This window comes from Onychomys torridus, chromosome 16, assembly GCF_903995425.1.
Source record: "Onychomys torridus chromosome 16, mOncTor1.1, whole genome shotgun sequence".
In the NCBI taxonomy this organism is placed as follows: domain Eukaryota; kingdom Metazoa; phylum Chordata; class Mammalia; order Rodentia; family Cricetidae; genus Onychomys; species Onychomys torridus.
Window position 1 is genome coordinate 47921871 of NC_050458.1, and position 70587 is coordinate 47992457.

The window sequence follows — 70587 nt, forward strand, 5'->3', positions numbered from 1 at the left end:
GCACTCCATGGCGTATGTCCTCTCCCACAAGATAAGAGTTAAAAAAAACACCCGGCAGTGGTGGCGCACGCCTTTAATCCCAGCACTCGGGAGAGCCAGATGGATCTCTGTGAGTCTGAGGCCAGCCTGGGCTACCAAGTGAGTTCCAGGAAAGGCGCAAAACTACACAGAGAAACCCTGTCTCGAAAAACAAAACAAAACAAAAACAAAAAACTAAAACAAACAAACAAAAAAGTTTCAAAATGTGTGCATGTAACCCTGGCTGTCCTGAAGCTAGCAGACCAGGCTGGCTTCAAATTCAGAGGTCTGTGTCTGCTTCCCGAGTGCTGGGATTAAAGGTGTACACCACCACACCTGACTCTATAGAATTTAAATGTTTACAAATCGAAGTGAGCTCAAATAAACTTTTCCCAGCTGGGCATGACTGTAATCCCAGCCGAAGCCAGAGGCTACCTGTGTGTTCCAGATCATACAGTGAGAGTGTCACTCCTTTTTGAGGCAGAGGTCTCACTTAGCCTCGGTGGGCCTGAACGCTGATCCTCCTGTCTCCATTTCCCCCAGGGCTGGTTTCAAATGTGTGCATCACCAGGGTGATTTATGTACTTGCTTCATGATGCTAGACAAGTACCCTACCAGCTGGGCTTCATCTCAGCCTAGTTTCTACTGTTTAATCACCAAATTCAATGCTGTTCCCACCCTCATTGCTTGTTGTCTTAACTCTAAAGGGTTTTTCTTGGCTAAGACTTTCAAAATCTCATTTAAGTGTGTATTCATAATTATCCACTATAGTATTTTTATGATGGCTTCTTTAAAATCTTTATTAAAGTTGGGAGCTGTACTACATCTGTAAATCCCCTCTCAGGTTGGGGATGGAGGATCAGATTATATGTCCAAGGCCAGTCTTGGCTAGATAGTGACATTGTAAACCCTGTCAAAAAAATAAACAGTAAGAAAATGAAAAAGCCTTGCCAGTTCTTCTACGCCTGCCATCCTGGGACTGATGTCCAGGGGAGATTTGCTGGTTCTCGTGACTTATTGTTAACTGAGACACGGACATTTTGGGTATTGGATAGACTCTGGATTTAAACTTGTGTTTCTTTACAGCCGGTCTGCTGCCCTCGCGGACCCCCCCCCCCCCAAAACCTTGATTCATCTACATTCAAGTTGAAAGCCTTGAGTCCCATTTTCCTTTACAAAATATTCAGGGCTGTTTAGTAGGAGGAGGGTAGGGCTAAATACTATTCTATTCTATCCCTATCAACAAATAACTACTTTCCAGATGCCATAGCTCATCCAAACAGTGAAGTATTCAAGTTAAATTTCTTCAGAGCAAGACACCAGCTCCTTTGTTCCTTGTAGACAATGCCTAGGTCTGTCTATACTGGAACGAACAGGCCTCACAGCTAGTGTGTGGGCTAGTTTGTCAACCTGCCACAAACTAGTTATCTAGTTATCTAAAAGGAGGGAACCTCATCTGAGAAAATGTCTCCAGAAAATCCAACTGAATCCCAGCACTGGGGGGGGGGGGGCACACAGAGGCAAGTGGATATGAGTTAGAGGCCAGCCTGGTTTACAGAGTGAGTTCTAGGACAACTGGGGCTACACAGAGAAACCCTGTCTCTAAAAACCAATAAATAAGTTTGCAGAAGGAAGGAGGAAGGGGGGGAGGAAGGGAGGGGGGGAGGAAGAGAAAGGGAGAAAGAAAAGAGGGATTGGGGATTTGGCTCAGTGGTAGAGTGCTTGCCTACCAAGTGCAAGGCCCTGGGTTCGATCCTCAGCTTCAAAGGGGAAAAAGAGAGACAGAGACAGAGACACACAGAGAGAGAGACAGAGAGAGAAGGAGGAAGGCAGGCTTACTTTCTGGTTAAGTTCCACAAGTCACTGTGGTTCAAATGAGAAATGCCCCCCTAGGTTCATGTATTTGGTGCTGTCTGGGAAAGCTAAGGACCTTTTAGGGGACAGACATTTGCTAGGGGAAGTAAACACTGGGTGCAGGCTTTGAGAGCTTGGTCTTGCAGTGGCCTCTTGTGTTTCCTGTGTGGATAAATGTCACTGGTCAGCTGCCTGCTCTCCCCTTTCTTGCCAGAACAGACTATCCCTTTCAATCTGAAAGCCAAAATCAACCCTTTCTTCCTTACTTTTGTGAGCATGTTTTCTCCACCAACAGAAAACTATGTAATCCAGCAGGAGTGGGCTGTTGCTCTAATCAATCTGACCACTTGCTGTTAATGCCTTTGAGACTATTGTGTGAGAGTTTGGACTCTGGGCAGGAAAAACTGCTTAATGTTAGAAGCAGAGCTTAATGGGCCATTCTGGTGGGAACTTGGAAAATAATACTCAAGAGAAATGTAGACAGCAGAGGCCTGGCTTGTGAGCGTTCTGGGGGCAATGAGGACTTTAACCAGAAACAGGGCTAGGGGCCATTAATGTGATATTTTGGCAAAGAATCTGCCTGCATTCTGTTCTTGTCCTGAGAATTTACCTGAGGCTGAATTTTCAAAAATAACAAATTTCTTTGGCAGAGACACCCCCCACCCCCCACCACCCTCGGTTTCCCTATGAACAGCCCTGCTGTCCTGGAACTCACTCTGTAGAACAGGCTGGCCTCGAACTCGCAGCTCCACCTGCCTCTGCCTCCCAAGTGCTTGGATTAAAGGCGTGCACCACCGTCACCAGGCATCAGAGAAGACTTTAAGACAGTGTAACACCAAGGCTATGGTATGGTTATCGATGGTTACTCTCATGCAGGTCTACAGACCAACTAGGGCAGAAAAAATAAACGATGTGCTACTTGGAAAGGAACAGCCTGAGCAGCTGCATGCTGCAGTCCAGTCATGTGCTGAAAGAGGCTGTAACGCCTCCTGCTCTGCACCCACAAGACCACTCCCTTGCTCAGCCCAAGTGTCAGGAAAAAATGAAGTGGTTTTCTGTTCCTAGAAAACAACTAACTGCCTAGTTTACCAGCTTCCATACAGAAGTGCCGCTTCTGTGCTCCAAGGGGCCAGAGCCCAACCTGAGTTGGCTGACCTGGCAGTATCACTCATGTGGTACTGGTGTGTGTGGCAGAGGTTAAGTGTGGCAAGGCTATTTGTGGCACAGCACAACTGTTAGTGAAGGCTGGGTTGTACTGAGACCCCAAGATGGTGGAAATGCCAAAGCCATGGACATCAGACAGAAAGCTGCATACAAGAAGTGGAGCAGGCCAGAGAGCTGTTGCAGACAGCAAAGCTGGAGTTATTTTGAAACTGAAGCTTTCATCATGGACAGGGAGCTAAAGGATCTGGTGTTTGCTGGTCTTGCTTTGGTACAATCTTTCCTGGCTATGCCCCCATTCCTCCCTTTTGGAATTTGGGAATGTGCATTCTTTGACATATGTTTGAAGTATATAATATTTTTTTATTTTAAAGGGTCAGTTAAGAATTTGCCTTGAGCCGGGCGGTGGTGGTGCACGCCTTTAATCCCAGCACTTTTGAGGCAGAGGCGGGCAGAACTCTGTGAGTTCAAGGCCAGCCTGGTCTCCAAAACGAGTTCCAGGAAAGGCACAAAGCTACACAGAGAAACCCTGTCTCAAAAAACAAAACAAAACAAAAAAAATTTGCCTTGAGGCTAAAGAGATGACTCAGTGGTTAAGACCACTGGCTGCTCTTCCAGAGGACCAGGGTTTGATTCCCAATTCTCTAGGGGATCTGATGTTCTCTTCTGGTCTCTGCATGTATCAGGTGTGTGTGTGTGTGCGCGCGCGCGCGCACACACACACACACACACACACACACACACACAGATGCAGAGAGATTATAGCCTAGGACCAACAAGATGGTTTGGTAGGTAAAGGTGTTTACCCTTAAGCCTAATAAACTGAGTTTCATATACAGAATCCACATGGTGGAAGCAAAGAATGGACTCCCAGTGGGCCCTTGACCACCACACATGGATCACAAAGGCACACACCCCAAAAAATATAGTAAAAAGACATTACAGCTCAAAGTTAGGAATAACAAACATTTATTGAGAAATGGAAAGTAACAAGCCCCTCCATCCTGCAATGTCTTTCTCTCCTGAACAAGACACAAACAAGTAATGCAAGGGAGTGGGGACATGAGGGTTGGCCCACCTTCTTTTCCGCTTCCCAAGATGACATTCTGAAAATGCAGGGGAGGCCATACACTCCCGGAAAAGTACCACATAGCCAGGAGGCTGAGGCTGACTCTGTTCAACTGTGCTGCTGCCAGAGAATGCCTGGTCCAACAAGAGCAGGGAACCAAGAAAGCCTAGGCCATTCCTATTCTACACAAAGCAAAAGCGTGCTAACTGTTCCCAATGGCAAAGAAGTCAGGTCCTAGTGTCTTGGTGTTCTCTTGGGCCAGGAAGGGTGAAACATGAGGAATGTCTTCTGGTTGCTGAGAAGAATTAAGTTTGTCCCCATTTAGAAAGGTTTAAGGGAAGCAGACTTCTTTAAACAGTAGAGTGGAGCACCCCAGATGCCATTCTTGGATTCCTTGGCTGGGCAACCTCAGAGCTGAAGAACTGATTTTGGTTCAAACTAGACCCTTCTAGCTGGGCAGATCTAGCTCCAAGAGAACAGGAATTAATTGAAATTCTCTTTACTGGGCTAGCCTGAGAGGATCATGGTGTCTCAGCTTCCTTTACTTCCTTGGCTTGTGCCTTTACAGGACATACTACTGGTATGTGTGCCCTTAGAATCCTGCTCCAGCTATGACAGCTTAGAATCTCCTCATCGCTAGAGCACTACTGACTAGCTCTGGAATGGTGCTGCCCTACACTCAGCATCTGCCTAAGTGCCACAGTTCTGCACTAGCAGCCTAGGGCATGCCGCAGAAAATCTCCCACCAGTTTGCATGGTAGGCCAGCCCTACTCTCAGACCACTCATGGCAGTGAGGGTCACCCACACCAACAGAGACCATGCCATGGTGGCAGCTGCACTGTGGGCAATCCTGACTGCTCTTCTGTGGATATCAAAGCCAGGACGGCTGAGGCAGTCAACAGCTCCCATTCAATCCATCTCTCCCAAGCCCACTGTGCTGCAGCCTGGGTACAGCCTGGAAAAAGGCCCAACTACCTTGGAGCTGGCACCTGCACCAAAACCAGGCTGTGGTGGTGTTGCCCTGTCAGGTGAGAACCAAAAGGGCTCATGGCATAGGTCCTTTCTTGTGTTCCTATCTGGAAGCAGAGAGAACTGGGCCAGGGCCTTTGGCACAACTCTAACAAGGGAACATCAACTCTGGAAAATCCTTTTGGGCTGCCCAAGACAGCACAGGCAGCCAAGAGCTGGCAACATAGCCACCCTACCTCTACCTGCCCCTGTCACAGAGCTCTGCACATGAGCAGTCAGGTGGAAGACCAGAGGCCAGTGACCTAATGCAGCTCCCCAGCTGACCTAGTGCCCTCCGAATGGCAGGAGGCCCCATTCATTCCATTTTATTTGTAAAACTGCAACAGAACAAGAAAACTGGAAACACAACAAACAAAGCAGTCTCTCCAGCTGCCCCCCAGCCCTGTGTCCCACGGGGGCACAAGAAGGCTACCCAGGGAAACAGCACACCATTCCTAGGGAAGAAATCAGCATGGGGCCGAGGGTCGGGAAGCACACAGACAAACACAGCCTACCTTGGTGATGAGTAGAGGAGAGAGGAAGCATACTATAGAAATGTAATGCACAGAAGGGCAAGGTGTGGAACAATACAGAAAGGTGGGTCCCGTCCAGTGAGGAAGCTCTCCCTGGTGCCTTGTCCCTTGCTCAGGGGGCTTCAGTCCGACAGCCCATTGGTCACAAGCTTTGCCTTGGGAAACAGAGCCACCCTCCTCTGCCCTGTTTCTGGCTGCCTCACTCCCTGCCTCAAAGTTTGATTTTGAATTCTGTGGGCTGTGTGGTCGCAGAGGCCCCCGAGGACTTGAAGAGAGCTTTGAGAATGGTGTCAGGGTCCACTTCAGCAGGAGGGTTGGAAGAGGGGGCAGGAGTCCCCCGCCGAGGCAGCTCACTCTCCTTCTTCACCGAGGGGTTGTCACTCAGCCGCCTGTGAGAGCAGAGAACCAAATCCCTGTTAGTTTCTCCTTAGGTGGGGCTGGGTCTCAGCACTGAGCATCTGTTGGGAGGTAGGCATGGAATGTAATGCTCTCCCACACCCTCTATCTGACTTCATCTTATAGGAGACCTCTATTTTTCTTATTTACTACTAAACAAACAACAACAACAACAACAAAACCTAGCTGCAGCCTGCTGAGTGCTGGAGTTCCAAGTCTAGAAACACTGCATGTTCTTCTGGATAGTCACACACGGTCACATATTACACAAATCTTATAAAGCCTAACCTAAACCAACCACACTAACTCTGGTTAGCCCAATGACTAATTTGTCAGATCATAAAAACCTTCAATATTTTTATTTTTTGTTTATTTTAAATTATGTTTATATGTGTGTCTATGCATGTGAGTGCAGGTGCTCACAGATGGTTCAGAGATGCCCAACATGGAGAACCAACCCTGGGTCCTTTGCAAGGTCCTCTTATTACTCAGCTGTCTCTCCAGTCCCTTCCCAAAACATTTCTAAAGCACAACTTACTCCTGAGACAGATTTATAGACTTGTCTCAGGCTCCAAAAAGTCACCAGGAACCAGGCACACGTGCCCAGAGTGCTGCTGCAGAGGCTCAGCAGTCACTGTTCACCTGGAAGATGTCAGTCATACAAAGGGGAAGGGACTGGTTTGCTTTCCACTCCCCTCAGAGGTGCTGGACACTTCATATTAGTCCACTGTATTAAAACCTTGGGGACAGTCTGAGACAAACCACTTGGTTCTAACTGAAGCACCCTGACTGACCACTGAGCATCAGAACAGAGGAAATGGAATGGAGGACAAAGGAAGCCGTGATGAGGCAGGCACTTTACCCCACCGAACACAAGAGGTGACGGACGCTACAGACTAAAAGGAGCAGAAAGCCTTCCAGCCTGTTCCCGTGGCACTTACAGCAGGATCGGTTGGTCTGAGGTGATGACATTCCCATTCATGTGAAGGTTGCACTTCATGGGTTGCCCTGGAAACCAAAAAAGGCAAAGGCTCCATCAAGAGACCTGTTCCTTCTAAGAGGACAAAGGTCACCAACACCATGACCAAGGGTCAGATCCTATCACTGAGGCCAGCCATGGTGGAGACCTGTGAATCTAAGTATGGAGAGACGCAGACAGGGGGATTTCAAGTTCACAGCCAGCCTGAAGTACCTTGTGGGAACAAACAGAAGCTATCTAGCATGGAGGTCTGGGCAGCTAACTGGCCATTTTCTGAATGTGTATCCTATATATATATAGGGCTGTGAAGTCTGACCACCTTAGACCACACTGACTCTTTCACCCACTAGACCCCTAAACTCTATCCTCAGAAAGTGATGTGAGACATGTTTCCCTATCTCCATGCTTACTCTTGCTAACAAACTCTTCATCTTTTGTCAAACATGTGATAGTACACCAAACCTGAGTATAGTGTACTGCGTGATGAGAACAGGCCTGTTCGGTGAGTCCTCGCCTAAGCAATACCAATGCTGGTGCTGCCTTTGAACCCAAATGAACCTCTTTTCTGTATGAAGAACACAGCTTCAAGTATTGCATCCCCACAACAGGCAGCACACTAACACATGCAGACACTAGGAAACCTGAGGCGTAAGGGAGCCTCAGTAATGAAACAAAAAGGCCAGGACTCTGCTTCACACGGGGGTCAGTCGGTACCTGGAGGGTGGGAAGGAACTGCGCAGTGAGTGAGGAGCCACCCCAACAAGTCGGTGAGGCACTCAGAAAGGAAACCGTTTCTGCTATGACCCTGCGTAAAGAAGACTTAAGGATTGTACGAGGCCTTTCCCCACCCACGAAGGACCAAGTGCTGTGAGGCTGCACCCCCACTGTGGGAGTCACGGTGTGCAAAGGGAACAGAGCTGTACGAGAGCATTTCAGCACCAGGTCGAGTCACTACTAACGTCAAACAGGTCCTGATAAATTACAATGTGCACCGCAAAAAAAGATTCAAATACACACTGAACTCATTCAAGGAGTCAAAAATCTGATTATTAGTAGCGCATGTGGGTGGATCAGGGTTCCACTTCAAGGAAAGCAAAGGTGGAGTGGGACTGACTCCACACTGCTGACCTGTGCCATGCTCTGCACCACACTGCCTTGAGGGGTTATCCCCCTCTTTCTCCAAACTGAAGGTTCCTAGCACCCGGAATGAATGAGGTTATCAGGGCCACTTCTGCAGGAGCAGTGCTCACTCTAAGTCTCTGTCACGTGTTTTGTTTTTTTTCCGAGACAGGGTTTCTCTGTACAGCTCTGGAGCCTGTCCTGGAACTCGCTATATAGGTCAGGCTGGCCTCAAACACACAGAGTTTGGCCTCTGTCAAGTTTTGGTGATTCTGCACTGCCTGGAGCTGTCTCCGTGTTATCACACCTGTTGTGTGACACAGTATGATGCATCCGAAGTCCGTGCTCTGGCTGCTCCACATACTAGCCATTCTGTCTCTGGCCTGCCTATTCCTTGAAACATAACACAGAAATCAGACCAGCTACACCCTACAATGAGTCTGTTTTGTTTGAGCAAGGTCTAATTGTGTAGATTAGGCTGTCCTGCAGCTACACAGCCCAGGCTAGTCTCAGCTATGATGATTTAGAAATGGTCACATGAAGGGAAGAACTGCATGTCTAGTCAATGCTGCTAGTTAAAGGCACCAGATCAGAGTTGCAGCTCACAAGGAGAGTGTTTGCCTAGCATGTGTGAGGCCTTTGGTTTGATCCCTAGCATTGGGGGAAAAAAAGTGTCACAAAAGGAAATACACTGAAGCTGCACGTAATCCCAGCCCTTGGGAGGCAGAGGCAGGAGCACTGCTTTGAGTTTGAGGCCAGCCTGGGCTACAGTGTGAGAGAGACTCTGTTGTTTGCAAACAAATACTTCCACCCCCAAGATAAAGGAATAGCTGGGCGGTGGTGGCGCATGCATTTAATTCCATCACTTGGGAGGCAGTCAGGTGGATCTTTGTGAGTTTGAGACCAGCCTGGTCTACACAGTGAGTTCCAGGATAACCAGGACCGTTTCACAGAGAAAGCCTATCTCAAAAAACCAAAAAGGAATAGAGTGGTAGGGGATGGACAGACACAACACCCTACAGAATGAGAGAAAATAACTGTATACCTTTTATCTACTCAAAGACCTGACCTAAAAATCAGACAAAGAACTTTTGTGCATGGTGTAAGGTTGGGCATGTGTGCATGTGGAGGTCAGAGGTCAACACAGTGTCTTCCTCTATTGCGCTTCACCTTATTATTTGTTTAGTTGCTTATTCGATTATTTATTTATTGTTTGAGACAGCGACTCTCACTGACTGGCTAGCAAACCTAAGGATTCACCTGTCCCTGTACCAACAGCTGTGGTATTGCAGAAACATGTGACCTTTTATATGGGTGTAGGGAACCTCAACACAGGTCCTTATGCTCACACTTAATGCACTGAGCTGTCTCCCTAGCCTTGTGATTATATGAAGAACCTTTACAACTCAGGAGCCAAAAAAAGAGAATCCAGCCATCACACCTTTAATCCCAACATTCGGGAGGCAGAGGCAGGCAGATCTCTGTGAGTTCCAGGCCAGCCTGGGCTATAGGGTGAGTTCCAGGCCAGTCAAGGCTACACAGAGAAATCCTGTTTCAAAAACCAAAAAAGAATCCAACTCTAGACTCAGCAAAGACTGAACAGACATTTCTCTACACACATGTCAGATAAGCACACACAAAGCAGAGCACCAATGCTGTCTATTACTCCCCGCCTCTCTGATTCTAGTCCAGGGCCCCGGTCCTCACGCAGCAGGTTCTCACCACACACACAATGGGCATGGAAAGGCACAGAGCTCCTCTTTGACCATTTCGCTTGAGAAACAAAAAGAGAGCAGTTTCTCCACTGGTAGCTCTCACCCAGAAGACAACACAGAGCCAAGACTCCAGGCCTCTGAGAAACCCGTGTCCTAGCAAGCCCGAATGTGAAGCTTGGCTTTCCCAGCAAGATCCCTTAAGAGATTCATCCACAGAGAGGCTTACCCCAAAAGCCTCCTCTTAAAAGCAGAGGGAGCACGGTGGCAGCGCCTCTCTAACTTACCATCCAGACATCGGTTGTTGTACTTCTTGTAAGCAGTGATGGCGTCGTCCTTCTTCACAAACACAACCTCTGCTGCCCCAGGATGGACCAGGCGAGCCCGCTTGAGGGCCCCACACACACAGAAAAGCTCCTGCAAAGGACAAGTGAGGTGGGAGGGAACCCCAGACACCAAGTCTTTAGTAGGTTGTTGGTTTTAAGTGTTATCCTAACTTGCTGGGGGAGTAAGTCCATCCTGTCACCCCACAAGGAGACAATACCTGTTTCCCTAACTCCACCTTTGGTGATTTGGCCCTGTATCCTTGGGTGGTAAAAAGCTGCCCTGAGCATGACCATCCTTTGAGTTGCAGCAAATCATTGCCCAATGTGGTCCTACAGACTGGTAGCACAGAAGCAGCCTATGACTTAAAGGTCACGCTGCTGCGAAGGTACTTACAACAATGTCCTCCTCTGTGACTCGAGGGTGCAGATTATTCACAGTCATCTTGGTGCCTTCCAAGGGACTGAGCACAGGCTGCCACAGAGACAAGAACGTGACAAGGAATCAAAAGGCAGCATGTACTAACACAAAACTCACCCCAGACAACTGACCAGGAAGGTACAGCAGAAACCCCATTCAGAGGCCATCTATCACTGGGCTTCTTGGACTTCAGAGGCCATCAGACTCCTGCTATTTCCTAGGCGTGCAGGCCCTTCAGACCCAAGCCTCTGAGTATTTGGAATCTATCCACGCTTCCAGTCTCAGCCAGCTAAGGCTCAGTCATGACATAGGCTTAAATGACATAGGCTTAAATTCCTGAGAGGCGGGGCTGGAGAGATGGCTCAGAGGTTAAGAGCACTGAATGTTCTTCCAGAGGTCCTGAGTTCAATTCCCAGCAACCACATGGTGGCTCACAACCATCTGTAATGAGATCTGGTGCCCTCTTCTGGCCTGTGGGCATGCGTGCAGACAGAACACTGTATACATAATAAATAAATAAATCTTTAAAAAAAGTCCTGAGAGGCACAAGATCGCTCCTCAAAGTTCTCAGTAGCTCTCTTCTGGGACCTTCATGCCATGTCACTAGATAGTGGGACCTCTCTCCAAGGGTCCTCACTGGCCAGCAAGCTCTCTGAGGACAGAAAGGGATGGTTCACATCCATTTCACAGGGCAGTTGTTCTGAGGACCCTGGGTACACAGAGCGCAGTGAGCACCTACACAGGCTGATCCTCGCTGGAGTGGTAACTTTTACCTTACCTCAGCAGCTGGCAGCTCTTTGGGAGGTTCCTCCTTGTTCACCAGTGTCCGGGACATGTTGGTCAAGGCTTTGGTTCGAACAGAGGAGGGGAGAACAGGAGCTGTGTAGGCATCGTTCTGAACCACTTTTGTGAGAGGGAGAGCCTTGGACACGGACATCTTGGAACTGCTCAGTCCAGTCTATACAAACAGGCAGAAAGGAGTCTGAGAAGCCAGAAACAGAGACTTTTTTGTTTGTTTTTCGAGACAGAGTTTCTCTGTGTAAACACCCTGGTTGTTCTGGAACTCATTCTGTAGACCAGGCTGGCTTCAAACTCACAGAGATCCGCCTGTCTCTGCCTCCTGAGTGCTGGGATTACAGGCGTGTGCCACCACCACCTGGCTGAGACAGACTATTGTCTGAAGTTAACAACTAGCTAGAGCAAGACCCCTAAAGTTTCCTGGTCCAAGCCCAAAGGGGGAGGTTATCGGTACTCATCCAGGAGTCACACACACTGTTCACATTTTCTGGAAACCCTGCAAAAGCATGAGGTCAATCTCATCCCTAGATAAGCTTCTACTACAATGGAATGATCATCAGCTTGCAGAATGGCTGGACAGAGGAGCTCTCATTTTCTTTTCTAATGATTAATTTATTTTCTGTGCATTGGTGTTTTGCCTGTATGTGTATCTGTCAGATCCCCTGGAGCTGCAGTTACAGACAGTTGTGAGCTGCCACGTAGGTACTGGGAATTGATTCTGGGTCCTCTGAAGAACAGCCAGTTCTCTTAACAACTGAGCCATCTCTCCAGCCCCTAGGAACTCTCTTAGGAAGGCATGGAACCCCTAGCTTTCTGTCTCTGAACTGGCAATGCAGAGGCACTATGCATAGCCACAGCCTCTATAGCTCGAAGATTGTGGGGACAGGCTGGCAGAGTTAGCATGCACAGACCATCAGACTCAGTCTCCTCCTGAACTGAGGATGTAGTCCCTTGGAAACAGATATTCCTCAGGCTAACATGTCTAGAAAGATGCATGACACTAAAGCCAGGTGGTTTTGCTGGCACCAAACAGGAAAAAAGGAGGGATGCCACAGCCAAGGAAGTAGATGAGTATGGGGTGAGGTCAGCTCTCCAGGCTTCTCCAAGTCCTGGTGAAGCATCCTCTCCATACCAGACTCCACACTGCTCAAGCCATGTTCTGTGTCTCAAGAGCCAGAACAGTGCCTTGGGAGCCACACTGATGTGCTTCAACAACTCAGTCTATGTCTTATAAGCTGGGTTATGGTGAATAGGTTCATCTACTCTGTGCTGCTTCCTTATCATAAAAACAAACCCATGGCACTGAGAAGGAGAAATCTTAAATGAAACTACTGTGAGCATTATTTTTCCAACTGGAATTAGCCATGGACTAAGCCAGCAGACAGGCAGGCAAACCCAAATGGTCTAATTACTGGACAGCCTCTTCCCTTTACAGCTAGATGAACTGGCAACATTCAACTCCACAACCACTGTAAGAACTTAATTAGTAACCAAGAGATTGCTTCACACTTGGGATCCTGGCCAAAGCTGAGACTTTGCAGCAGGACCCTCTTCAAGCTCCCAGACCTCTCTTTCTCACCTCTCTGCATGATGTCTGACCAGTACCCTTGATGGGGGGAAGCCCAATTTTCTTGACTTGCTGGTAACCCCTACTGCTTCCAGTTTACCCAGACTGTTGTACTGTTACAGTAGGAGACATGGACTAAGACCCAATTCCCTTCACGTGTCTCAAACCCAGCCCCTGGGAACTGCAGCTACTCATCTCACTGATGTGGGACCTTGAGCAAAGTCCTAGACACCCAAGTCTCAGCAACAATAAAACCAGGGAGCTGGCTAGTCATGGCTCTATAAAAGCTCATAGCCCAACTCAATGAGAGGCCCTTTTCTCCACAACCTCATCCATCCACTAGATCTGATGCAGGGGGCCATACCACATGGTGGACAAAGCTGCCCGTGGCTGCAAACTTCGTCTGTTTGGTAGGAACAGGTGCAGCAACATCATCCTCTTCATCCAGGTCGTATAAGTTCTGAAAAGAAAGAAATAGTAGCTGGGCTAGGGATGCCGCTCAGTGATCACTAGCACCCCAGAATAAACCAAGCAATCAGATGGATAAATGCTAATATGGCATGCAGGCCCTCAGCAAACATCTGAACCAAGAGCAGAGAAGTGGCTGCTGAAATGCACAAGGGCCTGGAGAGACTTAGGACTCAAGTCCTTACAACGTGATTCCTACCCACAGAACCCAATAAAAATTGCTAATAAGTACTGTGACGTATGGGTCAGTCAAACTCCAGTTCCAGGGGCCTTTTCTGACCTCTGAAGTATCAGGCCTGCACGCAGTGCACATGCCTACAAACACGGCTAGGCATTCTAAAACCCACCAACCTAGAAAGGAGCTACAGCAGGATGCCAATAGCTCCTGGCTTGGTGAACAGGTATGCGAAGGTGTTTTTCTACATTGGACAGATGTGATGTTTATAAGAACAAACATTTGGTTTCCCTGTCTTCTCCTGCCCTTTATGCCTCTCCTTTCTCAGTAACAAGTTTCTTCTCAGAGGCTTGGGTGTAGCTGCTGAGATAGTCCAATGCAAAGCCTTGGGTTTCATCTAAAGCACAATATACCAGGAAGGAGAAGGCAGAAGGACCAGATGGTCACAGTGAACTAGAAATCAGCCTGTTTACATGAGAACCTGTCTCAAAAAAAAGTTTCTTTTCAGAGACAAGGTCTCCCTACATAGCCGAGGCTGTCCTGGCCCTTGTGACCCTCCTGACTCTACCTCCCTGATTACATACATACCATGCTTGGATTAAGAAATTTCTTGCCAGGCCTTTAATCCCAGCACCTCGTGAGGCAGAGCCAGGAGGATTTCTGTGAGTTTGAGGCCAGCCTGGGCTACCAAGTGAGTTCCAGGAAAGGCGCAAAGCTACACAGAGAAACCCTGTCTCGAAAAACCAAAACCAAAACAAAACAACAAAAGAAATTTCTTTATTTCTTTTCTTTCTATTTTGTATTTGTTTTTGTTCTGTTTTGTTTTGTTTTTTTGAGACAGGGTTTCTCTGTGTAGCTTTGGAGCCTGTCCTGGAACTCGCTCTGTAGACCAGGCTGGCCTCGAACTCACAGAGATCCACCTGGCTCTGCCACAGAAGTGCTGGGATTAAAGTTGTGAACCATCACCACCTGGCTGTTTCTTTCTTTAAAAACAGGGTCTCATTCTATAGCCCAGGCTATCCTGAACTCACTGTATGGCCCAGGGCTCAAATTCATGGGCTCTGGCCCAGCCTCCAAGTGCTGAGATTACAAGTATGAACCGTCATGTCTCCAAAGAGGCTGCAGCTTCTTTTTCTGCAATAGCATCTAATTATGTAGACCAGGCTAGCCTCACACTCACAGAGATTCGCTTACCTACACTTTCTGAGTTCTAGGATTAAAGGTGTGTGCCATCATACCTAGTACAAGTTTATTCTTCAAACTCACAAACTCCAAAGTGAAAACCTTCTTCTAACACTTTGAAATAGGAGTTGTAGGCCAGTCCTCAGTTGCCTTACCCAAGTAGACCTCATCAAAATACATGCATGCATATATACTCAGGTGTGGGTAACACACACACACACACACACACACACACACACACACACACACACACTCATTCTACCTGTTTGGCCTGGTGGTTATTGACGACATTGATCCTCATTCCAGCAGGATGAGCATGAAGTGGAACCATGGCCTTTTGCTGTGGAACCTAGAAACATCCAGTCGTCATAATCCATCCCAGAAGGTTCATGTGCATTCTAAGTAGTCAATGAACTTGAAATATGTTGGCATGTGCAAGCATCACAAGCAGTCAGATCTTGGGCTCCTACCCTGGTCTTTCCACTGACTGGATGAGTGAATAATGCCAGATACACTAGTTCACATTTCTTTCAAAAAAAAAAAAAAATTAAAAAAAATTTTTTTTTAAAAAATAAAACTGAGGTAATAATTCTGAAGTCTGAGTGAGGAACAAATAAGCTAGAATTTGTTAAGTACCTGCCATAGCATGTGTACGACATGCTCTGTGTTTCCCCGTTTCTCTCTACTTCTGTCTCACTCTGGACAGTCAGTTCACTCTGGTGGACCTCTCCTTAAAAGACAATACCCCGTGTTCCACAAGACTGTCTCTAATGTACTCTACCCTTTCTGTAAGCCAGAAGGACTGGACCAACACTGGAACAAACACTTGCATGTCTGTCATTCCCCAATGTTTCCTGCATACTTCTAGCTTTCTGGAAACGCAGGCAGGAGCCACAGCCTACCTGGATGGTTTTGGTGAGTTTCAGAGCAGGGGTCACCGTCCCAATGGGTGGGCTTGTGAAGGTAACAGGCGATCTCCTCTTCAAGCTGATCTTTTCCCTGGCATCAGTCACCTGCCTGGGCTTCTGGGGCACAGCGCTCTGCTGCTTTCGGGAGTTCAGCATCTCTCTGGCATCCTGTACTTTTCCTTTGATCCGAAACCGAGCATCTTTCTGCAAAAGCTTCTCACGGGCATCTTTGACTCCCAGCTTGAGCCGAGCATCTGAGATGCCAATCTTCTGCCGGGCATCGAATCTCTGCTGGAAGGTGGCTGTACGAGCTGGCTGGCTAAGAAGACTATGCTGGATCCCAACTCGAGATCGGATGCCTCCTCCAACTCCTGGTCTGGCACTGAGCCTGCAAGTACAAACTGCAACAGTGAATGGACCTGAAGATCAGCAGCCCGTGGAGGAGAGCTAGGACACTGAGCAGAGCTCATCCCCAATTTCCAAAACCCTGCTGGCACCCACAGACACAAAGACATACTAACTTCTTTCTCACCTCTGCCTTTTACCTTTGTGTAATAAACGAAATTAAGACCGTTTCCATCCCTGATCATGCCTTCAATCAACACTTTATATACCTTGAGGTATCTGTTATGCCTGCTTTCCTTGTGGAAGGCAGACCTGGTGAAGCTGCCTCTTAAAACAAATGGTGCCTCTATGCAGGCAGACAACTCTTACTAGGACTCAGGGGGCCAACATGTAGGTCTTAGCACTCCAAGAACTAATAATGAAGTTATAAAGATTTAACTAATAGCCATGCATGGCAATGCTCATAATCATAGCATTCAGGAGGCTGAGGCAAGATGACTGCTGCTGAGTTCAAGGGTGGTCTGAGCTACACTGCAAGACGCATCTCAAGATAAAAAAAGACACAAGGGCTGGAGACAGAGCTCAATGGTTAAGAGTGTGTTTCTCTAGCAGAGGACCTGGGTTGTTCCCAGCTCTGGGATGGTTGGTGGCTTACACTATTTGTAACTCCAATTCTAGGTGATCCAATGTCCTATTTTGACTTCTGAAGGGCACCAGGCCCATACATGGTACACACATACATTACATACATGCATGCAAAATGCTCATACACATAAAATAAGTAAAACTAAAAAAACAAAAGTAGCTCTGCAATAACAAAAATGTACAATTTTGACAACTCCTAAAATTAGAAATGAAGGCTAAAACAATGGTGCAGTGGTTAAAAGCACTTGCTATTCTTCCAGACCCAAGTTTGGTTCCCAACACCCAGGCCAGGTAGCTCACAACCAACTGCCTGTAACTCAGCTATGGAAGATCGGATGCTCTTTCTAGCCTTTTCAGACACTGCACACAAACACATGCACACACACACTAAAAATTAAAACTAAAAAATTGTTTTTGGCCGGAGAGATGACTCAATGGTTAAGAGCACTGGGTGCCCTTCCAGAGGAACCAAGTTCAATTCTCAGCACCCACATGGCATCTCACAACTAACTGTCTGTAACTCTAGTTCCAGGGGACCCAACACCCTCGCACAGAATGTATACAGGCAAAGCACCAGTGTACATTAAATAAATAAATCTTTAAAAAGTTAGAACTGAATTAAGCTCCCTTGAGCAGGCCCCGTTCCTGTGGTTTGAGAGTCACCTGCTGGGCCTGCTGAGTAAGGCACGGAGCCTGCAGCTTTCTTCTGCCTGACCTACCACCTACTCTACCCACAGGCCTCTCTCCACTCCAGAAATAAAAGCGACCATTCCTAAGGCGGTGTCCTGTCTCTAGATCTGTATGCCAACATCTTCTTGGAAACCCTCTTTGAATCTCCAAGACATCTTTCCTTTGTGCCTGTTACAGCTGCTGGTTTCCCCGATTTCTCCCCAACCTAAGCTGGGAAAGAGCAGAAAGGGGGGGTTCACTTCTTTTCCAGGGCTCGGTATCTAAAAAGTAGTACTGTAGCAACTGGGAGGAGAGGGAGGTTTAAAAAAAAAATTGAATATCAAACAAACAAAATCCATCCCCGACCACTCCATTAGTTCATACAAGGACTGCGTGGAAGAGTCATTTACAAAACCAACCAGAGTAAGTTTAAAGTGGAAGGTGGTGCTTGTTTGGTGTGGTTTTCTTATGTAAAGAGTCTGGGAGATCAGGCTGATGGTATAGTTCAGTGGTAGAACACTTGTCTAGCTGGCGCTAGACCCCGGCTGAATTCCCAGCACTGCGTGGGTAAAAAGGATTCAAGGAAATGGAGGCACTAGAGAAACCAGTCAAAAGGAATGGGGTAGGGAGGGTGGCCAGCACCCACAATTAGAGAAAATCAGCTGGGAAGCAGACAACATATACCTCACTTCCCCTGGGCTACCCTTGACTTAGCTGTCCATAGCTTGGAAGCCACGGGCAAAGTGGAGTTATAGAAAAATTTGATGCCATATGGAAGGAGTCCTGTGAAAATGAGACCCTCCCCTACATGCCTCTACAAGCTTTCTCATATTCTCTCACATCTGTTCGTGATGTCCATTAAAAATAGAAACAACTGGCTATGGGTTCAGACAGTTGCTACTAAAGTCCTACTCACAAACGGAAAATTTTAATCAACAATTACCATCTAGCTCTAAACGAAAGCACCCCAGATTAAAACACCCACTTACTGAGCTCCTCCAAAGCCACAGGCAATCAGGTTACCAAAGGGAACGGGAGAGAGTAAGCTTCCAGGTGCTGATTCAAATCCAAAAGTGTGGCTGTCACCGATCAAACAATGGTCACAGTCCTACCAAGAGGAAGGCACCCGCTCTGCAGGGTCATCACAAACAAGTGGACACCTGGAAGGCTGGGGGTCACTTAGACATGACCCAGGAAGCCTGGGCAAAGCAGTAGGTCAAAGGGCATTGCAGACAAGCAGCACGTAGAAAAGCTAGCTATAGCCCACAGCTTACAAGTTCTCTGCTCATGCAGGTGAAGAAGCCATCTGGCTTTCCCCCTTTCCAAACTCAAAAAGATTCTTTACTGCCTGTAACCCCCACACCAATGCCTCTCTGCACCCTGGTTCCTAGGTGGAAGGTCCTCTTGCATCTCTCAAAGCACCCTGCAGCACTTACCACAACGGCCATTTGTAAGCCTGTGTCTCCCACAGCCTGGATGTTCTCAGGTGCACACCCTGGACCTCCTTATCTGTGCCAACCCCACATCCAGGAAGAAAGGCTCAAAGACCTTTCAAGAGATGATCACTGCCATCCACACACTCAAACTCTGCAAGACTGTCTGTCCGGCTCTGACTCAGAGGCACCCTGACCAGGCCCAGAAGCTCTGGGAGCTTACTCCTCTAGATCACAACTTCTGAGATTCCAGCCACCTCCCTCCTACATTTCGCTTTGACTGACTTTCTTCCTCCCCGAGTCTTCCCAGCACGGGGATGCCTCCTCCTCCTAATACTTAGGCTTGTTTTCATCTCTCCCAAAACCTGGAGGATGCCTCAGGCAGCAGGATAAGACACTCTGCCAGTCCTGCCTGCCATTTCCTTTTTCCTTCTTCTTTTTGAGACTTACAACCTGGCCAGGCAGACAGACTCTACACTGGGTCCTAATGCCCGCTGTTTCTACTGGGTCTCCAAGCCGGCTTTCCCTGAGATGTTCCTGAGTCTTCCTTCTTTACCTTAGTCCATTGCTCCTCCCCTACCAAGCCTGGATGCTCTTGCTTTTATTTCTACTTTTCAGTTACCCATTAGGCTTTTCAGGTTGTCTGCCCCATCTATAGACACACACTCGTTATGGAGATGTAGATCCCTGGGTTCCGTCTTACAGAGATTCAGATGTCTTTTGGGTATAGATAGTATAGATAAATTGTCACAGGCTATTTCAATTCACTTGAAAAATTGGCTCTGAAGATGACACCTGGCATGCTTGCTTCAGTTGCAAGCTTAAGTATCTTAGCATTTCCTCCAAAGCCTCTGTCCCAGGTCAGGCTGGCCCCAACTCCTTGTCAGAGAGAACGAAACAGCCCAGGAAAAAGACATATGCATTTAAAACAGGTAAGAGGTAAACCATTTCCAATAGAGGGTACTACTGATTATTTCATGCTATAAAAGTGTTTGTAATAAAATTGGCTAACATGAAGCCCACACATGGAAAGGATAAAAAGGACCTGTCCAGAATCTCTCAATAAGAACTCCAACATCACAGTTTTTTTGTTTTTTTGGGTTTTTTTTTTTTTTTTTTTTTTTGAGACAGGGTTTCTCTGTGTAGCTTTGCGCCTTTCATGGGACTCACTTGGTAGCCCAGGCTGGCCTCAAACTCACAGAGATCCACCTGGCTCTGCCTCCCGAGTGCTGGGATTAAAGGTGTGCACCACCACCACCCGGCCCCAATATCCCAGTTTTAACAGGACTCCCTCAGCTAACTTCTGTCAGATGACATAACCATTAATTTAATGATGATTATGATTAAAAAACAAGACAAACCAAACCAAACCAAACCAACAAAAACAAAACAAAAAAACCCAATAAACCTCAGCCAGGCAGTGGTGATGCACACCTTTAAGCCCAGCACTCGGGAGGCAGAGGCAGTTGGAGCTCTGAGTTTGAGGCCAGCCTGACCTACAGAGTAAGTTTCAGGACAGCCAGGGCTACACAGAGAAACTCTGTCTCAAAAAACCAACCAACCAACCAACCAAACAAACAAACAAAAAACCCCTTTACATACTACTTAAGTTATAAAGGCTGCTCATGTTTTCTGTTTTACCTGGGAACTTACAAGGCCCAATGGGTTAACAAATGGACACATATGATACTGATTCACTGCTGTTACTCCCTGTGTGATTTGAATTCAGCCTTCTCTTATTAAGGTGGTGCTACACAATTCCTTCTAAACTAAATAACTGCCATTTTCAGAACTCCAACTGCGCCCACTTAAAACAATTACAGCTGGACTTGTTAAATGTTAATATTCCTGCAGAAAGGGAAGAGACAGACAAGGTCATTGGACTGTCATCTGAGTAACCAGTCACTTCTTAAAGCTGGTTGTGTGCAATAAGGTCCTAATAGAACGCAAGGTTTCTTGGATGACCAGGCTAAAAACTAAAAATAGGAAGGAGATTCATCGATGCAGCAATGAAAAAAATGTTAAATGTACTGAATAAAGACCCAAATATTCCCCCCTAGAAAGTCTTCTTACAACAAATGATGAGTGTTACTGTTATATCTCATGGTATTAATTTTTTTTTTAATCAAGAGAGATGTATATATAAAAGTTAAAACGACTAAATTAGGGGGTACTGGCTCTGAATACTCCCCCTGCTGTCTTGGTTCTTTTTTTGTTTTTGTTTTTTTGAGGCAGGGTTTCTCTGTGTTAACAGCCTAGCTGTCCTGGAACTCGCTCTGTAGACCAGGCTGGTCTCCAACTCACAGAGATCTGCCTGCCTCTGCCTCCCGAGTGCTGGGATCAAAGGTTTGTGCCACCACTTGATTAACTTAAAACCCACAAAAAAGGTTGTTAAAAATTCATAAATAGGTCATCTTAATTTACTACAGCATGCCATGTATAAATTCCTAGGGTTATATTGGCCTATTCATGTTGGCAAAAATCTGACTTAAAGATGTATGGTTTTGTTAACTTTTAGTTTTCCCAGGACTGTATCTATGGTTTAAAGCTTATTTTGGTATTAAAAGAGCTTCAATTCAAAATTGCAATTTTGAGAAAAAATTAGAAAAATCCTAGTTTTATAAAGTTACTTATTGTAAACAGTTAAAGATAATTAAGGCATACAAGTTAATGGTCAGTTACCTTTTTTCCAAGGAAAAAAGGTCCAACTACAGCAATTGCTCTGTCTTCAAAGTCTCCCAAACAGACATATGAGGATGCTGTGAACCAGGGAAACCTGTACCTAAGCCTACATACCACCTGACCGGTATAGGACCTATATGCCATTTCAAGTGGCTGTGCCCTTTACCCTGGCTTTCAATTCTTCCTCCTAACAAAAGCTAATTCCAGGGTCCACACCCTAACCACCCATGTGCCCCGATTAAAGGAGGCTGCCAGATAGTCTGTCATCATACTCACAGTTGTGGATATTTATTCAGAATATCCAAGTGGTGTCTTTGACTCTATAGGCTTCCAGTTCTCCTTTAAATTGCCAATTAGATGCTGAATTTAACTGAATTTAAAGCTTCTTTTACAAAGCTTCCAGGTGCTCATTCCTTACCTGGGAGTTTGGTGTAACAAACTGCTAATTAGTTACCTTATCCTTCTACAGAACTCTGGTACATGGTCTGGGCAGCTGTACAACTGTATTAAACCTTACTAAACAACATTTATATTAGCTCTGTCTCTTAATGTTCCCCAAGGGGTTGCACAGTCACTACCTCCTGAGGTCTTCTGGATCCTTGCCATCTGTGGAGTTTCACTGTGGCCCTTGGATGGACCCTCCTCTGAGGCACTTCGACTACTGCCCTTTCTACGTTCTCCCTTGATCAGCTCAAAGAGAAATCTGCACCCTCCACCCAAAAGCAGTGGGGATGACCTATGAAGGGGTATCCAACTCCATCCCTCTTTTGCCACTCCGATCAGTTCTTGGCACTCAGAACTAGAACAACCAGATGGAAGCCTTTCTACACCAATTAACCTGTTTTACCAGCTCCCAAAAGCCCCAAAAAATTTCAGATCAGCTTAACACCCAACCTGATTCTTTGGCTGCTGCAGTACTCCGTGACTAGATCTGACTCCAGCTTGGGATGGGATTTGTGTCCTCCTCTGAACAGATCCTAACTGGGTTGAGATGTGGCCCAAAGACATAGGGAGCAAACAAAAATGCAAGCACAAGTTCTCCTGTGTATGTATGGGCTTTGAGTTGCCGCTCTCCCTGGCCCCTGCCCCGATCGCTTCCTTCATCCTTAGTGTCCTCGGAGTCACATTTTCTACTATCTCTTAAGTGTTTTACCCTCTGAACTCCCACTATAAGCCCTCCCAGTGGCTCTCACCCTACAAGTGATGGGGTGCCAACAGTTACAACATGGCCAACTGACCAATCAGATTAAGGAAGACCTGGCTTTGGTACAACACAGCACAGGCACTTTACAAAATCAAATAGGTTCCCTGACTGTGGTGGTCCTCCAAAACCGCAGAGGACTAGACTTAATGACTGCCAACAGGGAGGTATCTGTGCCTTCCGAGGGGAAGAATGCTGTTTTCCTGGGAGTCAACCTGGCCCAGTGTGGGAAAATGCTAACTTCTTAGAAGGAATCAGCACAGACAAAGGGCAGACAATACTTTCTGGAAGCGCACCTGACTGCTTGGGGACCACCCAGTCATGCTCCTGCTAACTTTCCTCTTTGCCCCCTGCCCTTCCAGCTCTCTCACCAAGCCCTCCTACAAAGACTACAAGCTTCAGTACCCAGAGGGTCACCAAATTCTTCATGCCCCATCCCACCTGGAAGGGATTTCTACATGCCCACCTTCCGCCATTCTGACAGTCACCCCACTCCAACTGAAGCCTCCCTGAAACTATCCCCTTTGCCCCCCTCTTTTACTCCTCTAGAATCGGGACACCTTGGTGTGGTGGCTTGAATGTAACGCCCCATAATCTCACAGGGAGTGGCACCAGTAAGCTGTGGCTTGGTTGGAGGAAGTATGTCACTGTGGGGGCGGGCTCTGAGGTTTCCTATGCTCAAGATACCACCCAGTGTCTCAGCTGATTTCCTGCTGCCTGCAAGATGTGGACTCTCAGCTACTCCATACTCCAGCACCATGTCTGCCTGCATGCTGCCATGTTCCCTGTCATGATGATTAATGGTCTGAACCTCTGAACTGTAAGTGAGCTACTCCAATTAAATGTTTTCTTTATAAGAGTTGCTGTAGCCGGGCAGTGGTGACACACGCCTTTAATCCCAGCACTTGGGAGGCAGAGCCAGGCGGATCTCTGTGAGTTCAAGGCCAGCCCGGGCTACCAAGTGAGTTCCAGGAAAGGCACAAAGCTACACAGAGAAACCCTGTCTTGAAAAACCAAAAAAAAAAAAGTTGCTGTGGTCATGGTGTCTCTTCACAGTAATAAAAACTCTGGGACAGTTGGGTAATAGCCTCAGGTCATGAGGAAGTGAGTCAGACTATATGGGGCACTAGCCTCTAGCCATAAAGAATGGCTTAGCCCCAGCCTGACCAGTCCATTCCACCCAAAGAAACATCATGCCCCAGTATCAAAAACAACCCACCCTGAGCCTGGTGTGGTGATGCATGCCTTTCATCTCAGCACTGAGGAGGCAGAGGCAGGAGATTTTCTGAGTTTGAGGCTAGCCTGGTCTACAAAGCAAGTTCCAGGACAGCCTGGGCTGTTACACAAAGTAAACCTGTCCTGGGAAACAAAAACCAACAACCCACCAATAAATTAACATGGGTCAACAGACATTAATTGAAGAATCAAATTTAAACAATCTTTCCCGTTATTGATGTTAGTGTTCTAGTTCTAATCTACCACATTAACACCTCCAAAGTAAAAAGGATGGATGACTACTGTCTTCAGGAGGAGCACCATCTTAGGGCTCTAGTCTTGCTCAGGGACAGCCCACTCTACTGCTGATCAGGGTGAGAATGCCCACGAATGACACCTGACAAAGTGCTCAGCTGCTCACATATAAGTCATCAAGACAATCTGGACTGACATTTTAATCTATAGCAATGCCTCACTTGGTGACAGGGACACACTGAAAAATACAGGACAGTAATGAAAACAGCTTAGCAATGCCATGTCACATGACCCTAGGGGCCACCTCCACGTGTGCCACTTTTGTCTGTACACCGAGGGTGCATTTGTGGAAGAGAGGCCCTGGCAGTTAGGGATACAGGAGCTGCTCCTGCTGGGAGTAGCTACTTTGCAATTTGATGCATTCATTCCCTGGTTACAGGCATTCTTTCAACTCCTTTCACAGCTTTGGAGGCTTCTGTGTTCCAGCTTTTTATAATCACATCTCCTCTGCTGCATGAAAAGACAGCTATTCATCCCAGCAGGCAGCAGCACTGGTTATAAGGCAGGCATTAGTCATCAGGGATTCTTCAAATAAATACAACTGCCAGGGCAGACCTCTAAACCAGTCAATTATGGCACCTGCTCCAGAACTGCTGAAGGCTCACTAACAAAGCCCTGCCATATAGGGTTCTCCAGTCTCACCCCATCTTTGAGCTTGCAGCCTCACATCCCATTGTAGGAACTACTGAGTTTCCTAAACACGTTCTGCACATTTGTCTTTGGGAAGGTGAGGGAGGGTGGCTGCCCCACCCTGGACAGCAATTATTGCCTGTGCAATGTTCCAAGCAGCCCGGGTACTCCTCGAGACCCTGGGAAGAGCACTGCAGGTCAGGGAGAGGGCCCACTGGACTCCTCTCTCCTAGTCTCCACCTAGAACCCGGCATACACTAACGGTGTGAGGGACTAGGAATGTCCTGCCTTCCTGGTTCTGTGGAAGACAGCCAAGGCCAGCTCCAGATCCTGATACAAAAGAAGCTCATGGGTTACAGAAGTGGATTTAAATCCAGGAAGTTATGCTAAGAGTGTATTCGTGTTGACATCATTCAAAAAAAAAAAAAAAAAAAGAAAGAAAGAAAAAAACTGTGTGTGTGTGTGTGTGAGAGAGAGACCACATATACAGCACAGCACAAATGCAGAGATCAGAGGACAACTTTCAGGAGTCTGTTCTTTTCCTCTACCAAATGGGTCTTGGGATGGAATCAGTTGTCAGGCTTGGCAGCAGGCTTTTTTACCTGCTGAGCGATCTTGCTGGCCCTGAGGTCATTTGGGGGAGGAGGGTGGTGGTATTTTTGTTGTTTTTTGAAGATTTTATTTTTTTGTTTTATATATTTGTCTGGATGTATGTTTGTGTACCATGTACACAGGGAGGTCAAAAGAGGGTGACAGATCCCTGGGTACTAGAGTTACAAAGAGTTGTGAGCTGCCATGTGGTTGCTGGGAATTGAACCTAGGTCCTCTGGAAGAGCAGCCAGTGCTCTTAACTGCCGAGCCAGCCCAAACAGTTTAACCTAAATTAGTAACAAGATACCAGGGCACGTTCCTTTACTGAAGTATTTTCATACATTTCACTTGAAGACGGCGCTCCTCCACCTTGATTTTTGTGTCTGGAGCTACAATTTCTTCAGCTTATCTCACGAAGAGTAAGAGTGAGGAGCTGGCCCAGAGCCTGGATCTGAACCCAACTGGATCCTCCTACCCACTGCGGCTCCAAGGACTCCTCAGCTGACCAACTCCAGCACACTCTACCCAGACCAGCAGTGATCCCAAGAACTAGACTAGGCAAACTAAAGAGAGATGCTGTGCTCACTAACTCAATCGAGACCCTCACGTCTAAGGCAGCAATCCACAGGGCCCAGCCTGCACTCCAGCGCTAAAATCACTAGAGACAAGTGTAGGCGGGACATCAGGGTCTCATCAAGAGATGAAGCAAGGGCCATTCAAACCACGTTCACCACTCTACAACCGACCACTCATCGGAGCTCGTGCTCAGACTGCCCCCCCAGGTCCTGACTCAGTTGGTGTGTGCAGTCTTAGGGTGAGCAGTGAGGAGGGCCACCAGGCAGCGGCTTTAAGGAGGCTGTTTTCCCATGCAGTCCCTGGCTAGGAGGAGAGCGGCTGTCCCGGGAGCCACCCACTCTCCAAGTTACTTAGCACAAGGCTCTTCTCAGGGTCACTTTGAAAACACTTAAAACCAAAGTTCCCACAACAGTGGTTCTTCTAGAAAGTACTAAACAATATATTTACTGGGGGAAATGACATCACAGAACTTGACAGGGAGCCCCAGATCAGTCTGTTGACTATGCAAGTGCAATGGAATGTCAATTAGTTTTAACCCTCTCACTGCTTCCTAGGCCTCCAGAACACTCCTGTTCCAATCCAAACTTCACACATAAGCAAAATCCTCACACTGAAAAATCACATCTTTTTTTTTTTTTCTCTTTTCAACAGTGACATCGATGAAGGCCACCACCTAGTGAGCACTTGGCCTGGGGGAACAGGCATTTCTGTTTAAAGAAAGCTCCATGGCACCTCCCATCACTTTGTCCACTCACTACAAAGTACATTCTTTGTTTTCTGAGGCAGGGTCTCAACAGCTCAGGCTGGGTACCAATCCTCCAACCTCAGCCTCCCAGTGCTGGGATGACAGGCATGCTCCATCACCTCAGCTCTAATGTGGTAGGAACATTTAAAAAAAAAGGGGGGGGGGGAGTATGGTTCGGATCGAGAATGTTCTCCAGAGAACCCACAGTGGAAGAGCTGGTTTGCAGCTAGAGGTGCTATTGGGGGGGGGGGGGGGGGGAGGAGTGGATAGGTCCATCTATGTAGCCCTGGCTGTCCTGGAACTCTAGTCTATGTAGATCAGGCTGGCCTTGAACTTACAGGGATATGCCTGCCTCTGCCTGGAGTGCTGGGACTCAGATGTGCACCACCACACTTGGTGGTGCTAAGAAGGAACTAACCACATCACGAGAGACTAACCTTACCAACGGATTACTCCACTGAGGAGTTCATAGCTAAAGGGACTACTAGGGGGTGGGGCCTAAAAGCAGGAAGCAGGTCACCTCCTTCCTTTATTTCGGTCCCTTCCCTCTCTCCTCCACTCACCTCTCCTGCTTCCTTGGCTGCCCACCCGTGAACACCCCCTGCTACTTTAGTGTTCAGTCAAGTGAGAGCCAGGCAAACACGGACTGAAACCATGAGTCACCCGCTATCTCCCATACTGTCACAGCAACGTCACAGCTAACACACACAGCTCTCATGCACAATCAGTCCTCTAACAAGCTGCCAGGAGACCATTACAAGAGCAGCAGAGAAGGGGCCTGCTCAGGGACAGCATGCCTGGCTCACAGCCTGCTCTCCCTGAAGGTGCACACATCTTCCTCTCCCCGAAGCTGTCCTCACTGCTTGACATTCCAAGACAACCCAACTAGGTTTCACAGACTGCACAGCATCAGCCTCTGAGGGGAGACATCTGTGTCAAGAGCTGTGCTAAGATAACAGCAGACTTGTGTAAGCAAACCCCGTTAAGCTTGTACACTACATTATCACAAGCTGTAAGTTCCGGAATGCACTCCCTCCTTTGATTCCCCACCCCGTCTATGGTTTTTCGTGCACGCCTTTAATCCCAGCACCTTAACACCACCCCCCCCACCCCGCTATGAACTCGTCAATGGAGTAATCCATTGGTAAGGTTAGTCTCTCGTGATGTAGTTAGTCCCTTAGCACCACCAGTGTGGTGGTGCACAACTTTAATCCAGCACTCGGTAGGCAGAGCCAGGCGGATCTCTGTGAGTTCAAGGCCGGCCTGGTCTACAGAGCAAGATCCAGAACAGGCACCAAAACTACACAGAGAAACCCTGTCTTGAAAAACAAACAAACAACAACAACAACAAAAAAAGAAAGAAAGAAAGAAAAAGAAAAAAAGAAAGAAAAGCTTATGGCCTCTTCTTGGGGTCACAGAGCTTGTTAGAAGCTCTGGTACCCCAAGGTGATGGAATAAAGTTGCTTCTGCTCATCTAAGGTTGGTGGTGTCTTCATTTCCAGACCCATAAAAGCTCGAGATGGCTACCAATGTTTAAGAGGCTATTGAGTCTTAAGTGTCTCACATAGTCCAGGACATCCATCAGTGACCACCAACGCACCCTGTCTTTCTTTCCTTGTCTGTGGCCAACTCAACCAGCAGTTAAAACTCTGAGCACTCCGTGGCCTTGGGAAAGCCACCCTACCGTCTCGTCTCTCAGGCTCCAGCTTCCCATTTGTGAAAGCGGTATAAGGTAAATACATAAATAGCACGGGAGTGCCTGGAGTCCCAGCTACTGAGGAGGCTGAGGCAGGGGGACCGATTGAGTTCAGGAGTCCGAAACCAGCCTGGGCCAACAATGGAAGACGCCAGCTTCTCAAAACAGAGACAAACTCGCCTGCCATCCCAGCACTTGGGAAATGAAAGGAGGATCTAGGCCTTTCAGGCCAGGCTCAGCAACAAACACAGCGAGTTCGAGGCCTGCTCCCGCTGGGTGAGACTCCCGTCTCAAGAAAAGTGGCCAACAACAACAAAACATTACAGACACCATAGTGATAGGAACAAGGCACTCTGCACACAGGAAAGGGTCCCGTCCGCTCAACTTCCGTCCTCTCAATTCCGAGGGCCGCAAAGCGCGAGCAGAGACTGCGCCACCGTGGCCCCCGTGGCCCCCGGGCCCAGCCGCCAGGTAGGAAGGGCCGGCGCCGCCCAGCCCTCGGCCCGCCCGTAGCGGGGCCGCCCGGGCCCGGTAACCAGTGGGCTGGCGAGCGGATGGGCCCCGCGTAGCCCGGCCAATAAGGAGCGCGGCGGACGCAGGGGGCGGGAGCAAGCGGCTTCTCGCGGGCGGCTGCCTTCTCTGCCCCCGAACCCTAGGAAGCGGCGAGTCCCACGAGCCCCGAGTAGAGGAAAAGGCCGCTCACCGTCCCTTGGTCGCCGTCCCGCGCTTCCGGATGAGCTCGTCCAGCGAGATGTCGGCCATCTTGCGCCGCCAAGCTAGCGGAGAGCGCGGAGACCGTCAACAACGAGCCCGCCCCCAGGCCGCCGACGGGGCGACGAGCCGCTTCCGACACCCGGACAACCAACTCTCGCGACAGCTCAAAAGACGCTCGGAACGGAAGGGGCGGGGCCGCCCCCCATGAGCCTCTGCGGTGCCCACTTTTAATCTGCATATAGAAGGCCAGAACGTAGTGGGTTCTTTCCCCCGCGCCCCTCCTTTTACAGAGGAAGAGCTGAAATGATATAATTGGAAACTACTAGAAAACTTTCACGTGGACAATTTTGTCGGTTGAACGGCCGATCTGAAAGTCACCACAGCTAAAATGAGAATACAATTCCTTACGCTCGAGGACTGTGGGTCTCATCTTCATGCCTTAAACTTATGAGTAAGGAAAATAACGATTCGGGGTGACGCCCGAGTCCTCACTGCTAATGTGAGAAGAATTTTTGAGCGGGTAAAGGTTGCCCTCTAAGGCGACCCGCCTACTTTGCGGGATGCCTGGGTGCGGTAGTCTGCCCGAACCCCCCATATGCTAAAGAAAAGCAGAAATAAGACGAGGTGTCTTCTGTACCGGAACCGTGTAAACCCTTGTTTGCTGGCTTTAACTCACCTTGTAGTTTGATTTCTGCACCTTGAGTGTGGATAACTCCAGAAGACAGGCTGTGTCCCCTGGAAAACAGTCATTCAAGTCCACTTTTCAGGTTCGAAACCCAGTAGGCCACAGGGGGTCTTGTCTTTGTTTTTCTCCAGACAGGGTTTCTCTGTGTAGCTTTGCGCCTTTCCTGGAACTCAGGCTGGCCTCGAACTCACAGAGATCTGCCTCCCGAGTGCCGGGATTAAAGGCGTGTGCCACCACCACCTGGCTAGGTTTTTATTAATTTATTATGGATATAGTATTATGACTGCAGGCCAGAAGAGGGCACCAGATCTCATTACAGGTGGTTGTGAGCCACCATGTGGGTGCTGGGAATTGAACTCGGGACCTCTGGAACAGCAGTCTTAACCTCTGAGCCATCTCTCCAGCCCCATGTCCCCATTCCTCTTGGCATCGAAGTTGTTTTAAAAAAAAAAAAAAAAAAAATCCGTGTTTTCCTCCAGTACAGGAGACTATAAGGAAATCATCTAATTTCGGTTTGGGGACTGGGGATGAGGCTTTGTGTGGGTGCAACCCCACTGGACTCCCTCATAGAATGGAGCTGTCATCAGGCCTTTCTCCCTGGGGCAAACAAATGCATCTTCCAGCGATGAAACTGCCTTGTTGTAAGCAAAGAAATTCACTTTGCTTGGCAACTGTAGAAACCACACCTCTGACTGAAACCGAGTCCAGGCACACTGGGGTGGGGACATACCCAGGGTCCTGCTCTGGACAAGCCTCCTCAACGACTGGACTCTTCTGGAGGACTTCAACTATACACAAACATACTACATACCCAAGTGACACCCTATTGTGAATTCCTTTTCTTTTTACTAGTTCCTGATGTGCTTGGAGTGTGTCAATTCTTTCCCCCCAATTCCATGTGTTAGGGAGTGATTTCTCACCCCAATATCAACGTCTGAGTTAGTAAAGGGGCTACTGTAGCTTTCTAATTGAGCCTCAGGTCTTGGAAGAGCAGAGAATCACTAGCCCATATGGTGGACTGGAAAACTGAGGCAGAAAGGGTCTGGTCCAAGTCTAGCACATCTCCTCGGAGAATAAGATCCCTTTCAAAGCTCACACCCTGATTTCGCATCCTCAGGCAACACAGACCTAACCTGAGCCAATGACGAAAGGCCTGTGGGGCTTGGGATTCTAAATGGAGCACACAAGAGTCCTGTGTGCAGAGTTCCAGGGACATGGTAGGGTAGGAGAGAGGAGAGGCTGCCCCATTGCTGAAGCTTCCAGGGGCATTCCTGCGACCCCCTCCCACTCTCCCTGGCTCCACTCTAGCCTTACTAGCTGAAGGCAGGGCAGGTCGGGGTGTTTGTGTATATGTGGCTTCTTAACCTGCTGGTCACTCTCATGTGTCTAGTCCCACACACTTCTTTACCATTGCCTGCCCCTTCTAGCCATCTATATTCTTTAAAAAAAAAAAAAAAAATATTTATTATGTACACAGAAGAGGGCACCAGTTCTCATTTCACATAGTTGTGAGCCACCATGTGGTTGCTGGGAATTGAACTCAGGACCTCTGGAAGAGCAGTCAGTGCTCTTAACCTCTGAGCCATCTCTCCAGCCCCCTTATTATTTCTTTTTAAGATTTATTTACTTATGGGGGCTGGAGAGATAGCTCAGAGCTTAAGAGCACTGGCTACTTTTCTAAAGGACCCAGGTCCAATTTCCAGCACGCACTTTGCAGCTCACAACTGTCTATAGTTCCAGTTCCAGGGGATCTGGCACCTCATGCAGACATACATGCAGGCAAAACCCCAATGTACAAATAAATAAATTATGGGTGGTTGTGAGCCACCATGTGGTTGCTGGAAATTGAACTAAGGACCTCTGGAAGAGTGCTCTCTCCAGCTGCCCCTCATCCACCTATTTTTTTTTTTTTTTTTTTTTTGACAGGGTCTTTCACTGAGCCTGGAGTTCATCAATAGGCTAGATTGGCTGGCAACCTGCTCACCGTCCTGACCACTTCCCAGGGCTGGAATTACAGGCATATACAGCTTCCCCAGCTCCCCAGCCCCTCCAGCCTCCTGCTTTTCTTGATGTTTCAGGAAGCTGCTTGTTCCAACTATACACCCACGAACTCATTCTCAGTGCCTGAACATCTGCCCCAGTGGGATCAGGTCTTGACAGCCCAGCTATTGCGTCAGAGGTGGCTTTCCTACCACCGGTTTTAAGAGCAGCCCTCATTCCCTCCCGATCTGTCTTCAAGTGACCATCTTACAATTGTTATCAGCCTAGCATCTTTCCCAGAAGAATCCAGAGCTAGGAATCAGGAAAGAGAAGGCAATGGCAGAGACATCACAGGGACGTCTCAACATGGACAGGGGACCAGGAAAGAGCACCGATGAGCCCCCACCCCCACTCTACATCTTCCACAGGGCTGTCCTGACCTGGAAGTGACAGTCATCGTAAGGTGACAGGACAAGGCTGGACTTCCCATCTACTTTCCCCCACTTTCCACACTCTGAACACGTCTGTCTCTCCTGCCCCTCCCTGGCGATCCCCATGGAGACTCCAGAAGGGTCAGTGTTAGCAAAGTTTTACTTCAACTTTTTTCTGCCCATAAATGACTAAAAAAGCCGGTGTTAGGAGACGACACCATCTGCTGGAGGCTGCGCCAGGCACCGGGTCTGTTCCCCAGACAAGAGGCACTGCTCAGCCGCCCTTCCCCAGGCTGGGGACCGGGCGGGCGGGAGGTTTGGGATGGAGAAACAAGCCAGAATGATGGTTCCAGACCACGTCGGGGATCCCAAGGTCTACCCCACTCTGTTGGGCTGATGACTCAGGGCACCCAAGGCTGCAGGGGGAGGGCGTGAGGTTTTGGAAGGGTCCATGTGCTGCCCCAGAAATGCTTGGCCAGCAGTGGGGGGGTAGCTTGTCACTGCCAGACACCCTCCTGAGAGAACCTCTGGGTGTCATCATCTAAAGTAGTGTGAGGGGCACAGGCCAGGTCATGGCCTAAGGCAGGTAGTTGGATGGTAGGCATGGGTCCTGAGACTGGCTGTTACCCTTCCCTCTTCCTTTCTATAGACTGTGTGGTCCACAGCAAGGGGTAGACATGATACTGACAGCTCTGTGTGTGTGTGTGTGTGTGTGTGTGTGTGTGTGTGTGTGTGTGTAAAGGGGTGGTCATGGGACATCTCTGATAATGGTTAGCTAGTGCCAAACAGGAGCCTATGCAGAAAGTGGTCAACAGGGACCACCTGATACAATGTCCTGATCCCAAAGAGGCCCCTCAGGGGCCAGAAGAGCTGGATGACCAGGGCCGGGCAGGCCAGGCTGAACCCAGGCCCCAGTATGGATGTGAGCTGATGTTAGGGTGGGGGACAGTGGTGGGGAAGGAAGGGGAGGGCAGGTGGCTGTGGTGAATACAGGAACAGCAGGCACGGGAGTGGCCAGCGTCCGGTCATCAGAAGGTGAAGCATCGCTCCTTGGGGTGGCCCACACGCTCCAGGTTTGGCAAACAGGCAAACTGGATCATGGGTGGAGGTCCACACATCAGTATCAGCGGCTCCTCCCCAGGGGGTGGAAGGTGGTCCCTGATCATCTCCTCGTTCACGAAGCCCTGGCTGTAGTTCCAGTCTGTAAAACAAGAGACCAGTTCAGTCAGAATGGAGTCCACTGTCCACCTGACCCACGTTCCCCTGTCCGTCCTGACCCCTCCCTAAACCCAATACCTCCTGACAGCCTGCAACCAGAAAACAAGGCCTTCCTGTTTCCCCTCACCCACCCTACAGTTTGAAAACCTGCCCCATGGGCCCCCACAACTATCAGAGGATTATTTAGTCTTATGATAGGATGCAGTTCGGCCCATGCATGCTAAACAAGTGTCCCACCCAGGGTATGGCACATGGATTTCATTTTATAGAAACAGATGCCCAAAGGACCCAGGATTGTTCAAGGTCGCACCCGACTAGTCTCCCTGATGCGGTGTCCCGCCCAGGCTTGTTGGAGTGACATTCTCTACACCTTAGACCCCAGCAACAAGCTCACTGCCTGACTCTTCGGCCCCCACAGAGCCAGCCCACAAGAAGTAGGGTCTTGTTCACAGCTGGGTTTGGGTCCCTGGGCCGAAACTGTTACTCAGTAAACAATGAGCAGGCCAGGAGAAATTACAGGCTCAGGACCGAAATCCCAGCACCTGAGAGAGACAAGGGAAGTGAGGATGTGAGTTCGAGGCCAGCTCAGGGACTGTAAAGTGAGACTGTGTCAAAATAAATAAATAAAACAAAAATCCCCTGAAGGAGCAGCATGTAAAAGCAGTCCCGGATCCGATACCAGTGAGGCCAGGACAGACTCTAGGCCTGGGCCCGGGTGTCAGCTGCTCCCTCCAGGTCCTGCCACCTCCTCCTCCTTTCCTGGGCCGGTGTGCACACTATCTCCACTGTTCCCATCCTTCATAACAGAAAATACATCAGAGAAGCCAGCGCACGGTGGCTGGGGAGGGTTCTGGTCTGATATTGACTTTTACGGACTGGCTGGCTGGTTCAGGATGCTCAGAACAATTCTGACACCTCTCGCCCCATCCGAGGGTACCTGCTCCAGGCCAGTCCCTGAACTGTGTCCCGTGGGCACATCCCTGGATTGTTTTCAGAGGTAGACAGGTGGAGGCAGCAGCCGAGCAGGGGGATGCCGGGCCACTGACCCCTGCCACTGAGGCTACTTCTGAGACTCAGGGCTCCACCAGGCGTGGCAGAGGCCCCTCAACCCCGCCAGTGTCTATCACTCGGGATTATCTCTTGCTTGTCTCTGCCCTCTGAAACCCAGACAAGCTTCCTCAAAGCCTCAACAACAACAGAAACACAGAAGCTCGGGATAAAAAAGGCACTGGGGCCACAGAGCTGGCTCTGTGGGTCAAGGCACTTGCTGTGCAAGCCAAGCCTGTTGACCCGAGTTCGATTCCCAAAACTTGACTCCACAAACTTGCCCTCTAACCTCCACACATATGCCATGGAATGCACCCACAAAACACACACACACACACACACACACACACACACACACACACTTAATAATTTTTTTAAAGGTGCTGACAAGGAGGCATTGCCTTTATGATGTGTCCTCTATGGGTTCCCAGGTGCGGGAGGGGCCAATACAATCCCAGGAGACCCTAGGACTGGGAAGAATCCACCGTTTGATCCATCAGATCCTCCAGCCCAGGGATCCCATGAGCTAAGTAACTGAACACATTTCCCTTTGCACCCTGACTGCTGGGAGTGTCGGGGTGACACGCAAGGCCCATTTGTGGCAGGCATGCATCACAGCCAATGCTTGTGTGAGCCCCATCCCTGACTCCACTTCAGGCCAGCCCTTGTTTTTCTTCCATTTCTAAATTCCATTTGTACCCCCTCTGACTCAGAGTGTGAGTCACGGCAGGCTTCCTAGGATTCCTCTGGAAAAAGGCGTGGCACAGCCAGACAGCTGCCTGGGAACGAGCCGTCTGACAGCGCAGACAGGTCAGAGGAGAGGTTCACAAGGCATTTCTGCATGGTGTTTCCTTATGCAGGTCCCAAAGGTGGCCCTGGGGAAAGCTAGCATTTGTCACATGTATGGGCTGCTGTTCCCGTGTCTGGGTCCTCAGGGCCTGTTGCTGCTTCCTTGTGGGTCAGGGTGGTATTGAATAAGAGGGAAATGTAGGCTGATTACCCAACTCTTGCCTTAGCCTTGTTAGGGAAACCAGCCCCACGAGATGGCCTGCATTTCCTCAGATCACCATGAGGGGGCAGCCCTGGCCCTGACCCCTTCGGAGGGTGGTCTCCGGTTAGCTGCTCCCAGGCAGGCCCATCTCCCACTGCCCCTTTCTTTTCTAAAAGAACAGAAGCCATTCAGACACCCACACCCAGCGCCTCGCTGACTCAGGCGCAGGGCTTGGCCGGCATGGAGTTGGGTAGCTGTTACTTCCCACTGAAACTCTTTCCTGCCAGGGGAGAAGGGAGGCCAAGGCTCATACAACTCCACAAGTTTGGGAGACTGATCAGGGCCTCCCTGGGATCACAGAGGGAAGCCTCCTCGGTCATGAGTGGGCACCCATGCTGGGGTGCACGTCTAGGTGACGCAGCTGCTTTAGAGTTACTGAGTTCCTGTAAGGGACCCTGCAGCTGTGCTCCTAACTAACCCCAATAAATTCGGTGGACACCAGGGTGAACTTGGGTGGAATCATTCCTTTACCTTTGGTCTCTCAACCCAAGATAAATAGAAACGGTCTTTTTTGCCCTCTCCACCTGGGGTTAATAGAAACAGTCTATCTTTGCCCTCTCTCCCAGGGGGAACTAGAAACAGTCACGGAGGAGTGTTAATTACTGCTGTTGTTTTAAGGGGATAGTGTCCCGTGTGGCCCAGGCTGGCCTTGAACTTGCTATGTGGTTGAGAATGACGAACTTCTGATGCTCTGGCCTCCCACCTTCTCCTGAACACTGAGATTGCAAGCATGTGCCACCATCATGTCCAGTTTGTGTTACGCTGTAGGTCAGACCCAGCGTAATACTGCAAAGTGAGCCCCAGCCCAATACTGATGTGACCTCTTATACTCTCGCATTTTACTCAAAGCAGGATACAAAGGACAGCCCAGTTCCCAGAGAGCAGTCTCACAGGAGTTTCGGGGCCTCATTCCCTCCTTCCAGCATGGACCTGGCTCCTCCACAGCACTATGAACTTGACCCACAGCTTATGCAGGAGCATGGCGGGGCAGCCATATCACCCCAGCCCCTCTCCAGAGTGAGTGACCAGAAAAAACATTTACAAACCACACAGAAGCTGCCGCCCCAAGCCTCAGCACCATCCCAAGGCCTGCTCCAAAGTGAGCCAAGCCCAAGGAGATAGTGTGGGCTCCACTGTCCAGTGGGGCAGCATGGAGACTGAAGGACCAGGACTCCTGCCCTGTCTCTGCTGCTTCCCAGCTGTGGGATGTGGGCACGTACTTCCCGTCGCTGAGATCTGGGTCGCCCACAGCCACGAACAGGCTGTGAGTGCTGAATGAGGCTGGTGAAGGCTCAGGGCTGAGGGTCCGGCCTCCCACTCCACCTGGGGTTCCCCATGCTCACCGTCCGGGGCTTTGTCCACTGTGTACCAGAGCTTGAAGCGAGCGGAATGTTCGTTCCTCAGTTCCTCCAGCTCAGGCCGCAGCAGGATGTCTTTCTCAGACTGCAGGGGACAGGCCACCCAGTCAGGAAAGGTGACTCAGGGACTGCCCTTGGGGACCTCAACAGGGACTGACCCAGGGGTGGACCGCCATGTCCCTGTAGGCCACATCGGCGACTCAGAGGCAGATGCGGAAGCTCACGATGGTCCTAGTGACACTGTGGCCCTCTCCAGCCACCTCGCCTGCAGGGCCTCTCAAAGCGGCTGACCAACGGGTCCTTATAAATGGAGCCTGTGAGCTGGGCATGGTGGCACATGCTTATAAACCCAGCAGCCAGAGGCAGAGGCAGGAAGATCATGAGTTCAGGATCAGTCTCCACTTTGTGGGTTTAGGGCCAGTTTAAGCTCTCTCTCTCTCCTTTTGGCCTAGCCAAGGCCCCAGTGTGGGCATCTAGGTGTTTCCTACAGCTGTACAGGGACCAAGTCTCAGGATGGTCGAGCCTAGATCAGGAGCAGAACATGCCTCCCCTGGGCTACTGTGCCCAATACATGGGTAGTGCAGAGCTGGGCCTGACGGGCTCTGGGACAAGATGACCTAAATCGTATCTGGGAAGCACAAGGTGCCAAGGTCTGACCTCTATACTGCTGGGACAGGTGGACTCAGATTGGTCCCCTCAGAGACCTCACATAATTTCATATTCAGCCACCAAACATAGGACCTGAGAAGGCTCACGCTCCAGTCTTGCTTCACCAGCCTAGTCTACCAGTGAGAAGGGCAGGAAGGACAAACTCCTCATGCTAGGCGACACAGGTCACAAAAGCCAGGCTCCACCGAGCCCCTGGCACTTCACCTCCGTCTCTGCCCAGGCCAGTGTCCTTCCACTCTACCAGAGTTCCAAACTCTGCCTGGGGCAGCACCCAGTGTGGAGGACGGTGTCTAGGAGTAGAGAGATGCCCCGGGGCTCTCCTTTCAGCAGCCACCCACATCTGCTGCCGCCAGAATGTTTGCCCTGCCCCTCATTCCAGACATCCTCAGCACCTCTGCAGAACCTTCAGACTCTTGCCCAGGACCTGGCCAAGCCCCAAGTCTGCCTGTTCTAGAGACCGTTCACTGACCTGGTTGGCAAAGAGCAGGTAGCACACGGTGTGGTCATTTGGGTCCTTCATGACGGCGCGGATCACTTGCAGCATTGGGGTGATGCCTATAAAAACAGGGTCCTCACATACTGAGTGATACCTGCAGGGGCACACCGGGCACCCAAGCAAGGAGAGGTATGGGACACCCGGGCCTGGCCTCGGACCTGCCCCCTCCCATCCGCGCATCCTGACCCCCCACCGCAGCTCAGCCAGGGCTCCGCCCCTTACCTGTCCCTCCTGCAATCATGCCTACAGACTTCACTGTCCTGACAACGGGGTTGGACTTCTTGTCTGCACGGATGGCAAACTTCCCTAGGAAGAGAACGGTGATTGAAGCGGCTGAGCCCTACGGGGTCCCGGCAGTTGGGAGTGATGACTGGAATCCAGGACCCTGGCTCAAATGAGATCTCCATGGAAAAGAGAGAGCAAAGGTGGGCAGAGTGGAGGATTCCCACTCAGACACTGGCTGGCTAGTTTGGGGGCACTGGGTAAGCAACGCAAGGCAGTCTGCAAATGAACCTGGTCCCCCCAGCACAGCCTGGGGCAGCCCCTGCCTGGTCACCCCCTAAACAGCCAAGGACCAAGGTAGGGGGCAACACCACCTGTCCCCACCCCCCAGTCTCCCCAGACATAGCACCCCCAGCTCTTCAGTTCCCAGGGATGCCTGCTCTCATCACCTTTGCCCTGGTAGACCAGCAGCCCGTTGGGGCCCCGGAATTCAATGGTGTCGCCAATATTCATGTTTTCCAGGTACTGAGACATCTTCCCTCCGGCAGGAAACTTGGGATGGGTGTCCTTGAAGTAAACCTGCAGGCCACACAGGTATTCTCTTAGTCCCCAGCCAGCCTTGGGGCACCCCACCCTCTCCTAAGGTCCCATTCACCCCAAACTTAAGCCTTCCACTCCACACCTCACAAAAGCCAGGCTTCCACCTGCTACACAGGGTTACTATCTGGAGGGACCGTACTGCCGGCACAGTGAGGCTCTGGGCATCAGCTCAGCCCAGCCCCCCCCCCCCCCATGCTTCAGCAGTCACACAAACATCCCCCTTGAAGCAACTTCCTCCCGGGCCCCTGGGGGATTACTGTCTTGGGAAAGGGGAGGCCTATGATACAAATGCCCTATAATATGGACACAGAGAAGCAACAGTGCCCATGTCAGGGCCGGCCATCTTCCCAGGGGCCTAGACCTTGAAGGAGCCTGACGGGGGTGGGGGGTGGGGGTGGGCAGAACACTGTCACAGACTCTGATGCATCCAGGGCCAGCAGGAGCCACAGAGACTGGGAGGGGCCTGTCTATGGCCCGCCTGTCTGTCTGTCTGTCTGTCTGTCTCCTAGACTCCTCACCTCCCTGCATTCTTCCTATCCGGCCAGAGATTCCAACCCAAAGAGAAGCTCGATCCATGACCATTTCCTTTGTTTCTGGACAAAATCCCAAACCAGACTGGGACACACAGGACCTTGTCCAGGCCAGTGATGTCTCCTCCACCTTCTATCCACCCCTCAAGGCCGGCTCCACACTGGTTGGTTGGTTTTGTTTTCTTTTTTAGAAGCAGGGTTTCTCTCTGTAGCCCTGGCTGTCCTGGAACTCGCTCTGTAGCCCAGGCTGGCCTCAAACTCACAGAGATCTGCCTGCCCCTGCCTCCCCGAGAGCTGGGATTAAAGGCGTGTCCCCCTGCTGCCCAGTTCTGCTCTGCACTTTTGACTGTCCATTCTCAAGCCTGCTGACTTGAGTGAGAGCCTTTACACCTGGAAGGCTTCCCTCTTCTCTCCTCACCTGGCCATCACCCACTCGGCTATGGGTATCCCCTTCTCTGTCACCCGAATAGGAAGCAGGTTTCCACACCCCACCCCCACCACCTGCAGCCACGCCCTGGGGACCCCACCTTGACCACCAAGTCCACGAAGCCCTTGTCATCATCACTAGAGACGGGGGTGTAAGGCCGAATGACCAAGTTCCCATCAATCCTACTCGAGAGGTAGATGTGCTGGCCTGTAAGACAAGGAGGGGTCATATGGGGGTCGGGCGCTACCCCCCCAGGCTATTTCCCATGGCCCTACACCTGCCGCACATTCATTCCCTGCCCTCGGCTCCCACTGTGCCCTCTCCCCTCACAAGGGATTCCCAGACCCCTCACACCTGTCTCTACACCTCTGCTGGTGCCACCGTCGGGGACACAGGCCTACTCTGCAAGGCCACGCACTGCCCCCTCCTCCCAGTGGACTCCAGGAGGAGATGGGCTGGGTTGGACAGACTCACCAATGGGAAGGCCCAGGATGTGCTGGGGCGAAGGCAGGGCGAAGCGGAAACGCCGAGTGTCGTGACTGATAATCTGCAAAGAGGCAGAGCTGCTGGACTGCAGAGCACCACCACCCCCATCCCTCAGCAGTGACAGTGACGTCACCAGCACACACATATGGGGGGGGGGTCAGGGGCATGTGCGTGGGGGCCTCTGCTCTTGCACAGAGGGCCACATAGCAGGGTGGTCAAAGCAAGATTGAACACGTGGCCCCAAGGGGAGGAGGTCAGACAATCCAGAAAATTCCACGTGGTGGTGGGAGGAGCCACCTCTACTCTCCACTGGAGCCTAAGGTAACAGGAGACACTTAGGCCTGGACTAGAGGAGCAAAGCTGTGACAGAGTCATATATATCAAGCCTGGCAGTAGAAGGTTCTAGAAGCCACTGCAGCCAAGAGCCCACAAGAAGTGAGTGAGTGGCCGTGGCTGAGGCTGAGCTATGTAGGGCCAGGGGCCAGAGCAGCCTCCACTGCCTGGGAGGTCCTGGGGTTGGCCACAGTCGAGAGCCCAAAGTCAGGCCTCCGTCCTGACAGGCTGGGCGCTAGGGCATAGTCAACAGGGGGACTGTGGTGGCCACTTCCCCTGCAGGGATGGCCAGGGGCTGCTGAAGAGCCTAAGGAAAGGACTGAGAAACAACCCTCTGAGACCCCCATAGGAGGATCAAGAAGTCTGCCAGTGAGTTCTGGCCAGAGCGGACTGTGGACTGGACCCTCTCCTGGCACCCAAGCTGGCTCAGGGAAAGCCAGCAGCTGCAGGGTCATTCCCACATGGGCAATCATCCACAGATGGCTTCCCCACGTTAGGTCAGATTGAGAAGGAAGGCCTTGGCCCTCTGGAGGAAGTCAGCAGAAGAAGGCTGTTGGGTGAGGGGAACCCCACCCTGCACATTTGAGGAGAGGAAACACTGGAGAAGCCCAACTGGGCACCACTCAGGGCAAAGCTGCGGGCCACCCTGCCTCCAGGAACCTTTGGACTGGGCCAAATGCAGCCTGGAGCTGACTAGGAGCAGAGTTCAGCACTATTGACTGGGCCTAAGGGCCAAGGACAGACACTACCCTTGCGGTTTTTTTGGAGGAAGTACTGATAAACTACAAGACAGCTTGGCAGGACCACAAAGCAGGTCCACCTGCTGACAGGGATGGCAGCGCCAGGCTGTGGAGGGGGAGGAGAAGCAGCTGAACTCCAGAAATGCCATGTGCCCGTTCAATGGGGACAGGAGGGTCCCCACGGTGTGGGGCTTCGTGGCCTCATAAAAGACACTAGACAGTCTCAGAAAAGACGCAAACAAACCAAACAAAACAAGGCAGCCCCGAGTTCATGAGAAGCCGTCTGTACTGTACAGGGGGGGTGGGGATGGAAGCAGCGTGCAGGTTTCCAACACAGCCTACTGCACCAGCCGTGGGTGGGAAGGGCAAGTCCACCACACCAGCAGAACTTTACAGGGATACACAAATCATGTCACACTTTAAGAATAAACATGCAGCATTGACGGCAGACGAAAATCCAAAACAAAAACAGGTTAAGAGGGCTGAAGTAAAGGGCAAAGCCCAGAGCACCTTGCTTAAGGCCCTGGTTTCATGCTCAGTAACACGACAAGCCAAAAACCTGACAAACAAGGTTTAAAAACATGATGCTGGGGGCTGGAGAGATGGCTCAGGGGCTGGAGAGATGGCTCAGCGGTTGGGAGCACTGGCTGTTCTTCCAAAGGACCAGGGTTCAATTCCCAGCACCCACATGGCAGTTCACAACTGTCTGTAACTCCAGTTCCAGGGTATCCAACACTCTTACAGATGTAGATGTAGGCAAAGCACATTAAAAAATTTACATAAAATAAAAATAAATGCATTATTAAAAATATGATGCTGGCAAGGTGTGGTGGCACTTGGGAGGCAGAGGCAGGAAGATCTCTGAGTTCAAAAGCCAGCCAGTGAGTTCCAGGATAGCCAGGGCTATAAACAGAGAAATCTTGTCTTGAAAAACCAGGAACACAAAACAAAACAAAACACCATGATGCTGGGTCTGGTGGTGCTCGTCTTTAGTCCTAGCACTCAGGAGGCAAAGGCAGGGGCATTTCTGTGAGTTCCAGACCAGCCTCACTTACTGTAGTGAGACCCTGTCTCAAAAACAAACAAAAAAACATGAGAACTCCATTTTGGCAAGAAAAAAAGTATGTCTGTGTCTACACTTGTGCAAGATTTACTGAGAGACCACAGAGGTCTCAGTAGGAGAGGACTTGTTTTTTTGTTTTTGTTTTTGTTTGTTTTTTGTTTATTCAGAGCTGAGGACCGAACCCAGGGCCTTGCACTTGCTAGGCAAGCACTCTACCACTGAGCTAAATCCCCAACCCAAGGACTTGTTTTCTATTCTGAATTCTCCCCTTCTGTCTCCTCTACAACTCTGAGAACATTGCAGACTTACGTACGTGAGTCCCATCAGGTCCCCACTGAGATGGTCAATCCCACGGTCACGCATTCTGAGTGGAGACCTGGGCCCAGGGCCTGAAGCCAAGGCTCCTCCACTCCACTAGGCTTTGACTCTGTGCTCCCTGACTCAGTTTTCCTGCCACACCCTTCTGGAAGCATCCAGGGGAAGCCAGGAATAGAGCAGGGAGGGCCCTGAGGAAAGGGGAGGGCGGCTGGGCTGGAGGGGAGAAGCGCAGCCTGGGTCCTGTCCAGACATAGTTCCAGAGGCAGCGAGAGGAAACCATCCAAGCTAACAAAGACCAGACTATATCTACCACCAGGGCAGGGTGCTCAGACTCTCACCCTGCTCCCCAGGCTAAGTAGGGATGTGTATATACCCGAAGTCCCAAAGGGCCCCTCCCATTCTGACACCCCATGGACAATGAATGTGGTGGGAGACGGTCATAGGGTGTTACATTACCCCCCAATATAACAGTTAATACCTTCATTAGTACAGCTTTGACTACCTGCAAGAGACACCCCACCCCCAGCCTGGGCCTGTGGTCGACTTTCCCTCATAGAAGGAAAGGCTGGGGAGGGTCAGTGCACCCCCACCTGAGATCCCAGCCACTCCCCTCTGCACCTCCCAGTCAGCTGTGTGGTTCTGCCTAACTGACCTGGCCTAGGGGCTTCCTGAAGGCGCTATGGTGCGCAGGGTTAACTCAAGGGGCCCTCCACCGAAGCCATGTGGAGAAATCCATCATTCATGTCGCGGTGAGGCTTTTTGGTGGTGTGGCTGCCTTGAGGTCACCCACAGTCACCCATAAATTCATTGGTTCCCTGGTGTGGCTTTTAGTGGACCAGTACTTTGGTTTGTCACTGTGCCCTATCTGGAGGGAACAGGTGCTCGTTTCTACCTCCCCAGGGAAGGGCTTCACACAACAGAGAACAGGGTCTGAATCCCTCTGCCACCTCTCCATGGCCTTCAGAAGGGACATCCCCGTGTTCTCTCCATTTGCAAAATGGGCAGATGGGAGGGGGAAGCCACAGGGATGCTGGGGCGCGGGCTGGGGCAGTCACCTCCTTGTCGATGAGCCGCAGTGGGTACTTGACGTCAGGATTCTCGAGGGTGATGGCCAGTGAAGAGCGTTGAAACAGCTTCATGAAGAGGCTGTAGAGGAACCAGACGGGAGAGAGCGCCACGCGGCTCAACTGTAAGGACAGAGTGGGCCCCAAGGTCAACACAGGGGCAGGAAGAAGCCCCGCCACTCCCTTACAGGTGACAACTTCACCAGCATCCCCAAGCCTTTGCTCCTCCAGCCTCATCCAGGGAACTCCATTTGGCAGACCGCTAGAAGAAGCCATCAAAACCAGACTCACGACGCGTGCCGCATCGCTCAGTCGTCTGTGCCCAGTGCCACCCTCCTGCTTCCACCTCCCCGACGGTGGAGATTACAAACATATATATCCTGCAGGCTGGGCAAGTACTCTACCGACTGAGCCAAATCCCAGGCCCAAGTCCCAGTTGCTCAGAAGCCACCTAAGAGCTTTACACTGCCCACAGGCCTCCAAGCATCCATGAACCGGTTTCCTAAGGGTCACTGGCTCCTCACTTTCTCCTCCTCCCTTTCCCCCTCAGAGCCAAGGAAACCAGCCAGTGAGGTTGGAGAAGTTGAGTCACTCCCCACAAATAATGAGCCCCAGTTTCTCCCTGGGTGCTGGGCTCTGCCTTCAGCGATGGGCTGGGCACTGCTCCTCACTGGTGGAAGAGCCCTGAGCAGCTGTTTTGGGAAGTTGGGCTTAGCTGAAAGAAGTGAGTCACTGGATCTGGCCCCGGCCCTTGGCTTCCTGGTTAGCAGGGATGTGAAGAGCCTCAACCACAGGCTCCTACTTCTACTGCCATGATCTGGCCACCAAGCCAAAAGGTCCTTCCCCTCTGGTTATTTCTGCCAGGTATTTTGATCACAGGAAAAGTGCTCTCAACCATTTGGTTGGTACCCCCTAAGGAAGGATAGTCTTACTCACTGTCCCCCTCTGTCAAAGCCCTGCCAGGACGCCCCACCCTCCAGCAGCTCAGAAGGGCACTCAGCCTGAGCCTCCTGTCCCATCTGCAGAAAGACCATAAGGCTCACCATGAGGCATTCCTCCCAAGGAGCAGTGAGCTAAGCTGGGGGTGCTCCTGATTCCCAGAGGGGTGTGTAACCTGAGAGATGGAGGACAGTAAACCTGATATACTCCTCCTCAACCCCCAAACCGGCCCTGCAGGTTCCAGCAGCCCCAGCAGCCAAGGGCCCTTTGTTGGGCCCAGAACAAACTGCCCCTCTCCTAGTCAAGACTGCACCCCGTGGGGCCCCTGGTATGTGACCCATAGGGCCTAAAAAGGGCCGATTGTTGGACCACACCCACTTAACAAGTACTACTGTGCCCGGCATCATGCAAACACCTTCCCTGTCCCAAGGCTCACTGAAGGACCAAGTTGGCACCATGGAGTGTAAGCTCCAAGAGACCCAGTTTTTGAGGCCCAGCCAGAACTCAGAAAGGGTCCCCTAAGGCTTGGGGCTCTGGAAGTGAGTGAGACTTCCAAAGGCCATGCACAGAGCAAACATCAGCCACGTGTCCCTGGGACCACCCCACTTCAGCCCTTGCCTGCAAGCCTAGTGGCTCCTCTAAGCGACAGAGAAACAGGCTGGAGGTTCCGAATGGCCCTGCCTCAGGATCATATTCACACCACCATCTGCCAGCTTTCTCGGGGTAAGCGTGGGGACAAAACCAAGTAAGAATGAGACTACAATGTGACTTGAGGACTTTTCAGTCCCATCTTGCTGAACCGCCACTGGGGACAGGTCCTACTGTGCCCACATTACAGTCTCTTTCCGCCGTAAATGCATCCAACCAGCTTCTCCTATGAATCTTTCAGAAGCCATCTCCAATGTTCACTCTCTCCTGAGGAGCCATGCCTAGCTAACCAGGCCCTTGGTGACTTTTCACAGCCTTAACTTCTCTGTAAGCTCTCTGGGGTTGGGGACCATCCTGGAGAATTTTTCTCCATCCTGCTAGACGGTTCCATGGCACATAGCAAAACCACATCCAGAAACCACCACTGTTGGGAGCCTTGGGAATGAGCACCAATGACTGTCCACCTGGGCCTATGTTTTGTGTCGCCTGTTTTATCTCCCCTAGCAGGGCTGTTCTGAGTACACAGGTTCACTAGCTGGAGTCCCCTAGGCCTGCAGCTGGCCTCCCAGGGCCTGCCACACCTCCTGTTGTGGTTTGAATGGGGAACATCCCCCATAGGCTTGTGGATTTGAACCCTTGGTCCCCAGTTCGTAGTGCTGTTTAGTGAGGTCCTCGAACCTTTAGGAGGTACAGCCTCGCTGGAGGAAGTACATCATGGGGCGGGGTGGGGGGAGGGGGAATGATGACAGACAAGCTGTCTCTGCTTCCTGTGTATGGCTGAGATGTGATCCCCCAGCTCCCTGCTGTCATACCTTCCCTGCCATGATGGTCCCTCTGAAACCATGAGCCAAAACCAACTCTCCCTTAAGTTGCTTCTGGTCACAGTGCTTGATGGGAGCAGCGGAAGTGACTAATACAGAAGTGCAGCTCTCGACACATCCCCCATTCAACAAAGGAGGCTCAGAGAGGCCCACGTGGACTTCAGATTTCGTTCTGGGTGTGGACTAGCCCATAATGCTCACTCACCCTCAACCCACCAGTGCTGGTCAGTTTTGAGGGCAGTGTCTACAAAGGCACCCCTGTGTCAGGGCTCTCGGTGGGTCCCGGAACATAAGCTTGGGTCCCCCTATTGCTCCCCCAACCAGCCCTGGGCTCAGAATGGCCAGCCTCTCCTGTCTCCAGGTAACAGGGTCGCCTGGTCACCATTATCCCAGCATTTGGTGCAGGAGGCACTCAGCAAATATTTGTGCAATTACCAAAAGGACAACATCATCCCTCTCTCCTGACCCCACATGCCTCTTTGACTTCTTGGGCTGTCTAGAAAGTGCCAGAACCAGGGCAAAAGCCAAGCCTGCTCCCTAACGAGAGAAGGACTCAGCGTATCCAATTTGCCTAACAAACCTTAGGCTTAGCACAGGCTGTGGAGGGAGCCATGCCACCTGCCCCCGGCCCTGGCGCATGCTCAGAAGGTGCAGGTTCCACGAGCCAGGACCTGCCTCCTGGCTGCTCCCAATAGGCACTGCCCTCTTACCTCAACCCTCAGGCTGCATCTGGGAGGTGCTAACGTCACTCCCAATTCAGGTAAGAAAGCAGTCGCTCCGGTGACAAGCCTGAGCCCAGGGCCACTTCTGGACACTGAGAAGGGAGAGGGGAGCCTTTCCTAACATAAAAATTCCCATCTGGAAAGACAGCTGCAACAAGCCGTCCTAGCTGTCACTCATTCAGTCAACAACCTCAGCAGGCACTCCTGTGCCTGAGGTAGGTGTGTATGTGTGTGGTCCAGGTAAACCCCAGGCCCAAGGAGCTCAAACTAGACAGGGAGACAGACCAGTCACGGAGGAGCTGCACCAAGGCCAGCAACAGTAGAGTGAAGGCTTGATCCCCAACAGTGAGAGGCCCAACCTCACTCACCATGGGGCTGGGTGTATTCTGTCTTCACTGGCATACAGTAAACAAGTTGTCTCTCATGCCTCCATGGCACCACCCTAGTCCCAGCAGCGGCGGCCAAGTAAACAGACGGCTGAGAAGTCACTGCCCCAGTTACACACACACACACACACACACACACACACACACACACACACACACACACCATCTTACCCCAACCAGTTCCAAGTCCTTGAGGGCAGCTGCTTTGCAGACCTTGACCCTCAGGCCACAGCATGTACCAAGAAACCCACCCCTTCTTCTTCTTGCTCTGACAGCAAAGAGCGGTAAAAGAAATTGGATGCCAGGATGCCAGGATGCCAGGATCCCAGGAGGGAGCCTTGACCTCACTTACTATCAGAGCTAAGGGATGCATGGCCTGCTCCCCACCCACAGGACACCTTGCCTGGCTGCTCACTCTGGCATTTTCCCCTCTAGGGCCCTGGAATCTACTCTGCCCAGGCTGGATAGGGAGGTTGGGCAGAGAGTCCAGCCCCAGCCTCCTCCCAGGTGCCAGCTCCCTGACCTGGGGCTTAAACAAACCAGTCATCGACTTGCTTACCTGCCCACCACCCACTCGCCTGCTGTCCTGCCAGATCAAGTGACCACAGCCTTCCCGGTCTTGTTCTAAGTGGGAGGAAGTGGAGGAAATGGAGGAAGTCCTGAAGCAGGGGGGCTCTGGGCTGGGCTCCAGACCATGGGGGAAGGGAGCCCAGGAGGAGGAACAGGTGGATAGTTCTAAGCTACCAACAAGGTCCAGGGCTGGCAGGAGTCAGTGGGAAGATTTTATCTGCTCTACAAGAGGAATGGGTCTGTCAGGGCTTGCTGGAACTCACGGACAGGCAGAGTGGCAGTCCAGAACAGCAGGCCAAGCCCGACGTTTTCCAGATGGATAGCTGACTTGAGTACCATCTGCTGGGCTGGAACCCCAATATATGCAGGGGGCCTCCCACAAGGCCTGCATGGCCCAGATAAGACATCTGGTACACCCAATGCCCAGCAGCCACTCACAGAGCACACGGCCTCCCAGACAGGAGGCTGGATGGTGTATACTGTGGGCATTGGGGACAAGTGAGACCCTAGTAAGTTCCATAAGTCAAGGACAATACCAAGCAACCCTTGGACAGATGAGGACAGGGTGAGGGGGGGTATCTCCTGATAATTAGACAGAGCTCTGCTGCCTGCAAGAAACTACTGTTGATGTAACATGAATGGATGAATAGCCAGGTGTTGGGGTGCCATGACAAACCCACCAGAAGTTGAGGAGAACCTGGAGAGCAGAGGAGGGCAAGGGACCCAGGGCAGTCTCTGAGGAAACTGGTCAGAATGTCATTGTGGGATGATATCACTCTGGGGTGATGCCACGTGTTTGCCTTGAGCCAGGCTGCTCGTTGAATGGACCATCCTGGATTGGCCACTCTCTCAAGAGCAGATAGCAAATGCCAGGCCAAGAAGCCAGTTGCCTGTCTTCATCAGAAGTATTGCAGAGAGGAGGGCACCCTCCAAGACAGGTGCTGGCCTAATTTTCCCACATCCGAAGAGCTGGGCACCTCAAGGCCAGGGTGTGCTTCTGTGTTTGGGGATGGGCACCCCCCCATGGACACTTCACATGGATGCTCTTACGAAATCAGGGCAAGAAGGTGGTCTCCAGGGTTGCCAAGGGGGGCGTCGGTCAACCCAGAGTGACAGCAAGAGGGCAGATTTATAGATATTAGAAGGTCCCAGCATCCTCAGTGTCCTGGGCTGGTGGCCAAGTCTAAGTGACACTTCAGTGACAGCACAGCTGTGTTACTGAAATGGCCAGGGCCTGCGTGTGACAGCAGCAAAGGGGCAGACAACACAAAAGATCCTGGCCAGCTACCAGCCTTGTTTATGGCAAGAGGATGCACCAAATCACTGATCTAGAGATACCCTACACACTTTGCCCATGCACACATGCACCCCAAAGTACTCCCTCGGGCCATGCCAACTCACTCACGTGTCCACTATTCACACAGGCGTGTCTTCACGCCCACACCCTCATTCTCTCTCACACACACACCTGTGCACCTGCTGTCACACTTCACGTTCCCATTTACAAAACCCTCACGTGAGCACTCGGTACAGATGGATGCATGCGTTCCACATTCTCACCTGCTCAGCCGCTCCAACTTTCTCACTCTCACAAGGCACGCCCACCCACGCGGGTACACACGTCACGCATCCCCTGCCACGTTCGTGCACACCCAGGAGGGTCGCCCAATGTTTGCCCCGCGCCCGGGCCCCTCTGGCCTGTGGCAGGACCGGCGTGGCGCGGCCACTAGCCAGGGCATGAGTCACGGTCTGCAAGGGGCCGGGTGGGGCGCGGTGCGCGGTGCGCGTGAACGGATGCTGGGTGTCCCGGATCGTACCGTGTCCCCACGGTGCGCGCTGGCGACCCCAGACCCCTGCCACCTACCGTGCTCAGCTGGGACCCCATGGTGGCAGAGAAGACAGTAGCTGCGTGCTTCTGCACCCGCTACTCCGCCCGCCGCTCCCCCAACGACCCACCCCAGCCGCAACACCTCGGAGGCGGGGCCGCTCAGCGGAGCCAGTCAGGAGCGCTGTGGTGGGCGGGTTGGGGGCGGGGCCCCCAGTGTCCCCGCCCACCACTTCCGCCCTGCGAAGGTAGGAGTGCGTTCTGAGTGGCTGACGGCGATGCACGGAAGAGGCTCTGCGGGATCAGCTGCTGGGGCGCCGCTGTGTGGCCTCGGGCGGTAGCTTGTCGCCTCTGGGCCTGTTTTGTCCCGGTGGAGAGAGCAAGATGGCGTCCCCATGATAGGCTCTTAAATCCTGAACCTTCGGTTCTGGAAGCCTGCAGGAACTGGCTGTGCTGGCCAGGGCTCAACTCGCATCCCAGGGCGTGTTGCCAACACCACTGACCACCGAGTTCAGGCCACAGCCCTGCCCTGCCCTTCCAGCCTTTGAACCGGTCGTTCCCTCCTGAACAAATCTCCCAACTATGCTGAGGCCAGTTCCGTATTAAAGTTCAGATGCCACCTCTTCAATCATGCCGGCTCTGACCCCTCCCTGGAGGGACCCAACTGGTGCAGAGCGGTCTTTGTACCGCTTAAGTTATCCCACCTGTTCATTCACGATGCTCTACAATCCTGCTGGACTGTGTGTGGGCTTCCCCCGGGCCAGGGCTCTGCAGTCAGCCTCCTGTGTGCCTGGAACCCAGAACAGAGCCTAGCATGTAGGTATTCAATAAACACTTGCTGAATGTGTGGCCTAGTGGGCAAGCGAATGCGTCCCTGGTATTCCGGAATATTCTTCAGCGTGGTACTGGCCAGTTAGGGAAGAGAAGACCGCTTTGAGAGCACATAGAACCCGCAGAGGCTGGCGGTGGGGACCAAGTGGGTAGATGCAGGAGATGGGAGAGGCTAGAGAAGCAGAGAGAGATGGGGCTGCTGCCCTCAGAGATGTGAGACCCGATGAGCATGGGAACTTGGTGGGCTGAGTGAGGGAGTGAGACGGGGATTTGTTGCATGAAAATAGGGAACTGCGGCCTGTGGTGACACCCGTGTGTTCAGTACTGAAGAGACAGGTGGATCTGTGTGCAGTTCCAGGCTACACAGGGAGGCTGTATTAGTTACTTTTTTTGTTACCGTGACAAAACACCATGACCAAAGGCAATTTTAGGAGTTTATTTTAGCTTAGAGTTCCTGTGGGGTAAGAGCCCATTATGATGAGGAGGCCTGGGCACAAGCAGCAGGCAAGCATGGTGGAAGAGCAAGATGCTGAGAGATAATATCTGGATCTTAAACATGATCCGAGAGAGAGAACTGGAAGAAACACCAGTCTATAAGCTCTCAAAGCCCACCCCCAATGATAGTACTTCCTCCAGAGAGGAATAATGGCTGACACATCTGTAATTCCAGAACTTGGATCACGGAGGCAGGAGGATAAGGAATTCGAGGTTATCCTTGGCTACATACTGACTCGAGGTTAGCCTATGCTACTTGAGACCCTGCCTCAAAGAAACAACCATAGAAGGGGTCCTTACTACCCTGGAATAAGAGGGTAGATCTGACATCAGTTAAGTATGGTCTCCTTTGAATTTCAGCATTTCTGAGGCTGAGGCAGGAGGATCTCAAACTCAAGCTGGTCCGTTCTACAGAGTAAGACCTTGTCTCAAAAGGGGCGAGGGTGGGTGTGGAGGCTCTTCTGATCCCTAAAAGTAAGTAGCCTAGGGAATGTGCCCTGGAAAGTAGAACCCTGGTCTTCACGCTTGGACAGCAATGGCTCTTTGCTTTAATCCTCAGAGCCCCTCTCCAGCCCTCACTGTTGCCTTCCTTGGGATCATTATTGACTGTCCATCTCTTCTATCTGGCTGAACCTCTTCACAGTTATTTCTCTTCCTGAAAGTAACAGGGGTCATAGGTCACAATCAACTTTCCTTACTGAGACATCTCTCTACTATTTCAGAACCTGTCTGCACACATACTTCAATTCACTGGCAATCTCTCTCTCTCTCTCTCTCCTTCAGTGTTTTGTTTGTTTTTGTTTTTGGTTTTGGTTTTTCAAGATAGAATTTCTCTGTGTAACAGCTCTGGAATTCACTTTGTAGACCAGGCTGGCCTCGAACTGTTTTGTCTAACCCTGACTACCTTGGAACTCATTCTGTAATCCAGGCTGGTCTTGAACTCAGACATCCACCTGCCTCTGCTTCCCAAGTGCTGGGATCAAAGGTGTGCGCCACCACCACTTGGCTTCACTCTTGATATTTCAGGAACTGGATATCACAGCAGATGTCATACTAGCTTGGTGCCCTCACTAACTGCGTGGCCTCCAGGCCATGCTGACTCGTGACCCGAGGAGACAGAGTTGATATCAAAGTGGAGAATAGTGGAAGCTGATGCCAGAATCTGGACAGATCTTGTCAGCTTAGGGGAGGGAAGAGGCATGTGGTCAGGAAAGTGACTGTGACCACGGGACTGTAGAGAGGGAGAGTCACAGGTTGAAGAGCTGACTGAGGGGTTAAGAGCACATGCTACTCTTCCAGAGGGCTGGGGTTCAGTTCCCAGCACTTCCAGCCACCCTAACTCTAGCTCTAGGGCAGTGCTTCTCAACCCCCAAAGACCATCGGAAAACACAGATGTTTACATTGTGATTCATAACAGGAGCAAAATTACAGTTAGGAAGTAGCAATGACAATAATTTTGTGGTTGGGGTCATCACAGGAGGAACTTATTAAAGGGTTGTAGTATCAGGAAGGTTGAGAACCACTGCTCTAGGGAACCAAATGGCCTCCATGAGAACCTTGCACACATGTGCACATATACAGACACATGTGCACATACACAGACATTTAAAAAAAAAAAAACAACAATCGTGGTGGTGGTGCACACCTTTAATTCCAGCACTCAGGAGGCAGAGGCAGGTGAATCTCTGAGTTCAAGGCCAGCCTGGATTACAGAGTGAGTTCCAGGACAGCCAGGGCTACACAGCAAAACCTGTCTCAAAAACCAGGCGGGGGTGGGGGGTGGGGTGGGGTGGGGGTTGGCTCCAGAGACCCCTCCTCTCTCTACACTCTCCAGCTGCCTGGGTCCCCAGGCCTACTAACCCAGTGCTTGACTGCCTCCAGCCCTGGTAAGAACTGAGTTCCAGCATACTATGTTGTCATAGTTGTCTGATTTGGTGTCTGTTTGAAGATAGTATCTCTCTCACTATGTAGGTCAAGCTAGCTTCCAACTCCCAGTGATCCTCCTGCCTCTGTCTCCTGAGTCCTGGATCACAAGCTTGTCCCACCATGCCTGGCTTGTTCTGTTAGATTATTGAGCTGGGTCTCAACTCTCAACAAATGCTCTTCCTGGGGCTCAGGTCTATGTGAAGTGGTTGACCTCTGCCCAGAAGTTGTTGTTTCCCAGGGGGACAAAGTTCCTATTCCTGTGACGTTTCCTCTGAGCCCCGACCTCCCCCCATTCAGTCTGATCCAGGCTTCAGCTCAGGTCGGGATGCTGCTCCAGGGATGGTAGGCAGAACAAGCTGAGGGAGGCTGTGGTCCGGTTTCTTTTTTAGAGAGGGGGGTAGATTTCTTCCCAAGCTTCTGCAAGGAGCTGATAGCGACAAGAGGCCATCCTGGAGCATCGGGAAGAGGAAGCAGGTGACACTGGGAATAGTTAGAGTAAAACTCTTGTTTTCTTTTCCTCCCTCCCTCCCTCCCTCCCTCCTCTCTCCCTCTCTCTCTCTCTCTCTCTCATTGTTGTTGCTGTTTGCTTTTTCGAGACAGGGTTTCTCTGTGTACCCTGACACCAGGCTGGCCTCCATCTCAGAGACCCCCTGCCTCCGCTGTTCCCAAGTGCTGGAATTAAATGTATGCATCCCCCCACCTGCAGCTTTCTCTCTTTCTACACAGATCAGTCTTCTGTCTTTCCAGACTTTCAATTCATCCCCTGGATGGCCACCAGCATCCCTGTTATAGTTCTTTAGTGGTTTGGTTTATTGCTTACAATTTTTACTTTTTTTTTTTTTTTGAAACAGGGTCTCACTAGATAGCCCCAATAGGCCTGAAACTCACTTGTAGGCCAAGCTGGCCTGGCCTGTGCAGCGCTCCTCCAGGCTCAGCCTCCTGACAGAGGGCAAGGATTGCGAACTTGAGGCTGCACCCTGCGCTTACTGGGCAGGTCCTCCCGCCTCCTTTTATATGGAGACAGATAACATCGGGAGATGTGCAGCGTCAGCTTTCACCACTGGTGGTGGCACCTGGCACTCACCAGATCTTCCCAGGGTAAGGTGATCCTTTACTTTGAATCTCGTGTGACTGTCTCAATCCCCAGTGACTTTATCCCATGTTTCATTGCCCTTGGTGTCCCTTGCCTGGAACAATTGTCCCTGAAGCCGTTTAGAAACTGCTTTAGGGGAAAGAAAAGACCCATGACCTCATCCATCCTTCAAGGCCCTCCTATGACCCAAGACCAGAATTTTCCTGTCATTCGGTTTCCTTCAGGCATTGGCAGAGAATTCCCAACCCAGCCCAGACCCCTGATCCAAAAAAAAAAAAAAAAGGTTGAAGTTCATTCCACTTGGTATAGGAGTGAGTCATGGCCCAGAGAGAAGACAGAATTGATTTTTTTGTTTGTTTGTTTATTTATTTATTTATTTATTTATATTATGGATATGAGTGCTCATGTACTACAATGCATGTGGAGGTCAGAAGGCAACCCACTAAGAACCAGTTTTCAAATCTCTGTGAGTTCGAGGCCAGCCTAGTCTACAAAGTGAGTTCCAGGACAGTCAGGGCTACACAGAGAAACCCTGTCTTGAAAAACCAAAAAGAAAGGAAGGAAGGAAGGAAGGAAGGAAGGAAGGAAGGAAGGAGGGAGGGAGGGAGGGAGGGAGGGAGGAAGGAAGGAAGGAAGGAAGGAAGGAAGGAAGGAAGGAACGGTTCTCTCCTTTCACTGTGTAGGACCCAGGGAGCAAACTCAGTCATCAGTCTTGGAGAAAAGACTTTCCCTGCTGAGTCACCTGGCTAGCCAAGATCAGAGAATCTGCACTGAGGAGCCACTTCCTGAGGGGCTCTGGACTCCAGTCCTTCTGTGGATTGGGAAGGGTTTGGGTAAAGGCTCCCAGGCAGACTTCAAGGGCAGATTTGGAGGCCTGGGTTGGAGTTACCCTGCTCCTGGAGGTACCCCAGGTGCTGTTTAGAGGTCCAGGTGCTACCAGATTGTGTGTGTGTGTGTGTGTGTGTGTGTGTGTGTGTGTGAGTGTAGCTCACATATGTATAAAATGCTTCACATTTTGGTATAAGTATGTCCCAAATATTGTCTGGGGTATACTTACGGTGAAGCCCTAGGATTTCAGATGTCTCAGTTGTTGGCCTGGCACCAGGTAAAATGAAATTCAAATTTCAGGCAAACAGTGAAGAACTTTCTGCTCAAATGTGCTGAATGAAATACATGGGGCAGGTACTATTGGATGTAGGAAGTTGGGCTGCGGTTGTCAGGGCAATGAGACAGACAAGTAAAGCTGGAAGCTAGGGTGGTGCTTGAACACCAAGGTGTTCTGAAAGTAGCTGTAGTCTTGGGCAGGGGACTTGAACTTGGAGGGCCACTGACAGACCATTCTAAAAGTGCTCTGTGAACCAAGCCTGGTGTGCACATCTGGGCTCTCAGCACCCAGAAGAAGGAAGTGTAGATCAGGAGTTCCAGATCATCTTTGGCTACATAATGAGTTCAAGGCCAGTCTGAGATACATAAGACCCTGTCTCAAGCACAAAACACACACACACACACACACACACACACACATACACACCCTCTAAAACCCATGCTAGAACAAAGTATAAGCTCCCCCGTGTCTCTAGGGAAGGTTCAGTAAGGGAAAGGGCCAGAGACCAGTGAGGGAGTAACAGCAGCGGCTAGCAACGTACCAAGGCTCAGGCCCTTGGTCAGAGAATAAAGACATTTCCAAACTCAGGCCTGGGATTCACTGGCTGGGAAGACCAGGCAGAGGGCCACTAGATTGAGCAACTGTTAGTCAGTGGCCTGGCACGGGAGACAAGCAGGGTCGGAGGGCCTGTAGGAGATGATATGGAAAGCCCAGGAAACACCTGAGTCCAGCTGTGGAATGAAAGGGCCGTGTGGGCCCAAGGAGAGGGACAGTGAGGCCAGCCCTGGAGAGACACTGGAGTGGGTTAAGGTGCTGAGCTGCAAGGAACTCTCTGGAAGGAGAGATGTTTCAGCTCAGAGGAACCCACCAATGTCATTTCTGCTTCTGGAAGCCCCCAGGGGACACCGGGGATCGAGGTTGGGAGGGAGAGCAAGAACTAGACACACAGACACATAACTCCTCCAGCTAGATCCCTGAAGGGCCTGTGAAATATTCCATTGTGTGCTAAGGACATAATCCCTGGCTCTTAAAGTGTAAAGGAGATTATGCTTCAAAGTTTTTAAAAAAGAAAAGCGGGCCTGGGGATGCTCCAGTGAAAGGCAGGGTTAATATAGGCCAGTAGAAACCTCAGGTAACTTCCTGTTGGGTATGGGAAGGACCCTTAGAAGGGAGGGGGTGCTGGGGTGATGAGTTTGGCTCTCATCTCACCAAAGCCACCCCTGGAGCCTCTTTTGAAGTCACATGACCTAGATCCATCCTTGAGCAATCGCTAAGCAAGCAGGGCTGGTCCTGTTGAAACAGGCATTGGCGCCCCTGTACGGTGTGGTAATCCTCTCAGTAAGTCATCCAAGTCTACAGAATACCTCCCAGCCAGGAGGATTCATTACCTACAGGGCAAGAAGAACCTGGCCGGGTCCCCTGGACAGCAAGTAACCCCTCACCCAGAGCATCTTGGCTGCAAGGCCAAGGCTCAGAGATGCAGAATTTTGACCGAGTTCACACAGACAGACAAGCTAGAATTCCCACCTGAGATCTGCTTGCTTCTGAGCTGGTTCTCTGTACCACCTCCTGCCCCTGAAATTAGGCACTTGTTTTTCCTCTTTACTGTCTACCTGGGATGTCTCAGGGTGAGTGGCCAGGGACTGACATGTGGCTGGAGCTGGGTAGGAGAGATTCTGTGTCGCCCCACCCATAATGCCAGAAAATTTCAATTCTGCGGATCTCTGTGAGTTTGAGGCCAGCTTGGTTCCAGGAAAGGCACAAAGCTACACAGAGAAACTCTGTCTCGGAAAAAAAAAAAAAATCAATTCTGGGCTGTTTCTGTGACCTTGGACAAATCATTCATCTCTCCCAGGGTCAGTTTCTTCAGCCACAACGTCAGGGATTATCTAGAACCTAGAAAGATCAAGGGTTAGTTGGATCTGGTGGTGTATGCACTTGGAAAGTGGAGGCATGAATACCAGTTCAAAACAGCAAGTTTGAGGGCTGGAGAGACGGCTCAGTGGTTAAGAGCACTGGTTTGCTGTTCCAGAGGACCGGGGTTCAGTTCCCAGCACACATGGATGCTCATAACCATCTTTAACTCCAGTCCCAGGGGACCAAACAGCCTCTTCTGACCTCTGAGAGTACTAAGTACTACATACACACGCGGCACAGACATGCATGCAATATAAGATAAAAAAACACATCTCAAAAAAAAGCAAGTTTGAGCCTAGCCCTGAGCTATATGACGCTCAGTCTTTTAAAACTGCTTTAAAAAAAAAAAAAAAAAAGGAGGGGAATGAAGGAGGGAAGGATTCACATAATGTCGGATGGAGGAGGGACTGAAGAGCAGGGCTAGGGGCTAGGGTAAGCAGGAAGGCTGTCTAAGGTGCGGACATTTGAAACAGAGGCCTGAGGGCGGTGTGGGAAGAGCATTCCTGGCCACAGCAAGAGCACATGCAAAGGCCCTGAGGCAGCAGCAAGGACAGTTGTCTGTCTGTTACTGGGTTGCTACTATGGTCCCTTGGCTAGACCATCTCTTTTAATAAAGATTCCCTTTGAGACTTTATGTATAACATGAGCTAATCCCCACAGCCACTCTATAGCCTAAAAACATGTCTACAGCCAGGCTTGGTGGCACACGCTTTTAGTCCCAGCTCTCCTGAGGCAGAAGCAGGAAGATCTCTGTAAATTCCAGGGCAGCCTGGTCTACATAGCAAGTCCTGGGACTGCTAAGCCTACATAGAGAGACTTTGTCTCAAAAAACCCCAAACATGTCTGTACGCTCTTTGGTGTCCTACCATAGAGAGGCGAGTACTGTGTCCTCTCCCTGAGCTCCATCTTTGCTCAGCCAATAGAATGAACCCAACTTGTAAGGTGGTGTCTTCGGCTTCCCATCTCTCGGGTTGCCTACCCTTGAAACCCAGACACCATGCCTTGTGATCAGCCAGTAAAGGAGTCTAGGAAGAGGGAGGGCATAGGGTCTCTGATCCTTGTCTTGTCTAGTTCCCATCCAGCAGCACCAGCCTGTCCGAATGTCAGTAGATCATCTGGGAAGCAGATCTCTTGGGCTTGATGGGCCACCCCAGCCGGTACCCTTGCAGCAGAGATGAGGCATCCTTTGTTTCATTAAGGCTTGCCTAAATTTCAGTTACATTTGAAAATTAATGTGTGTATTAATGTATTGAACCCAGGGCCTCATGCATGCTAGGCAATCACTGTACCACTGAGCTACATACACAGCCACCTTTTAATTTTACTACGGGGTCTCATTAAGTTACCCAGACTGGCCTCCTTGTGCCCTTGATCTGCTGCTCCACAGTCTAAGCTCTGGAACTACCAGTGTGCACCCCTATGCTTGGCTAAAACATAGTATATTTCTCTCTGTGAGCATTTAACCTCTTTGGAAGCCCACATAATGGGACCTGATGCTCCAGCATGCAGAGGCGCTGCCACACATGTGACCAGGCTCTTTCCTGATTTTTCATCGTTTTGAATAGAACTCAGGGAACACCCTGAGATGGACAAATCTGTGCTGTTTGACTGACTTCTGTTTGACTGACTTCCTCAAAGCTAACGGTCAGACACGGAACTGCTTGGGCAAAGAGAGAACCCATGTTTTCCTTTGTCTGAGTTTTTTTTAAACTTTTATTTTCTGTGTATGAGTGTTTTGCTTGTGTATGTCTTTGCATACCATGCATGTGCCCACTGCTCACAGATGTCAGAGAGGGAGTCGAATCCTCTCGCACTAGAATTACAGTGATGAGCTGCCAGATGGATGTTGTGAACTAAAGGTAGGTTTGAAAGAGCAGCGAGTGCTGAGCCGTCTCTCCAACCCATTTGAATTTTAAGGATGGCATTATTTTTTAAGTTATAGACCTGTAGGTTCGTGTGTAGGTATGTGCACATGATTATGGGTACCTGACGAGACCAGAAGAGGGTGTCTGTCGGGACACTGTCAAAGGAATGACGCATGGTGGACAAGGCCTTGGGGAACTGTGAGAAGCTCCAGGAAAAAAGGCAGAGGGCCTTTTACCTCAGGTGCATTTTGTCCCCTGGATTGTTTTTGGATGCGATTTCGTGTCTCTTGCGTTAAACATTACATTCAACTTACAAGACATGTTTATTCTTGTTGGATGTCGGGACACAGCTATAGAACCCAATCTGGAGAAGGTGTACCCTGAATCTGGATACGGCCTCTGCCTTGCATTCCTAATTTCTCTAATATAATCTATAATACGTGCCAAGCAGTTGTGTTTACATTAGTCTGTTCTGAGAAAGTTCTGGGGAAGGGCTGCTCTATTAATATTTAATATGTGTTTACTGGCATTTATTTACGTGTTTTCCTGAACTCCAACAACCTTCCTGGGATCATTAGACTGTAGTCCACCCTATTCCTTCAGGTCTTCAAATCCCAGGTCTTGCAGACAGATCTGCATAGGTCTGCTAAAGTCAATAGGCATCAGATGGATCCTCTGGAACTGGAGTTACAGGTGGCAAGTCCTCTGCTGAAGTGACCAGCACTCCTAACTGCTGCGACATCATACCAGCTCCTGAACAAAAAAAATTAAACTTCTGGGCTAGAGAGATGGCTCAGAGGTTAAGAGCACTGGCTACTCTTCAAGAGGTCCTGAGTTCAACTCCCAGCAACCACATGGTGGCTCACAACCATCTATAATGAGATCTAGTGCCCGCTTCTGGTACACGTAATAAATCTTTTTTTTAAAAAAATGAAACTTCCTAATCTTTCAGAAAGCTGCCAATGGATATCTTTGTGCACTGGCATGAGTAACTAGGAGACACCCTGAAAACAGCCATGAACTGGCTGAGGTCGACAGAAATATCTTATTCACAGCTCAAGGGACCTGAAGTCCAAATCCAGGTTGCCTCCCTCTGGAGAATTCTCCACACCTCTCTCTTAAGCAGTGATGGCCAGTTTTTCGTCCCATCACTTGGGAGGCAGAGTCAGGTGGATCTCTATGAGTTTGAGGCCAGCCTGGTCTACAGAGTGAGTTCCAGACCAGCCAAGGGCCACATAGAGAGACTCTGTCTCAAAAACAAAAACAAACAAACAAAAAACTTGTTCCTACACCATTTCCACCTGGCCACTGCCTCCTGTGACTCTCTTTCTTCTTTCCTTCCTTCCCATTTGGTTTTGTTTGTTTGGAGATAGGGTCCTACTGTGTAGCCCTTGCTGGCCTGAAACTGTGTAGACTATCTGGCTTCCGTTAATTCCACCGATCAAGAATGAGACCACTACCACAGTTTAAAGTAAAATTTGAAGTAAGCTTTAGTTAAACATTGGACAGATGAATGGGCTCTAGCCGGGTCCATCCCTGGGTTTCCAGAAGATGGCCTCAAATAAGTTTACAGTGGCTTAAGTACTCCATCAGGTCCAATCAGGGGCAAGCATACATCCTGACTTACCAACCTACATCCAATCAGGGGCAAGCATACATCCTGACTTACCAGCCTACATCCAATCAGGGGCAAGTGTACATTCTGATATATTTCCTGCCTGTGAACCTCCTGCCCACATGTGATCAAGCACATCCAGTGCAGATGGGGCAAACAAACTTGTTTAGGGGAGTGAAAACATGTGGCTTGTTATCTCCTATAAACAATAGGCTCCAGCATTTCAGGAACTGTCTTTTTGGGCAAGGGGCTTGCAGATCAAAGGCATTTTTGTTTCATGGATCTCTAAGGCATAGTAATTAAAACTTAAAATGTAGCTTTGGCTTTTCCATTCTCCCCTTGAGTTGTTTTCTGAGTCAAATCCTTGACTCTGTGATGACTACCTATCTATACTGGGATCTAATAACCTTCGACTTAATGGTACCCAGACAGGAATTACCATTTAGTTAAGGCACCAATAACACAAGAGCCAACAGCAATTAGCAGAAGCAGAAGGGCCAAAAGCTCTGTGACAGATGACATCAGAGTTACTCTCTAGAAGGAACCTGGAAATGAGAATGGGGACCAATTATTTACTTCATCTCAGATCCCCTTTATTGCAATAATTTTTTTCCAAGTACAGCCAGATTATTTCTAATGATTCCTGAATGGTTTACATAAAAACCAACTTTCTCTTAAAGCTATACAATAACCTCTCTGTTTTACATAGAGCAGGTTGAGTGTCCTATCATACTATAGAACTGTTTCAGCTAATGAATCTTCCTGTTGATAGATCTGGGGTCTACTTGGTTTTAACAGATACCTTTCCTAGAATGCCAATAGGCACTATCAGTAGCTATTTTATCCCCTATGCCAGGGAGTTTCCTTTTGATCTAACATTCAAGCCTGTTGGAGGATAAGGGATGACATACTATCTTCTGTAACTACTTCCTGCTGAAAAAAATAGGATGTTCTTGTCATAGCCCAGGAGGGCTGGAATGCTAGTCAAAGGCAAGGGGGGGATTTAGGCAACAGGGTATTCATCAGAAGCATCTGGTTATCTGACCCACTAAAGAGATAGGGAGCAATCACATTGGCTGGACTGGTCCACATCAGCTTTCAGCAAGTTCAGGGCTTGCAGTTGTATGGAGCAGGTTGTATTCAGCAGTTAATGCTTGGATGTGTCTGTCAGCCAAGTGAAAATCTGCTGAAACAGATACAGACTAGGGACAGAAGTTAAAATTAAGGAACTTAAAGTAAAATTTTACATTTGGAATTTTCAGGCCCAGTTCTAATACTTGGGGGGAGGGAAGAGTCCCGAGACCAGGGGAGACAGAGGGAGGGAGGGAGGGAGGGAGGGAGAGAGAGAGAGAGAGAGAGAGAGAGAGAGAGAGAGAGAGAGAGATTCCATTCTCAGGAATAGATAGGTAGGGAATGTAGGCTGTACTTATCTAGAGTCCTTTTGACCTGTGAGAGATGAATCCAAGTCTTATGACTCCCTTAATTCTCTGATGCTTAAGTGATTTTTTTTTATTTTACAAAAAGACATAAAAGTAATCTGTCCTGAAATCCACACTGTAGAAAAGGAAGGTAACAGGTGTCTATAAAACAGCTAAAATAGACTCACACCTTTGAGTCCTAACAAAAGCTATAGATTTAGTTTTAAAAGCATGAACATATTTTTCCTCTGTCCAGAGAGCTAGATATAGATTGAACAGAGATGCCTTTTGGCCTGATGAGAAGCATCTTTAAGTCTATATTGAGAAGGCAACCAATAGAAATTTGAATCTTGAGTTTGTGACTAAACAGTAAGTGGTCACTGCTCTCCCAGCTTATCAGAACTCCATTGATCAATTCCTGAACCTTTGAAATCTTAGTGTAACAATAGCAGAGAAGGAGAAAGAAATCTGAAACATTTCCCATCTTTCAAATACCTTAAATCACTTATTTATACCTTTCCAACTTGCATTTACATCTTAAATCACTTTCTGAAACCCTCAGAACTTACTTAAGCTTTACATCCTCAGACCTTTAATACCTTAGAGTGTTTTCTTAGACCCTCAAGACTTGTATAGACTTTAACACTCTTTCTTTCCATCCAACAACCAGAAGCATAAGCATTTATTATTGAGAACAGTCATTGCAAGTCATGTTCCTTTAGTGGTAAATTACATCTGAAACCTGTTTATCTTTTAATATGAAGCCTGCTAGCAAGTCAAACCTGTCTATCTTTTCTCAACAGGATACCTAGAATCTCTTTAAAAAAAAAAAAAAAAAAAGGGGGGGGGCAAGCTTCAATGTTTACATATGAAATGAGCTAACAAGGTGGCTGCAGCCTTGGGGAACAATCTGGTTGCCTGCTGCTGCTAGGCTGACAAATAGCATTTGCCCAGCTGTCAATACCATCAGAGATCTGAGAAAGATAAATTATAACATGAAGTATAGGTCAAATGGCCTATGTACCAGCTGAAATGGCAGAGACTAATCCATTACCTAGACAGTCATCCCAGGCTCCTATGTTCTCTGTGGTGTTGGGGGCAGAGATGCCAAGACAGCTTCAGTCTTCAGCCACCAGGCCCAGAAGGTAAGAGGTTTTCCTGTGGAGAAGGAACACGGGGGAGACAGATCTTACTTTGTCTAGGTAAGGTGGGGCAATCAACTCTCTGGTGTCCTCCTTGTCCACAGTTTGGGCAAGGTCCTGGTGGCAGGTGCAGCATTGGGGGCATTCTTGCCCAGTGGTTAGTGTTACCACAATCCAAGTAGAGTCATCATGGTACCCCATCATCTTCTTTGGAGACCTTGGGGTCACTGCTAGGAGCTGGGAGGGTCTCTGACATCGGAAGCTTTTTTCATTAAACATTTTAAATGCCATATTCATCAGCTCTCTGACAAACTTGAGGGCCATTTTCTATTAAGCATATCTGAGCTAAACAAACATAGGTTTAACCTTGAAAACACTATAGGCTAAATAAAGCTCTTTTCTATAACTAATCACATTAATATTTAGCATGACTATAAGTACAGTTCTGAACATATTAAAGAATTTTATCATGTATAAGGTGACTGACCACTAACCTTTATTTCTTAATTATCCTTAACAGTTTAGACTAACTTATTAGCTTTCGTAAGATTAAGACTTGCAGGGGTAGGGCTTCTGAGAATGGACTGAGGGAGCCTAGAGGTTAGCCTTGCCCTTGATAAGTTAATAGACATCAGAGTCAAATGTTAATGGAAGGGCCATAAGTTCCTTTTGCCAGAGGTAAGGAAAATGACTCCCTTTTTAGCAAACAGGAACTTTCTTCAAGCCCCAGAAGAAATAGGGGCTTTTGTCTAAATGCATTGGTGTTTTGCCTGCGTGTTTATCTGTGTAAAGATGTGGATCGCTTGGAACTGGAGTGACAGACAGTTGTAAGCTGCCTTTCAGGTGCTAGGAATTGAACCTGGGTCCTCTGGAAGAGAAGACAGTGCTCTTAACTGCTGAGCCATCTCTCTAGCTCCTCAAGGTTCCTTTTGGGGGTTCTTAGTCTCATCAATAAAATAATTTAGCAACAGATTCCAAAGGAAGTGCAAGGACAATTAGATCATTAGATCTTAAGAGAAAAACAATAGGGCAGGCAAGCCATAAATCTCAGCTGGTATACCGAAAGGGAAATGAAGAAAGACACCATGCCAATTTTGACGGGAGATTGACAAGTAGCCACGTAACAAAAGGGGAAGGGGGCTTCAGAGAAAGAGTGGAAAAGCCCAGGGCACCTTGGAAAACATGCTCTGGCCAGTATCCATCTAGGAAAAAGAGAAGTATAGCGGGGGGGGGGGGTGGTGGTGGTGGTGGTGGTGGCGCACACCTTTAATCCTAGCACTGCGTATCTCTGTGAGTTCAAGGCCAGCCTGGGCTACAGAATGAGTTCCAGGACAGGCTCCAAAGCTTCACAGAGAAACCCTGTCTCAAAAACAAAAACAAAACAACAACAACAAAAAGAGAGAGAGAGAGAGAGAGAGAGAGAGAGAGAGAGAGAGAGAGAATATGAAAAGAAGAAAGGAAAGGTCTACTTCTGCTTTTCTGAGTAACTCAGAAAGTGGGAGCACCAAAACACAGAAATCCCACCAGCCACCTGCTGGAAGCACCTGCCTGGGGAAGGGGCTTCTGGGAAGGAAAAGTGCATTATCTCCTGATTCCTCCCAGCTCCTCTTGGGTAGCTTAGAATGCCAGGTCTCCACCAGATGGAACTTAGAACAAAACCCAGATACCTCCACCTTTATATAAGGTGATTTAAATGTCAAGGGAAGGTAAAGTTGATGTTTACATTTCTAGTGTTGCCAGGGGAACAGGAGGTGGGATCCAAAGCTTTGGGAGCTACTGTAGCAGCTGGATCTCTTTATCAATCCCTCTTCTTAAGTGACCACACTGAAATAGTTGCCTTTCTCTGCTTTCCATTATTCTGTAGTTGGTTATTTCACTCTTTGCTCTTTGGGGGCCCACCACCCAGCTCTCAAATAAATGCTCAGAGACCTTTTCTTACTTGTGAATGCCCAGCCTTAGCTTGGCTTGTTCTAGCCAGCTTTTCTTAACTTAAATTAGCCTGTTTACCTTTTGCCTCTGGGCTTTTATCTTTTTCTATTTCTATATATTTTTTCTTTACTTCCTACTCCATATCTGGCTGTGTGGCTGGGTGGCTGGCCCCCAGTGAAGAAAGGGGTTCCTCCTCCTTTTTTGTTCTTCAATCTTCTCTTCCCATATTTATCCTCGTATGTATTCCCTCTGCCTGCCATCTCTGTCTGTTCTCTCTCCTGCCTAGCTATTGGCCGTTCAGCTCTTGATGAGACCAATCAGGTGTTTTAGGCAGGCCCAGCAACACAGCCTCACAGGGTTAAACAAACACATCTTTTCATCATTCAACAAATGTTTCATGGCATAAGCAAATGTAACACATCTTAAAATAATATTCTACAACACTATTCCTTGTCACTTTAACAGGCCCACTGAGGACAGGGGACATATGGCTGAGGCTAGCTTGTTAGAGCTGACACTAAAACCCCAGCCACTCTCCTCTTCCTCCTCCTCTTATCTTCCCCTGCCCCCCCCCCCAAAACAGAGTCTCCCTATATAGCCAGGCTGTCCTGGAATTCACAGAGCTCCCCTGTCTCTGCCTCCCAAGCGCTGGGATAAAGGTGTGCTCAACCACACTGGTGTCCTAGCCACATTCTTAACAGGGTGTGTCACTCACTGCTAGACAGAACCCGAATTCAAACTAGCTGCAATAGAAAGGTCCTGGGGTGCCTCACCAACTGTGAGGAGGATCCTTGGGAGAGGGCCAGGGTTCCTCTCTGAGTAGGGAGCTCCAGCTCTCCTGACAACATGGGCATCTTTCCACCTGGGCCCTGTCATGACTTGGTCCAGGAAAGCAGATTTCTGATAAGAAAAACAAAACAAAACAAAACAAAACAACAACAACAAAAAACCCCAGGAAAATCTCTGGTTGTTTTGTTCTGTCACATGTCCATCTTGGACTACATCAATGGCTCAGTTTGGGTCACGTGGTGACTCTTTGTCCATTTACACTAGTCGTGGGTGGAGTTAAATGGGCATCTAGAAACTCTCCCTAGGACCAAAGTAGCCAGGCCTGTGGGTCTGGAACGTCCTCAGAAGGCCCTGCACACTCAGGGCCACCCAGGGAGGGAAACATATGTGCTGGCCTCTGTGGGTGGTAATCGCTGTTGGGTTCTGGAGCTGGAAAAGGGTCCACCCCTGGCTTGCGGTGTGACTTGGAACCATGGAGAGATGAGCAGGGGCTCAGGAGGCTTTTTAAACAAAAAAAAAACGAGGTTTGATTTTCTGAGACTAGAGAAAGAGACCCAGAACTGCAGTAGCCGGCTTTGGCCCAGGGGCACAGCTGTGAATTTAGATGCTAATCTTCACTCTGTGAGCTGTTGCTTCCCTTGTTCCCCTGCTTCCCTCTTCCTCTCTGTCCACACTGGCGAAATTTGGAATAGTGGGGTGGGGATAGACTCCTTGTGCATCCTCGGAAGGGCTCTTAGTTCTCAGTACCATCACCACCCTGGAAGGCTTGCAGGTCTGGGAGACCTCTCTTCCCACATGGAATGCCTTTGGGCAGCTGAAAGGACCCAGCAGATGCCATAGCAGGCTGCTCAGTCTTCTCTCAGAGATCAGGCCTCAATGTCAGTTTCCTGAGACTTGAGCAAGCAGTTTCTGGGAGGGCCGTGAACAAAAGACAGAGTCCTTGCAGTAGCTCCCTTCCTGCATGTACTCTGACTGCTCAAGGTTCAGCCAGTTGTTTACTGTCTGGGACCCCTCACCAACTTAGAGCTACGTGTATGGGTCAAGGACAGAGCCTGGGCCACTGAGTCAGCCCCTATAGTCAGTACGAGCTAGGCCAGCCAGCCTCCATGGCAGCTCAAGGACTGGCAGCTCAAGGACAGAGCCTGGGACTTGTCCAGGCCTGCCCCAAAATGATAACTGTAACCTAAGTAACCCTAGCCAATTAAAAGTTCCTAACATGATTGCCACTTGCATAAACCAATCTTGAGTCTGTTCCTATGTAGTCTGTAGACCTCAAGCCCTCTTTGCTTTAAGAGCCCTTCCCCATTGCTACTCGGGGTCTCTCCTGCTCTGCTGCTGCATCAGATGGACAGAGAGTCCCGAGTTAACTTGTAGTAAAGACTCTTTGCTTTTACATTGGATTTGGTCTCTTGGTGGTCTTTGGGGGACTCTGGGTACAACATAGCTAGAAAACAGGCTACTAGGAATGGACACTAACCTGAATTGGATGACTGCATAGGGGCTCGGTGACAGGGTAAGGTGGTTTGGGCTTGCTCTTGTGGGAGGGGACACATTACCAGAGAGAGGCTTTCCAGCTAATTTATTTATCTTTATTTAATGTGCATTGGTGTTTTGCCATGGGTGTCAGGTCCCCTTGAACTGGAATTACAGACAGCTGTGAGCCGCCATGTGTGTGCTGGGAATTGAACCCTAGTCCTCTGGAAGAGCAGTCAGTGCTCTTAAGCGCTGAGCCATCTCTCCAGCCCTATGAAGAGATTGTTTTTGAAGATGAGTGGGCCCAGCAGGAACTGTGGAGGACCAGTGACCCATCGCCAGAGCTACTAGCCCCTCGCTTGGAGACTCCTAAGACAGAATTGAACCTGGTTGGGATCAGCCTGACGCTTGAGGCTGAGACACCCGTGAGTTTGCCTCTTAGAAGACAGTAACTGTTTCTTGACATAAAATCCACACCCAGCACACACATGTGTCATGAAACCTCTTGCAACTGTCACATCAGCCCTAGGAGGTGGGAAAGCTTAGACTGTGTCATAGACGAAAGGAGATGTCAGAGAGAGGTCGGAGTCTGCTCAAGTCACATGGGGGGGTGGGGGGGACCAGTTCTCACACACACACACACACACACACACACACACACACCCATTTCTTAATCAATGTTGCAATGTCCACTCCTTTCTGGCCTCCTTTCATTCACTCTTCTTAAAAATCTAATTTAACATGTACAGATGCTCTGCCTGAATGCATGCCTGATGCCCACCAAAGGCCAGAAGAGGCCGTTGAATCCCCTGAAACTGGAGTTACAGACAGTTGTGAGCTGACTTGTGGGTGCTGGGAATTGAACCCGGGTCCTCTGGAAGAGCAGCCAGTGCATCTTTCCAGCCCCTCTTTCACTATTTCTGTCATGTTATGGAAGTGCCAGGCGCACCCCTCACAGCCTGGTACGGTTCTAAAACACACAGCAGGGAGCTGGCCAGACACAACAGGAAGGGACTACCCTGGAGGAGCTGAAAAGTGCGGTTGGCAGACTGTGTGACCTAGAGCATCTGACCTAGTACCTGGCTTCTCTGTGGTTCAGTTTTCCCATCTGTAAAATGGGGATAATTATGATGAGTTCTTGACAGGCTCCAGTTTGGTATGCTTTAGAAGTAGCTAGTGTGTGCAGCCACACCTATGAACAAGAAATGGGTGGTGGTGGCTCATGGCTTTAATCCCAGCACTCAATAGGCAGAGGTTGGTGGATCTCTATGAGTTCGAGGCCAGTCTGGTCTACAGAGCCAATTCCAGGATAGCCAAAGCTACACAGAGAAACTTTGTCTTCAAAAAACAAAATAATAATAATAATAATAATAATAATAATAATAGTAATAGTAATAGTAATAGTAATAACTAATAATTTTGCATGTGGAGGCTGTGCACACAGAGGCCAGAGGGGAACTGTGAGTCTAGTCCTCTCCTTTCACCGTGGTGTTAGTGCCATGGATCAAACATGGGTTGTAATGCCTGTAAGGCAAGCACTTCACCTGCTAAGGCACCCAACTGGCCTGAGACAGGGTCTCATTTAGGCCAGGCTGACCTCAAACTTGCTATGCATTGGAGGATGACCTTGAATTTCTGAGCCCCCAGCCTCCATCTGCCCAGTGCTGGATTACTGCTGTGCTCCCTGCTTGGTTTAATCACAGGCTAGGAACCCAACCTAGGGCTTTGTGCATTGCAAACTCTGCTGCTTGCTGCACCTCCAGCCCACACATGGGGCGAGGTTGAGACCTTCTAGTGTAGCCCAGCTTGGCCTTGAACTCCACACTTGGCTCAGGATGATCTTGACCATCTGAGCCTCCTGCTTCTCTCCGCTAGAATTACAGCAATTCTTCCGAATTTGTCCACTTGGGAAGTTTGTCTCTCCTCTCCCACTGACTTACTGACAGCATTTCCTTTTGTCTGTGCGGATTCTTGGCTGTAACTTTACAGTTGTATGCTTCTTTTGATTTTAATCTAACACCGGCTTAGTTTGCTTCCTGCTTGGATGGGGCCAGCCTTGGCCAGGGCTGCTTTTTTGGTGGCCTTTAATACTCTGCATGTTTAAGTACTTCCTTAGTTCCTGACCCAGCAAGGTGCTCCTGGCTAATGTTATTCCAGTCCTGGTCCTAAAAGTCTTGATTATCTTTCCTGAGTGGTTCTAAAAACAAGATCTGCTGGACAGTATTCCAAGCTGCACATACATGCTTTATTTAAATATTCACTTACGGATTTGGCTTGGCATGACTGCAGCCATCTTAAATTACAATGGCCACGATTGCCCCCATATTAGCCCTAGTCAACCAGACGTGGTGCTGTGTGCATTCCAGAGGCCAGAGGCAAGTGATCCACTTCTTCCTACCTGCTTTCCTGCTTCCTGCCTGGGAATCCAAGAGCCTGACAGCAGGTTCTTTTAAAAATTATTTTACCCGCGGGGTGGTGGTGGTGCTCACCTGTAATCCCAGCACTCGGGAGGCAGAGGCAGGCGGATCTTTGTGAGTTCAAGGCCAGCCTAGTCTACAGAGTGAGTTCCAGGAAAGGCACAAAGCTACACAGAGAAACCCTGTCTCTAACCCCTAACGAAAAAGGTATAGAGGAGACCCCCTCCTCTGGTCTCTGAGCTCTGATTCTCTTCAGAGACCCCACCATGCTGTTGATCCTCTGTCTGTCTGTCTGTCTGTCTATGGCATTAATTACTCTAAGAAGCTCCTTAGTCTGCAGTAATGTTTAAGTGTCCTCTTGGAACCACATGCCCCATCCAAAACCTGATTCCATCAGGCAAGGTCAACAGTGACTCACGCCTTTAATCCCAGCACTGAGCTGGAGGCCAAGGCAGGCAAATCTCAAAGTTTAAGGCCAGCCTTGAACAGACAGACTCTGCTATCCCAGATGAGACATAGCATCTCAATGTGATCTTCAACCAGTCCTTCCTTGGTGGCCAGTGATCGGTATATATTTCATGTGCTTATCGGCTATTTTTACACTTTCTCTGGAGAAATAATTATTAGAATTTTCTGCCTTTAACTTTATTTTGATTTTTTTTTTATTGAGATAAGGTCTCAGGTAGCCCAGGTTGGCCTCAAACATATGGCTGAGGATGATGCTGAACTTAACTCTCCTGCTGTGACCTTCTGGGTGCTGGGGTCACAGCCTGCACCACTATGCTCAGGTGATG

General features: G+C 49.7%; 2 protein-coding genes and 1 non-coding gene across 3 annotated transcripts; 1 reads left to right on the plus strand and 2 right to left on the minus strand.

The window, feature by feature from the left end:
- Positions 1–3985: 3985 nt before the first annotated feature.
- On the minus strand, positions 3986–29310 carry Poldip3 (DNA polymerase delta interacting protein 3). The gene is made up of 9 exons (XM_036208143.1): positions 29139–29310; positions 15687–16080; positions 15047–15133; positions 13324–13419; positions 11373–11552; positions 10571–10648; positions 10138–10267; positions 6982–7048; positions 3986–6033 (listed from the first exon to the last, which is right to left on the minus strand). The coding sequence occupies exons 1-9, from the start codon at positions 29195–29197 to the stop codon at positions 5856–5858; spliced, it is 1269 nt and encodes a 422-aa protein (XP_036064036.1). The 5' UTR covers positions 29198–29310; the 3' UTR covers positions 3986–5855.
- A 273-nt stretch (positions 29311–29583) lies between these two features.
- Positions 29584–29734, plus strand: LOC118597546. Its single transcript, XR_004946847.1, has one exon. It is a non-coding gene; the product is annotated as a U12 minor spliceosomal RNA (small nuclear RNA).
- Positions 29735–32387: 2653 nt separating this feature from the next.
- LOC118597475 (NADH-cytochrome b5 reductase 3) lies at positions 32388–49921 on the minus strand. The gene is made up of 9 exons (XM_036209064.1): positions 49818–49921; positions 43859–43990; positions 40338–40410; positions 39964–40070; positions 38756–38885; positions 38307–38390; positions 38058–38143; positions 36905–37004; positions 32388–33446 (listed from the first exon to the last, which is right to left on the minus strand). The coding sequence occupies exons 1-9, from the start codon at positions 49836–49838 to the stop codon at positions 33274–33276; spliced, it is 906 nt and encodes a 301-aa protein (XP_036064957.1). The 5' UTR covers positions 49839–49921; the 3' UTR covers positions 32388–33273.
- Positions 49922–70587: the final 20666 nt, after the last annotated feature.

Bases quoted from the DNA above. Each gene is read 5' to 3' on its own strand.
- LOC118597475 (XM_036209064.1), bottom strand. From the start codon at position 49,838: ATGGGGTCCCAGCTGAGCACG. The intron at 43,991-49,817 runs GTAGGTGGCAGG...CTGTCCTTACAG, and splicing joins TGGGGTCCCAGCTGAGCACG to TTGAGCCGCGTGGCGCTCTC. The intron at 38,391-38,755 runs GTGATGAGAGCA...TTCTCTTCCTAG, and splicing joins GCTGGTCTACCAGGGCAAAG to GGAAGTTTGCCATCCGTGCA.
- Poldip3 (XM_036208143.1), bottom strand. From the start codon at position 29,197: ATGGCCGACATCTCGCTGGACGAGCTCATCCGGAAGCGCGGGACGGCG. The intron at 16,081-29,138 runs GTGAGCGGCCTT...TTGTACTTGCAG, and splicing joins GGGACGGCGACCAAGGGACG to GCTCAGTGCCAGACCAGGAG. The intron at 10,649-11,372 runs GTAAGGTAAAAG...TCTCTGTGGCAG, and splicing joins AAGAGCTGCCAGCTGCTGAG to CCTGTGCTCAGTCCCTTGGA.